Source organism: Aulonocara sp. 'chitande type north' Nkhata Bay, linkage group LG12 (genome assembly GCF_057382095.1).
Source record: "Aulonocara sp. 'chitande type north' Nkhata Bay isolate Kocher_YH1m ecotype deep benthic linkage group LG12, A_spYH_male_GT1.1, whole genome shotgun sequence".
Lineage (NCBI taxonomy): Eukaryota > Metazoa > Chordata > Actinopteri > Cichliformes > Cichlidae > Aulonocara > Aulonocara sp. 'chitande type north' Nkhata Bay.
This window is the reverse complement of record NC_141355.1, coordinates 24299416-24364202: the sequence shown is the minus strand read 5'-3', so window position 1 is coordinate 24364202 and position 64787 is coordinate 24299416. Positions and strand designations below refer to the sequence as shown.

General features: G+C 40.5%; 1 protein-coding gene across 4 annotated transcripts; it reads right to left on the bottom strand.

The window, feature by feature from the left end:
- Window positions 1–19969: 19969 nt before the first annotated feature.
- Window positions 19970–63405, bottom strand: LOC147317521 (solute carrier family 28 member 3-like). Of its 4 annotated transcripts, none has more exons than XM_086314548.1 (17): window positions 63050–63405; window positions 44483–44568; window positions 44256–44347; window positions 41358–41547; window positions 33728–33872; window positions 33517–33630; window positions 33203–33280; window positions 32995–33075; window positions 32649–32729; window positions 32418–32543; window positions 31523–31647; window positions 31182–31350; window positions 30865–31062; window positions 29939–30020; window positions 27970–28068; window positions 21525–21639; window positions 19970–21408 (listed from the first exon to the last, which is right to left on the bottom strand). In XM_086314548.1, the coding sequence occupies exons 1-17, from the start codon at window positions 63131–63133 to the stop codon at window positions 21291–21293; spliced, it is 1983 nt and encodes a 660-aa protein (XP_086170674.1). In that variant the 5' UTR covers window positions 63134–63405; the 3' UTR covers window positions 19970–21290. The 4 variants fall into 4 exon arrangements, with proteins under 4 accessions (XP_086170674.1, XP_086170677.1, XP_086170675.1 ...); XM_086314551.1 differs by lacking the exon at window positions 63050–63405 and adding an exon at window positions 55884–56008 and having other exon boundaries at window positions 41428–41547; XM_086314549.1 differs by lacking the exon at window positions 63050–63405 and adding an exon at window positions 55884–56007.
- Window positions 63406–64787: the final 1382 nt, after the last annotated feature.

Genomic DNA, 64787 nt, shown 5'->3' with positions numbered 1-64787 from the left:
ATAATATAAATTTTCACTGTTATGCTGATGACACCCAGCTCTACCTTTCTTCTAAACCCAATTCATCCCTCCCACCTACCTCCCTCTCAAACTGTCTTATTGAGATTAGATCCTGGTTCTCCTCCAGTTTTCTCAAACTTAACAGTAACTGAAGTTTTACTTGTTGGTACACCATCTATCTTAACCAAATCCCACAGTTTTTCCATTAACATTGAAAATTCTCCTACCCTTCCCTCCCCTCAGGTTAAGAGTTTGGGTGTCATACTTGATAATACTCTTTCATTCCAGTCTCACATTAATTACATAACCCGGTCTGCTTACTTCCATTTACGTAATATTAACCGACTCCTTCCCTTCCTTACTCCCCATGCTGCTGCCATCCTTGTCCATAGTCTTATTACGTCCTGTACTGATTACTGTAATTCCCTCCTATTTGGTCTCCCTAAAAGGTCCCTTCATAAACTCCAACTTCTTCAAAATTCTGCAGCTCGGGTCATAACTTGCACTCTGTTAAGAGCTCATATTACCCCAGTTCTTCAGCAGCTTCACTGGTTGCCCGTAGAAGCCAGGATAAATTTTAAAATCTTACTTCGTACATACAAGTGTATCCATAAATCTGCTCCTTCATATTTGTGTGACCTGCTCCATATCACCACTGTTTCCCGCCTTCTCAGATCATCATCTGCTATTCATCTTACTGTTCTGTCCTCACACGTTATCACTATGGGGAACAGAGCTTTCAGTCGCTCTGCTCCTCGGCTCTGGAACTCTCTTCCTCCTGCACCAAGAAATATTGACTCCCTTTCCGTTTTTAAGACACAGCTTGTAATTTTAACTTATTTTATGTATTTTATGACTACTGTTCCTTTTATTATTTTTGTTTTTTGTAAGGTGACCTTGGGTTTCTGAAAGGCGCCCTCAAATAAAATGCATTATTATTATTATTATTATTATTATTATTATTATTATTATTATTATTATTATTACTATGGAAGAAAAACTCACAAAGAAGAGGAAATTGTAGTGCATTAGAGTAAACGCTGCAGTGTCATTGACTACTACAAACTCTGGGGATTAGGTTTTAATTAAATTATGTAAATAATTTATCTATTTTTTTTTATTTCCTAACAATGTACAAGACATTAGTTGGAACAATAATTGTCAGTATATGTTATTGTTAATACATTTTGATGGGATAATTCTGGGCTTTTCTCATATCATTATTATTATTATTATTATTATTATTATTATTATTATTATTATTATTATTATTAAGTTTTTAAGTTTATTTTTCTTTTTATTTCTTGAGCAGTAGTTTTGATTATAAGTTGATTCATAGTTTTATTATTTTGTTTTGATTTTTTCACTTTTCTGTTTTAGTATTATAATTATTGGTTATGCAGTCTCTGAGTTTGACTCTCTGATTCTTTGTGTTGTAGTTTACTGTAGCATCCAGTGTGTTTTTCTGTGTTTAGCTGAGTGCTAGCGTCTCATCTCTGTCTAGTTATTTACTTCCTGTTTTATTTTTTTAGTTGTTTGTCTCTTGTGCTTTTGCTATAGTTTAATTTCCTTGTGTCTTGTTACCCTCATATTTCCCATCTCTCTGATTGCCTCCTGTGTGTATTTAAAGCCTCAGTTTGTGTATGGTTTGCTCTCAGTCTATGTTCCTGTGGTGTTTTCGTCTGTTCTTTAGGACTTTGTTATCTTGTCCTCTGGATTCTCAACAGTTCACTTTTTGTTTATTCCATCACAGTTTTAGATTTTCTTTCTGTCTTTCGTTTTTTGAGCAGGGAGACAAACTAATAAGTAGCTAGTAATGTTGTAAATGTTTATTTACAACCTCAACCTGTGTTGATGGAGAACCAGGATCTAATCTCAAATTGATGAAAAATGTCATGGGATTAAAATTAAGTGAAAAGTATTACAATCATTATATTTCATGCAGAACCTGAGACAGTTTTACACACAATAGTTATTTCCTATTGTTCACTTCTAGAGACCATTTTTGGTTCTTTTTCATAAGATAAGATAAGATAAGATAAGATAACCTTTATTAGTCCCACACGTGGGACTAATGGGCTGGTATGTGTCTTTGTTTGTAGTTATTAAGAATGAATTCAATTGATTTTGTGAGCATCTCCAGCAGCACCCTGTCTATTCTGAATACGAGTTACTACCATCAGGACGCAGGCTACCACCTTTGCAAATTTCTGATTGCTCTGACATCTTTTGTACCTACTTTTATAACTAATTTAACCAAATCTAGCTTATATGTTGTGATGCTTCGAGCCTTGTTAATACATATAATGTCTGTAAATGTGATGTAAGATTTTTTGTGGTTGTATTTAACTGAAAGTTGCCGCATGCACAAAAATTAGTTTTTGAAAAGATAATAGACGTTACTGATAATAATATAAAAAGTCCAGCATGTGTGTAGTGGTTTTAAAATAAGCTATGCAATTAAACTAGATAATAATTAATGCAACATAAATATTTATGTTAATTTGATGAGCGCATATTAATTAATTTCACACAATTTCTACATTATATCTCACAGCGAAGTTATAAAACGGTGTGAAAAGACTGTACTAATTCTGGAGATGTCGCAATTAAGCAGAAACAATGAACCCAGTCTTTGACCTCATTCTGATGACTTAGGTAAATGATGGTTAACCAGACTTAATGGGGGAGCGTACTTAAGAGGCAAGTCTGAAAGAGTGCAGACAAATGATTGACAGGCCTACAATACGGCTGGCCTTTCTCTACATCCTGTCCTCTACTACCAAGCCATTACTAACATTTAAATAGAGCTGGATGTACTTGAGAAGCAGGACTTAAAAAAAAAAAAGAAGAAGCAAGGGAACCATATAAAGAGCTGAATGAATGATTTTGCTGTGACAAGAAAGAGAATTGTTCTCTCCCCCCACTTGTCCTCAGAAACGAGTCGGTCTGACAAGCTGGCCATTAGGAAGGTAATTTAACAAGCTGAGTAGAGTGCTTTTGCGGCTCCCTTACACCTCTTGAACATCATCAAGCCTTTTTCTGTACCCCCAGATAATATTAAGAAAATACACATCCTGGAAAAGACTACAGATGATGACAAATGACAGCCAATGTATCAAGCATATGTCCTGCTCAGATCAACACAGATCTTTGAAATCAGTGACTCTCACGCCAGTGAGTCAGTCAGTTGTCAGCCAGCTGTTGAGGGCTTGTGCACTGCCACTGAGTTAGTGTTATGGTTTATTCATGAAGGAGATTACTGCACTTGATCTTGATGTGATTTGGTTGCATTTTCAGGTGAAAACAGTGGAGTCATGCATGTTATCGGGATGTTAATTTATAGGTACGAACACCTGTTTGTGCATGCCTTTATGTGTGTGCGTGCGTGTGTTTATTGGCTGACTTAATGGCTTTAATTCATGAGGCAGAGTACGAAATGAAAGGTCACCATCAGGAAACCACGGGGACGAGAAGGAAATAAGAGGAAATGAAGTCCATCACAGGAGAATTACATGGTATGGAGATTGCATAGAGACAGACAGAAAGAAAATACAGACAAAAAACAGGAAGTGGTTAATGTAGCTCTCATCTTAGAGGATATTTTTGTATATTTTGTGGATGTTTTCAGACAAGGCTGGAAGAGAATTAGAGCTCAACATGAAAGACCTTTTGTGAGTGTGAATCCAAAACACACACAGACCCACACACACACAGACACACATTACTCTGATTTACATTAATTTTCTAGACACTAACTGTACCCGTAAATCAAGATGTTATGCCTTAAATTTATACAATGATGACTTACATCTTCTCCCAAACAGAGTGGCGTGCCCATGCAATCTGACTGTGTAATACAAGCACACAAACATTTTAGTTCAAATTACAAAGTCTTCAAAACCACATACCTCCAAAGAGTATCCATAGGTAAAAAGGTAGCCTTTATATGTGCCTGTGTAGATGCTCACTGACATGCCTCAGTCTCAAGCTGTCACAAATTTAGTTAAAACCTCTCAGCAGTCCACTGTCAAGCACTGAATACCATTTAGTGCTGTTTTATACAGTGGAGCATCAATCTTGTCAATAGATATTTTTAAAGTTTTGTTTTTTAAAACTAACCATGTGCTTTAACCCAAACCAAAGCAAAAACAGCTAAAGCAAACAAAGCTCCCACTTGGGATTGAAACTGTAGTTTTCAGTGTTGTGATTCACAAGAACTTGAACATGACATTCATTTGATGTTAATGCAGCCAAACGGGAAAGAAGAAAACTCAAAGACATGTCTGTTTTTTAAAACCTTTACAGGGAAATGAATATGTTTTCTGCTGCTGATAACATAACTGCTAAAATCTTTTATGTGAGCCTGGTTTTGCTATCTATTAGCCTTAGACATAAATGACTAACCCTTCCTTATCCAAACCCTGGCCTAAAACTAATAATATTCTGAATCACTGCCAAGGCATATTAAAGCTGCTGGGTTTTTACTTAAATTTACATTAATTTTCATTTCAAAACAACAAACCACAGGAGTGAGAGTGAGGAGATGTTGTTGTGGTTAGCTGCAACTGCAACCCACCACCCAGCCTTTACTTTATATTATTGACGTGTTATTTTGTGCTTTTATATTCTCTTCATCCTCCATCATCTCTTTATCCAGCTTGTTCTTTCCCTTTCTTCTTTTTCTTCTTTCTGCTCCTTTTTCTTTCTTGCCATTACATTCCCCTCTAAGACTATTAAAACTGGTGCTGTGTGTATTCTGGGCAATTTTCAGTGACAGGGAATAATTTAGCAACAGCTTATTATGTTTTTGGACCACACTGCAGCACAATTTAAAGCTTGCTTTAGGCAACACTGCATTCCTTTTTCTTTCCAAAAAGTAGCCTTTTGTATTGCAACTATAATACAAAAGTTTCAATAATAAAATAGAGACTTTGTACTGTAACTCCAACAAAATTGTTATAAACGATCGAATATTCTGAAAAAAAATTGCACCTTGCCATTATTATCTATTCAAGGAGTGACTGATTCATATTCATACATTCTGATGTTATCAAACAAAAATATCATATTTTCAGTGCGTTTTTTCCCCCTGCTTCTTTCTGTAATCTTGTTTATTGGCCTCATATTGATTTAATGTTTCCTAGGAAAGTCTGGAAAAGTGAATTAAAAACTCTGATTAAGCTGCAATTGTTGACCTATTAAGTGTTGCAAAAATTGCAAAGCCAAAACCTCTAAAGTTGATTATACTGGGTTTTTTTTTGTTCTTATTATTTCTTAGTTATTGCTGTGATCTCAGTGGAACAGCACCACAACTCTACAGGAATGAGAATGTTGCTCTGACATGCTGACATGCAGCTTTTTTCTGTGTGATGTATGCATTTTAAAAAATGAGGCCGTTGCTATAGATAAAGCAGAACTTTTTAAATAGGAAAGAAACAGAAGGAACCTCAGCAGCCGAAGGATCCGTTTTCCAGGACAGACAGACAGAATGCCTACATTACAGGTATATATATTGATAGTTTGTGTGTTGTTTTAAACATGAGACTTCCTCCCACTGCTAAACAGCTATGGGAGTAAATCTCCTTCAAATAAAATCTAAAACATCTACAGTGTTCAACTTTGCTGATTCCTTAAAATTTTATCTAATGCCCATCGTCAAGTAAAGAACTCAATTTGTGCAATAATTTAGTCTCACGCCTTTGTTTACTGCAGTGGGAGAAAATAATTATTTGATCCTCCCCTGCTGAATTTGTAAGTTTGCTCACTGATAATGAAACAAGCAGTATCTGATTTTTATGGCAGTTTCATTTTATTGGAGAGAGACAGAATATCAACAAAAACACAGCATTAAAGTTTTACATTGGTAAATGGACTGATTCTTATATAGTGCTTTTCTACTCTCCCAGAGTACCCAAAGCGCTGTATACCACATGCCTCATTCACACCCACTCATACAAGCACTTCTAAACTCAAGTGCAAACTAACCAACATTCACACACGAAAGTGGAAAATCGAGGTCTTTGGCATCAACTGGACCTGCCGTGTTTGGAGGAAGAGAAATGCTGAGTATGACCCAAAGAACACCATCCTGGCAGTCAAGCACAGATGGGGAAACACATTGCATTTAAAGGTTGTTTTCTGTTAAGGGTACAGGTCAACTCCATCACGTTTAGGTCATGCACTGTAAAATCTTGGACAAAACCTTCTTCTCTCAGCGAGAACACTGAATGATAATAACCCAGAACATATCCACAAGGTAACAAATAACTAACACATCACAGATCACAGTCCTGTACAAAATCTGTGGAAGGAGCAAAGGCTTTGAGTTGCCAAGTAGCAAGTGGAGTTTCTGTAAAGAGGAGTGGGCCAAAACCCTCCTGAGATGTGTGCAAACCTGGTGACCAACTACGGGTTTGCCCACCTAACACTCAGTCTTGTTTTCCTTTAGGATTAAGTACTTATTTCACTCTGTGGCATGCAAATCATTTCATAACTTTAACCTTATGTCTGTTTTCTAGCTTTTTGATTGATATTTTGTCTCTGTCCATTAAAATTTTTTTTTGTGCATTTCTTTGTAATAAATAATTATTTCCCCGACTCTATGCTCAGTGTTACAGCCTCAAGCAGTTTTCCGTGCAATGCCACCTTTTCTCACAGTAAAATACTGAAACATACAGTCGTTGTTATTTTCAGTGTTTTAATTCGAAATGTTTCCTTTTATTTAAATGATTTAAAAACCTTCTTCTACTTTGCTGTCGCATGACTGCAGGCTCATGCTTCAGCACCTGTAAGGTACCACTGATCAGCGTCCCCTGTTGGGATTTTTTTAGTATGTGTTTCTATGGTGAGTCACAACTTTCATGGTGAGTTGTTACCACGAAAGAGCGATGAATGACAGATTGAAAGAAGCAGGGACTACCTACGCTTGGAGATCATGGAGGATGTCGCTGATGGCTGTGTCAGTCACCTTGTTGTTCAAGGTCTGTCTTTAATTGTAGTAATTTCTATTAGTAGTCAACAGTTGCCATAGCTACATCACGACTTTACACAAGAAAAAATAATCTGCGTAGCTCACTAACCTTTTAACTAATGCATATTCCTTTCAGTTTATTCCTTCTAGTTTCTGCTTAAGTTTTAACAAACTTGCATGTTGTTGTATATATAATGTTTGTGTTCAGCTAGACTGCATGTGGAAGTTACTCTCACTCACACACACATCTGCACTAAACTACTGCAAGTAGGGACCAGCAGGTTTATGTTGCTGCTCAGGGAAAAATTATTCCAACAGTGAAAAATAGTAATTAATTTATGCACATTCACACACATTAGAGACAAGTCTTGGATTTGGACGGGGACATTTTCAAGTCTTATTAATGGAGCTGATCGGAAATGACCCAGCTGGCCGCTATGTATTGCTCACCCATTATCATGCATTATCACACTCTTGCAAATGTCTTGCCCCATCATCATGTTAGTTTTTCTATTGACTGCAGTGCTGCCTAAAATTTAAATCTACCATCTAATGGATCATTTATTTTACCATTAGTAGTAGTCATTAGGTATTATTTTCTGCTTGTGTTTTTCAGCATTTTAACACAGGCCGCAGGTAAATATTTATTTTTGGGGGGTGGTTGATAAGGGATTTTCTCCAGATTTTGAGGACGTGTTCATTCTTAGTTTGCCCAAGTTGGAACAAAAGTGAAACGGCTTCAAAACTCTATAACTTACAGCTGGCTATTCAAAAAAGATGTAACTATGTAGTCCCCATATTTATTTGTAGTCTTTTATATTCCTACAGCCTTCCATCCTGCTTCCATCTATTCAATTCAATCATCTGTTAAGAAAACTCAGATGCCTCTCACTCTGAAATCTGATTTGATGAGCCTAGAGGCAGTGTCGAGGAGAATGGGGGGGGCAAGAAGTTTGAAGGAACTATAATAAGGATGGAAAGAGGAAGTAGAAAAAGCTGAGAAGACATTGAGGGAGAGGTGTTTGGTGTAGATGAATAGGGAGTGAGGGCTCGTGACAAAGCAACAGGAAGGCAAAGAGGAGAATGGGTTTGAATTGCATGTGTTTATGGAGAAAGCATCTGAGTGAATTCATGTAAATGCATCTAGCAGATGATGACACTGTTGTCGGTTTCTCTTCATTTAATTAGCAGTTTCATCAGCTTGTGGAGAATTTAACGCTGTTAGATAGATGCATATTTAAATTGGAGTAAGCTGTCTAGCACTTGGTTTTTGAAGCAGGACTGATTTGTCATGATTTTTTATTAAATGTAGACTCCCAGGACAAAATCCAGCTTTAGATCTGGAGACACACTGAGATACTTCTGGCTTTCAGTGTCAACTCAGGACATTTTTAGGCAGGGTGTCCACATTTATATTACAGGGAGTACAGAATTATTAGGCAAATGAGTATTTTGTCCACATCATCCTCTTCATGCATGTTGTCTTACTCCAAGCTGTATAGGCTTGAAAGCCTACTACCAATTAAGCATATTAGGTGATGTACATCTCTGTAATGAGAAGGGGTGTGGTCTAATGACATCAACACCCTATATCAGGTGTGCATAATTATTAGGCAACGTCCTTTCCTTTGGTAAAATGGGTCAAAAGAAGGACTTGACAGGCTCAGAAAAGTCAAAAATAGTGAGATATCTTGCAGAGGGATGCAGCAGTCTCAAAATTGCAAAGCTTCTGAAGCGTGATCATCGAACAATCAAGCGTTTCATTCAAAATAGTCAACAGGGTCGCAAGAAGCGTGTGGAAAAACCAAGGCGCAAAATAACTGCCCATGAACTGAGAAAAGTCAAGCGTGCAGCTGCCAAGATGCCACTTGCCACCAGTTTGGCCATATTTCAGAGCTGCAACATCACTGGAGTGCCCAAAAGCACAAGGTGTGCAATACTCAGAGACATGGCCAAGGTAAGAAAGGCTGAAAGACGACCACCACTGAACAAGACACACAAGCTGAAACGTCAAGACTGGGCCAAGAAATATCTCAAGACTGGTTTTTCTAAGGTTTTATGGACTGATGAAATGAGAGTGAGTCTTGATGGGCCAGATGGATGGGCCCGTGGCTGGATTGGTAAAGGGCAGAGAGCTCCAGTCCGACTCAGACGCCAGCAAGGTGGAGGTGGAGTACTGGTTTGGGCTGGTATCATCAAAGATGAGCTTGTGGGGCCTTTTCGGGTTGAGGATGGAGTCAAGCTCAACTCCCAGTCCTACTGCCAGTTTCTGGAAGACACCTTCTTCAAGCAGTGGTACAGGAAGAAGTCTGCATCCTTCAAGAAAAACATGATTTTCATGCAGGATTTTCAGCTCCATCACACGCGTCCAAGTACTCCACAGCGTGGCTGGCAAGAAAGGGTATAAAAGAAAAAAAACTAATGACATGGCCACCTTGTTCACCTGATCTGAACCCCATTGAGAACCTGTGGTCCATCATCAAATGTGAGATTTACAAGGAGGGAAAACAGTACACCTCTCTGAACAGTGTCTGGGAGGCTGTGGTTGCTGCTGCACGCAATGTTGATGGTGAACAGATCAAAACACTGACAGAATCCATGGATGGCAGGCTTTTGAGTGTCCTTGCAAAGAAAGGTGGCTATATTGGTCACTGATTTGTTTTTGTTTTGTTTTTGAATGTCAGAAATGTATATTTGTGAATGTGGAGATGTTATATTGGTTTCACTGGTAAAAATAAATAATTGAAATGGGTATATATTTGTTTTTTGTTAAGTTGCCTAATAATTATGCACAGTAATAGTCACCTGCACACACAGATATCCCCCTAAAATAGCTAAAACTAAAAACAAACTAAAAACTACTTCCAAAAACATTCAGCTTTGATATTAATGAGTTTTTTGGGTTCATTGAGAACATGGTTGTTGTTCAATAATAAAATAATTCCTCAAAAATACAACTTGCCTAATAATTCTGCACTCCCTGTATAAGAAGTCCATGTTCTGACCATGTGATTAACTTATCTTTCTACTTTCACAAGCATTTTTTCCCAGTTAATTTCAGTTAATTCAGTTAATTTTGCTTTAAAATAAAATTCAAATTCAAATTTTATTTGTCACGTACACAGTCATACACAGTACGATATGTAGTGAAATGCTTGGACAACTGCTCGTGACCTAAAGAAAACAAAAAAGGAAAAGGCTATGAATAAGATAGGAAATAAATATGAAAAATCAAAAAGGGTAAATTTAACTAGGAAGGAATAAAATATAAATTAAGGTTAAAAATGAAATAACTGTACAACACAAATTAGAATGAAGGGTAAATTTAACTGGGAGAATAAGATAAAATATATAAATTAAAGTTGAAAATAAAATAACTGTACAACAAAATACACAATATAGAACTATATAAGAATGTATGAAGAAATATAAATAAATATATACACAATAACAGCAGCGTGATTTAAGTAATGAAGTGAAACAATGTCCAGAATGTCCAGTGTGTGTAAGAACTGTATGTGTGGGTCAGTACTGTGTGGTGGTGTGATTGAGAGACCGTATCGCCTGCGGGAAGAAGCTCCTCCTCAGTCTCTCTGTGTTGGTCTTCAGGGAGCGGAATCGCTTTCCTGACCTCAGCAGAGAGAACAGTCTGTTGTTGGGATGGCTGAGGTCCTTCACGATCTTCCTGGCCTTGGTCCGGCACCGCCTGCTGTAGATTGAGTGCAGGTCAGGGAGCTCGGAGCGGATGGTGCGCTCAGCTGACCGCACAACCCTCTGTAGAGCTCGTCTGTCCTGCATGGTGCTGTTCCCGAACCAGGTTAAGATGTTTCCCATCAGGATGCTCTCTATGGTGCAGGAGTAAAAGTTCCTGAGCACCTTGGAGGGCAGTTGGAAGTCTCTCAAGCGTCTGAGGTGGTAGAGACGCTGTCGGGCCTTTTTCACCACGGTGTTGATGTGACAGGACCATGACAGGTCCTGCGTGATGTGAACTCCGAGGTATTTGAAGCTGTCCACTCTCTCCACTGGGCACTCGTTGATGACAGGGGTCTGGTAGTTTAGCTTATGCATTTATTCTGTAGGTTTATATTTACAGTCAGATTATTTAAGCACAGAATTCTTTATTTCGATGCGCGTGGCTTTTGTGGTCCTCCATACTTGTGGCCCTCCACAGTCAACAACATCTAGGAATGCAACAGTTTACACCGTAATGTTGTTATTTGTGCTATTTTCTAATGAATACCTTTAATAACTAGTTAAAATGTATCTATAAATATCACAGTGTGCAGATTTTATATCCTAATACACACACACACCTATACACACACACAGACACACACCTCAGCAGGCTGTAATTTACTGATATCAGTCAGGCTGTTTCATTTAATTGAGCTTATCTTATTCTCTGAGCTTTGCTTTTTGTTTTTGTTGCCGTGCTACATCTTGTCTAAAGCTAATCTTGTTTTTAAAGTCTTTTTTTGGTTGTTTCTTATTTAGTTTGTTTTTCCTGTTCTGTCTTTTTCAATACTTTTTCAAAGGTTGCTGAAAAACACAAGATGTTTTTCCTGAAATATACATAGACAATAGTTTCAGAGAAACTATCTGGGAAAAAACAGGTTATTTCACTGCTGTTAATGATCAGGGCTGCAAATGATTACTCCTCTGAAACGATAGAAAGTGCTTGATTTAATGCATTTCCACCTATAGAAAAATAAAAGCAGCAATTACGCATTTATTCTTTCTTTTTCTTTTCAACAAGCTACTGATTGTCCTGATTTTCTTTGTTGTTATCGCAGCTGAAATTCCTCTTGTTCTGATTTTCTTTTGTTCTTTATCTTAAGTAACCACCATAGTTTTCATGCATTCGACTTCCACCAATCAGACGCAGAATTCAGTCCAATAACAGATACGGAAGAATAACATTGATCATTTTGTTACAATGAAATATTCTGGTGAAAAATATTCGGACACCTACCTGAACATACACTTGAAAGACATGCATTAGAATTGCAGAGAGACCTATAAATGTCACTTTTCATTGAAACTCCATAGATCGAGCATCTGTGAAGTTCTTATAGATATCCTGCAAATCTCAGAAATTGCCTGCCAGGACCTCAGCCAGTCAGGGCAGCACTTACACAGTATTTGGCTTTAACTGGTTGATTGGTGAGTGGTATATTTTTTATATTTTACTGACATTTATATATTATATGGAATTTGATGTCTTCCTTTATATCTTGTTACCAATTTAAAATTCTCCAATTTTTCAAACTAGCGTTCTAGGTCGTGGAATTATTTTTGTTTCCAATTTTTCCATCTAAGTTTCCACATGCATCATTACCTGCCCATTCAGACTGCGCTGAGTGCAGCTCATAGTTAGGATTTCCAGGTAGAGACAATGACCCGTGTTTGGGCCCTTGAAGCAGGCTCAATACTCCGTTTAGCTTACAGTGAAGATCCCCTTCGTCGCAAGAAGGTCCTAATGCATCCTCAAGAGCCCTCTATGTGCTCTGCTGCTCTGGTCACCATGGAGATTTGTGTATTTCAGCAAACGATAGGGTTAAATAAGTACGTGTTCAGTGAAGCACGAGTAGCAGCAACAACATGTAAACACTTGTTGCATGCCCGGAACAACGGGCAGCATTGAATGGAGGGACTCGATGCGATGCTTTGATATGCTTTTAGAACTCACGTCTGTCTCCCCCCACCATGGAGCCATCTTTAGCTGTTTGTGGAGGGACCCTAAATGGGATCCAAATTGATGGAAAGATGGGCAGAAGAGATGCTGGAGGGAAGGCACAAATGTAAAGCCTGAATAGAATCAAAGAATTAAACAGCACATGATATTCTTTGGGCCTCTGAGCCCATTAGGAGAATGCCGTTCTCTCCAAATTAGAGTAATTAGTTATTAGAGTAATGAGGAGTTTGGTACCCAGCTAGCTACATGAAAAACAGGCAGGAGAAAGGAGGGAGTGTAGGATTAAGACAGAAAACACATGATTTTTTTGGGGGAAGGGGAGAAAGTGAGAGAGGGCAAAAATCACCACATTTCAATCACAAGTATCTAATTGGCCCTATAGGTTCACTGATGAGTTTGTGTGCAGAATACATTTGAAACACTCAGGTTTTCAAAGGCACCGGGGGGCACAGAGAGCTGGGAGAGCTGGGAGAGCTGGGAGAGAGGCTCCAGCAATAAGAGAAAGAAGGAAGCAAGAAATTGGAAGGAAGACAGAGACAGAAAGAGAGGGCGAGAGAGAGAGAAATGTGAATCACATGCTGCTGCTCTGATCCCAGCATGTGTCCATCCCTGTCCTAGCCAGACCACCCGCCTGGCCTACAGGGAGTGTGCGCGCGAGAAAGAGACTGACAGAAAATGAGCGCGTGCATTGGTCAACAAGCACACGCACACGCGTTGATGTGTTTACGCTTCCGTGCAATTGTGCGTCTGTGTGAGCTCTCCCAGCAGGAGCGAAAGCACATGGAATGAAGGGCACATGCGGCTAAACACGAGTTTAGTCATAAAACAGTCGCTCGTCGGAGAGAGGTTTTTCCCAGAACCTGCCTCAAACAGCCTATGTGTTGTTGAAGGGGAGACAAAAAGAGAGACAGACATCATTTCTGAGAACAAATGGAAATGGGAAACAATGTTTGCTGCTGAATCCGGCTTGATGTGAACGGTTTAATGGGCACCATTTTCACTCCGCTTCCAAGCTTGAAAAGTTCCCCTCCAAAGTTTTTGCTGATACACAGAAAAACTAAAGTTTCATGGGGCCACGCTGAGATAGTGTTTCACAGACTCTACTTTTTGTCAGAAAAACATGTAAGTTTGCAAAAAGACAGATTGCACTTCTGTCAACTCCTGAACTGTCAAACACATTTGTGTTCTTTGTGCAAGCCCGGTGTGACAAAAGATGACCACTGTGAAAGAATTAGGATGATATCTTTCGTGGTCGCTCCACACTGCTCCCACAAAGTCAAATAAGCTGAAGGTTGTCTATTGTAAGTACTTCACAACCCAGAATACCCTGGGACAAAATTCTGATAGTGTGACTGTTGTGACCTTGAGCTTGTCCACCTATATTAGACCCAACCGTCAGTCCTGGTCTAGAAATAGTCCCCTGTAACTCCTCTCTCTAAAAAGGGGACTGTGATGTCATAGTGTTAATAAAGATACAAATAAGTAACAGTTTTTAAAATGTATTTCTTGCCTTATTAATTACTAAAAAAGTGGGATACTACTTACTGCACTTACACATATACTATCTACATGTATCGCAAATAATAATACCCCATTTAAAATGATATGATGCTGGAGATTTCCCATAACAAAGAAAATAAACCAAAACACCTCTACGCTTGTTTGGATATAAATGATGCTCGGGCCATACTAACACGATTACTGCTGTTGTGTGTAATATTCTAACGAGAAACATGCTTCTCCACTTTCTACTATAATTAATGCACCAGATCAACTGCTTGTCTGCACACGTTTGTCAGGGATTCTCCTGTTTAATTTCTCACTCTGTGCCAAGACACATCCGTGTAATTATGTGTCAATGAGCAATTAAGCATCAATTAAGGTTTATTAGGCTGAGAGCATATCACCAGGAACAGTGATTAGTATCTATCTATCTATCTATCTATGTATCTATCTATCTATCTATCCATCTATCCATCTATCCATCCATCCATCCATCCATCCATCCATCCATCCATCCATGCTTTCACTATTTCTCTCTTTTCCTATTTTGCTTTTAAATGCCTCTGTGAATCATGCCAAACTTTATTTTCTGTTTTCTGCCGACCCTGAGTCCAACTCCACGCGCTTCTGTCATCCCAGCAGCCTTCCTCAGTCTGTTCCTCTTCCTTTGTATGCTTTTTTAGAGTACTGGCTGATGCAGCTTCATCTCCATTATTCGGTGCATCTCTGGTCCCTTTCACTTCCCTCTTCTTCTTGAGTGGTGCTACATGACAATCTACCAACCTTAGTCTCCTAAATACTCGGCCTTTTCATCTATCCATCTTTATCTTTCCATTAATCCTTGAATGTCCTCTCTGCTGCTGCAGGAAATTTCTTTTCTTTTCTTTTTTTTTTGAGATTGGACGTACCTCGTACTTACAGAAATGTTCTCGGTAGAATTTGCTTTCCCTTCTCTTTTGGTTTTTGAAATTGACCAGCTGTTACTTCCCACAAGGTCAAGGTCAAGGTCAAGGTAACTTTATTTATACCCAAAGACAAGGTAAATTTGCTTTACAGAAAAATGACAGCATTTGGCATCCCTTTAAAACAAAAACCAAAAAAAAAAAAACCCCCACACACATACCTAGTAAATATATAAAGCTCACTGTGGCACATATATAGTAATTTTAGTATTTCGAATCAAAAACAGTTCTTATTTAATTCAGTGACAGCAACGGGGACAAAGCTATTTTTATAACGCTTTGTCCTGCATCTCGGAAATAGAAACCTCCGTCCTGAGGGAAGAAGCTGAAATTCACCCCTTAGAGGATGGGAACCATTTTTAAGGATTGATAAAGCCATCCTCTGTACCTGCTTAGAGTACAGGGAGGCTAAACAAGACTGTGGCTCACCTATCAGACGACTGGACCATCTCACTATCTGATTTAGAGAATTTTTCTCTGTGACAGAGGTCTGGCCAAACCAAACAAAAGGATAAAACAGACTCAATAAAAGAACGATAAAACAAAGTTAAAATTTTTTGGTCAATGTGGAAATGAACAAGTTTCCTAAGACAATAAAGGTGCTGGTGACCCTTTTTACAAACTGATTTGCAATTTTGATCAAAGTTCAGTTTTTCATTTATTATGGTCCCAAGATATTTATATGATTGTACTTGCTCTATTTTCTGACCTTTAATTAAAGTGACTCCGTGCCCATTTTGTTGTTTCCTAAAATCAACAACCATATCTTTTGTTTTAGATATGTTCAGCTGGAGATAAGACTCCTCACACCACTGAACAAAGTCATCAATGACTGGACCGTGGTTAATTTCACCCTCTTTCAGTAAGCTGACAATAACAGAGTCATCTGTATATTTAATAATGACCCTGTTTTCATGTCTGCCCTGACACATATTTGTATAGAGAGTGAATAATAAGGGCGATAGGACGCACCCTTGAGGAGAACCTGTGGAGGAGAACACTGGGTCAGACAGAACCCCATTTATTCTCACTCTTTGTGACCTGTCAGTTAAAAAAATCTAAAATCCAGCCCACCAGGTTTTTCCTGATTTCAAACTGTTCTAAAAGTCTTTTAATTAATATGGGGCTGTATTGTATTAAAAGCCGAAGAAAAATCAATGAAAAGAAGTCTTGCAAAAGTCCCTTTACTCTCTACATGTTTAAGAATTAGATTTAGTAAAGTCAAAAGTGCGTCCTCCACTCCTCTGTTGGGCCTATATGCAAACTGCATTGGATCCAGCTGATGTTCAGTCTCTTTCATAATCACATTTTTTCAAAGACTTTCATTACAACTGAAGTGAGGGCAACAGGCCTGAAGTCGTTTAGAATTTTTGGACGACTAGATTTAGGGACAGGAACCACGACTGCTTCTTTCCAAAGAGAGGGCACATGTTGTGTTTGCAAGGATTGATTAAAAATAACCTGAAATATAGGACTGAGTTCATCAGCACAAGATTTAATTAGGCGGCCACTAATATTATCAGGACCCTGGCTCTTGTTCACATTAACTGTATGAAAGGCCTTTTTAACATCGCTGAGTTCAATGATAAAGTGCTGAGTATCTCTCAGTTTCTGTTTCACTTCCAAAATATCCTCGCTAAAATCAGAAGAACTAAAACGAGCATAAAACATGTTTAAAGCATTTGCAAAATCTCTGTCTGAATTAAAACCATCTAAAATGACCTGACTGCTGCTCTGGGGATTTTGAAACCCTGCTATGGTTTTCATACAAGTCCAGGCAGACCCAAAATTTTTTGCAGCAAATTTGCTTTCAAGAAGGTTTTTGTAGCTCTGTTTTGTTTTCAAGATCTCGATTTTCATTTCCTCGATTTTCAATTCACAAGGTTACACTGTAAAATGCACATTGCATCAAAAGCATTTTAGTGAAACCATTTGGGGGCCAGGCTGCAAAGCTTTCTAGACACCCATAGTTTTTCTACCTTCTCCCATTTATCATCATCTTATCATCCTCTTTTTCTTCTTCCTCTTCTTCTTCTGCTTTTGGAGGCTGTGGTCGCTCCTTAAATCATAGGACAGTCGCCTTATCTTCAATTCAGTTTCACCAGTATGGCAAATATTGGAGGTCATCTATTGAAGTAACTTGAAATCAGAAAAACATGTTTCTAGTTTTTAAACAACATGGTGCTGTTGGATTTCTGTGACCAAGCTGATCTTAAAGCATTGTGTGACATCAATGTCCACCGTAGAGGCAAAATACAGTTAGTTCTAAGCGTCCCAAAGAGGGGAAAACTATTTGTGGCTCTGACTTTAACAAAAAAAATCAAAGTAAAGGACAAAAATATTTTCTATAAGCTGCCAAAGTGTGAAATTGAGCCTGGCAAGATTCAAAAGTGAAAGCTAATGATAAGACATGCAGCAGTAAGAACAGGTAAGCTGTGGGATCCTTATGTTCACTATGGTTACATTTACACGGAGTAGATGTTTAGATAAGTCAAATATCTAAACATAAATTTTAGGCTGTTATAATATTCAAAGTTAAAAGTAGAGCTGTGTTTGGAAACGTTTTAGCTAACTGTAGCTTGATAACGGATAGCTAGCATTAGTTTTCCAATAGCTAACTTAAATGCTAGATTCATGGTGCTAAAAGAACCCTAACCCAAAGTAAAATCTAAGATTTTTAACAATTAACAGCTCAAGTTTACAATTCAGTTAATAGTAGCTTCGTGAATGTGCAGCAGTTCTGGAGCATGTTTGAGGAGGACTTTGGAGCCTGTGGGCCTTTGAAAGTGAGACTCTTGTTAGTACTCAAGTTTCTTTTAAACTCAGAGGAGGTCATTCATCAATTCATGCACGGTCTCACATGAAAATTGTTAAATAAATGGAAACGTGTTGAGGATGTTCTGAACTTACAGTTAGCGACCCCAACCATCTCAGTGTGTGGTGAGATCATCAATCCAAATCGGCACCTAGAGAAAATGTCTCTCCTGCTTTGCACGCTATGCAGTCAACGACACATACGTTTGCACTTTTATAGCTTTCATAACTATGGCTCTTTGTTTCTCTGTGAGCACACCACACGTGTGTGGATACTTGTTCATAATGTGATTTAAAGCAAGTTGTGCATGTTTGAATTTTGTGCACGTCTGTAAAGGTGGCCCAGTGTATGATTATGTGGGATTAACTTTTATGGCACTGGTTTAAATGTACATTTACCTTTTGTGCCTCTGCACATTTTGTGTGACTGCAAATAAATTTTCACTTTTTAAAAAATGTTTCTTAATGAAATAATAAGCTAAATTTGCCCCCCTGGTCAAAGTTGGTTTCCTGTTCAGTTGATATGCTTTGATGCCAATCCTGATTTAAGAGTAGAATATATCTGTTTTAATTATTACATTTTATAAAAGAAATAATAAAAAAAATACATTGAGAAAAACCTCACACTCAAATCAACTAAACATACAAGTTAAAGAGTGAAATTTGTTACAGATTTGATGATAAAGCTCTCAAACACAAAGTAAGTTCGGTAAGTAAGTCAGATTAAAAACCCATAGTTAGGTTGTTAAATATATATATATGTACAATTGGATATATATGATATAATTTCCACACAGCCTTCCAGCAAACCATGCATAGTGTTACAAAACAATTTTTAAGAACTGATTAAGTTAGAGGGAGAACTTGGCTGTACAAAGAGGGCTGCTGAATGTCTGCTATATACAGTAAATATACACAGCCTCATTTTTAGATCAGATCTTTCTTACTTTATTGTACGATAAGTTTGATTAACGTGTTTTGAAAATGAAAATGATTTAAATCTCAGAGGATTCAAGGAGAAGAAACTTGTAGGGTGAGTTTATTCTCTCCATTTGATGGTTTGTTTGTTTGTGTGTGTGTGGGTGTGTGTGTGCATCTTTTAGAGCAGCCAAAGATATTTACTAATTTCACTTCTTTTTGAATATCTTTAAACTAGCTCATAAAAAAAAAATAATGTGCCATAATATTTTTTTAATATGCCAGTATTAGCCACAAAGCTGTTTTTCAGTACCTGGATAAAACCAGAATATTTTTTTAACATGCATTTCTTTGACCAGTGACAGTAAACTCAGCTAAACATAGCTGGTCATGGTGTGCCAAAGAAAAATGTTATTAAATTGGTGAGATTATTCCTATAATTAGTTAACAAGGAAAAATGTAAATTGTCTCCTTTTGTTATATATTACAGATGCAGAAAAGTCGTCTAAACTAAACGGCTCGTTGTTTTAAACACACCGATTTCCCTGAAAATGAAGACAAAATGAACGATGCATGTTTTCTTTTTTTTTAGAGGTGCAAATGTTAAGATGGAGCCTAAACATGCCCTATGTGTCAGTGTCTCATGGCTGAGTTCAATGTTCCCTCTTTGTGGGTGTGTGAAATTCGCACATGTGAACACACCTCCTGCCCACCGAGAAGGGAGCCATCTGACCTTTTGCTTGTGCTGGAATTAATGAAGAGACTGTCATTTGTGATCTCCATAATTGCATGCTCATCTCACACATGCAGATGTTGTAAATGTACAGCCATGATACCTTCCTCTTTGTTCTGTTTCACATTTCCTGAAATCCCCCATCGTTTTTCTCAAAACCGTAAAGTTCAGAATCACATTTTCAGATTACACTCACTTCGAATGCGACTTCTGGCAAGATCATATTTAACTCAACATTTTTTATCTTTGCTAAAAAAATCCAACGTTGTTTTCTGATCATACAGACAGAGAGGGTAAAAACTCTACTGGGATATGACTACCAGCTAGATCAAAAACAGATTTGACGTACAGATTTTCCAGCTAACTGTGAATGAATGAATAAAAAGCACTTTATTACAAAGATATAGGCAAACATGTTTACAGTATGCAAATGCCAGAGGCAATCTTGAACGCACGGAGTGAAAAAATACATTACAGCAAAAAAGATCCAGAGTTAATTAATGAAAATCCAGTAACTTTAAACATTCCTGGTTAGCCAAAGTTACAAGTCTTTGTGCACCTTGAGACCAGACACCAGGCTTTGACGTGTTTCCTGCTCAAATAGGACAAAGTGTTGCTTGGGAACATGCCAATTCCCGCTGATTCCTTCAAATTTTGCATCTATGTTTATGTGTTCAAGAAATGTGTTTTTAAAGGACTTTGTCAATAATGAGAACCTGTTGTTGTTGGGAGAACAGAAGAGTCTCCTGGTCTCAATGTCCTGGTTATAGAAGCCATAGAGAATCTGCTGAAAATGGGTGCATATATGTATTGTATTGTATTGGTTTTAACAGTTTTGAGGAACTGAGTGTAAGTACTGAGATGGTTGTTTTACTTGTGTTTAATTGGAAGGCATTGGAAGTCTCTCACTGTGAAAATAGGTATTATTAAGAGAGCATTACAAAAAATAAATATGACCATGTGCCTCTCAGAGTGGGATTTAGTGCTTTAGCAATTCAGTAAAGCTGTAATGAGCCAGATTCTTGGACAATCTGCCAGTCAAACCAGTGTGCCTACATAATGACCTGATATATCCAGCGTTTAGGTTGCTAAACAGGAACCAAAAGACACCAGTGACATCTAGTGGCTAATCAGTGTGCCATTACTGAAAAGTTCACCACTCCAGGCAAGGCAGGATCAAGTTGTTATAGGTTAGATCCTCTCTGTCAAGCTTGTAATTAAGCAGGTTTTGCAAGTTTTTCTCATTTTTGTGCTGGAAATGACTCTGATATAGTTTTTTGTACCATGAGATTTTTGCACTATTTAGAAACTGACAAGCTTTAGAAACACATGTACAGACATAGAAAATATCAATCACATCAGAGCAGTTTGAAATGATTGTTTACATAATGATTGCTACAACGTAGAAACAAAATAAAAGTTAAAAAAAAAAAAAAGAAATATTAAAGTGCAAATGTATTATTTTCAAACTATATAGTAATAGAAGTAAGAAAAGGATATATGACAAAAAAGCCACTATATTTTAAACTATCATTATAAAACAATGCAAAAAGTGTGGGTAAAAGGACGTTTTTGGCATGTTTCATTTTTAAGTTTTTTTTGTGAAAGAAAACTTAACTTAAAAAAAGGAAAACACCCTAAAAAGGATTTAACCTGTAAACAGCACATCTCTGTAGCACTGGAGTGTGTGATTTACAGCATAAGGCTGCAGTTGAAAAGTTCAGACGGCGTGAGCGTGCAGCAGCCCAGCAGACTGCTCTGACTGAATCCGTCCCCTGTTGTCACGTGCCATGGCTCATACACTGTCACACTGCAAATGAAACACACACACATGCATGAGAAAATGTCCACTTGGTCAGATGAGTGAGTTGTAATATCGTTTTAACTGGGCAACAGTAATAAACAGTAATAAACACACACACACACCTGTTATACAGCTCTGTGCAGCAGGCGTGCATCTGTGAGCTGTTGGTCATGCTGGTGTTGTTGAACTCTACACTCAGCAAATGTGGGCACTCAGAATCAGGGATGTACAACATACCTAAAACAAAACAAAAATCCGAGTTGTGGTTTTAAATGTTATGTATGTAGGTTTATTATTTGCTTTTATAAAATATGCCAAACAGATACATTTGGAAGATTTAAAGATTTAGGAATCAATTCAATGTAGCTCAAAATGTTACATTTTAAAAATAATTCTGTTATGCCAGATCACTGTATAAAAATGCACATAAAGATGCAGATGAAGATAAATTGAAAGTACTTATTAAATTGTACGCAGAAATGTTGAAGATTGATCAAAAGTACTTTAAAATGTACATTTTTGCAAAGTGTATATTTTAGTGTACTATCAATAAATGTTTCTTGTTGTGTATTGTGACAGACCGCCGGCCGTCGTTATGAGATTTGTCAATCGGAAGAACAAGGTCGCAGTGCTGAAACAAGGACGCAAACTGAAAGGCACGGATGTTTTCATTAATGAGCATCTGACACGAAAAAACGCAGACATCGCGAGGAAGGCAAGGCAACTGAAGAAGAATGGTAAAATACAACATACATGGGTAACAAACTGTAAGATTTTCATTAAGCTAAACGGGACACCAGAAGAGGCAAAAGTACTGATAGTGAGGAACATGGAGGATCTGGACAAGTACAACTGACACTAATGTATCGAGGTAATATATAACTCTAATGACAATCAAATGATAAATACACCAACATCTCTAATTACACCAGGAAATGACATGGACATGTTGAAATTAATTCTTCAACAGAAAGTAATTGATCTAGATTGTGAATATAAGGAGCATAATATAATAGATCCAGAAATAGATTCTGGAAGTAACTTTCTCTCTACTTTTGTTAAAAATTGTAATTATTTCACTCAGGAACAATATGAAAAAGAAATTAACCTAGACGGGAAGCTCTCATTAATTCACTTTAACAGCAGAAGTATGTACTCTAATTTTGATTTCATTAAGGACTATTTGCAACAATTTTCTCGCCCCTTTAGTATTATAGCCATCACTGAAACTTGGTTCAATGTCGATAAAGGAATAGATTTTTGTTTGAATGGATATGATTTAAAATACATGAATAGATTAAATAAGGCGGGCGGCGGGGTTGCTATATATGTTCATAACTCTATAAAATATAATGTTGTAACAACTATGTCTATGGCTATTGATGGAATTTTGGAATGTTTGACTATTGAGATCATGAATGAAAAAAAGAGAAATGTTATAATAAGTTGTATATATCGGACACCCAGTTCAAGTATTGACACTTTTAATGAATGGATAGAAAAAACGTTTGCTTCGGTGAACCAAAAATTACTATTTATCTGTGGTGACTTTAATATTGATTTGCTAAATCCAACAAGGTTAAAAGCCATTGATGATTTTACTGACACGATGTACAGCTTATCACTATATCCAACAATAACAAAGCCAAGCAGAATAACATCACATAGCGCCACTATTATTGACAACATTTTTACTAATGTCATGGATTTCCAAATTAATAGTGGCCTGCTTGTCTGTGATATAACTGACCACTTACCAGTTTTTACTTTGTGTGACTGTGATTTTAAAAAAATAGATACCAAGATCATGATAGCAAAGCGAACAATAAATGAAGAAGCAATTCATGCCTTCAATTTCGATTTAGCACAACAAGATTGGAGTTCGGTGTATGAAGAGTCAGATGTGGACAAGGCTTATGATAATTTTCTAGATATTTTTACTATATGGTACAATAAACATTGTCCTGTAAACGAACACATGACAAAGAAAAAAAAGATAAAAAGTCCTTGGCTCACAAAAGGAATTATTAATGCTTGCAAAAAGAAAAACAATCTGTATAAACAGTTTATCAAAGTAAAAACAAAAGAAGTGGAACAAAGATATAAAGCATATAGAAATAAATTGACTGATATTATAAGAACGAGCAAACAACTTTATTATAGAAGAAGATTATATGAAAATAAAAACAATATAAAAGGAACTTGGGATGTGTTAAACAACTTAATTAAACAAGGAGCTTCTGGAACATCATATCCTGAATATTTTACTGATGCAAATGGTGAAAATCACAACATGAGTAATATTGTCGATGGGTTCAATAAATTCTTCATAAATGTTGGCCCTGAACTAGCAGCAGACATCCCGTGTCATAAAAATGAAAATATCAGTAATATAAAATCAAATCCCTTTTCACTGTTCCTCTCAGCTACAAATGAGCAAGAAGTAATAAATATCACATTAGAATGTAAAATTAAGTCTTCAATGGATTATCACGACATAAATATGTCTGTAGTTAAACAGGTTATTCTGAATATTGCTAGTCCCTTAACATATATCTGTAATTTATCATTTCAGTCCGGTTGTTTTCCAAAAAAAATGAAAATTGCGAAAGTAATACCACTATATAAAAGTAATGACAAACATAGTTTTACCAATTATAGGCCTATTTCTCTACTGCCTCAATTCTCAAAAATTCTAGAAAAACTTTTTAATTCAAGATTACAAAAATTCCTTGAAAAACATCAAATAATAAATGTTGGTCAGTATGGTTTCAGAACACAAAGAACCACTTCAATGGCGATAATTGAGGCAGTAGAAGAAATTACTGATGCACTGGACAAAAATAAATATGCAGTTGGTATTTTTGTTGATCTCAAAAAGGCCTTCGACACAATTAATCACTCAATTTTATTGGATAAATTGGAAAGATATGGTATTCGAGGGAAAGCTGGTAACTGGTTAAAAAGTTACCTAACAGGTCGGGAACAATATGTTAGCATAGGGCATTACCATTCAGAGAAACTTGGTATTACATGTGGTGTTCCCCAAGGGTCAGTGTTGGGACCAAAACTTTTCAATGTATACATAAATGATATTTTTGATGTTTCTCAAGTACTTAAACTCATACTGTTCGCAGATGACACCAACATATTTTTCAGTAGCGATGATTATACTCATCTTGTAATGACTGTAAACAGGGAGCTACAATTAATAAAAAAATGGATGGACATAAATAAATTATCATTAAATATAAATAAAACTAAAGCAATGTTTTTTGGTAATTTTAAATATAATATAGAATTACCAATTATCATTGAAGGTGTACCAATTGATAATGTGAGTGAAAACAAATTTTTGGGAGTCGTAATTGATAACAAAATTTCATGGAAACCCCACGTCAGACACATAAAAACCAAAATTTCCAGAAGCCTCGCAGTTTTGAACAAAGTGAAACAATTCCTTGATAAAGATGCACTTCGTACTCTGTACTGTACCCTGGTTCTTCCATATCTTACATATTGTGTGGAAGTGTGGGGAAACACATATAAAAATACAACTAATCCATTAGTCACAGTACAGAAACGAGCACTGCGTATAATTCACAAGGCTGGTTATCTAGATCATACTCACAAATTCTTTCTTCAGGCAAAGTTACTTAAATTCCAGGATCTGGTTAATTACAATACATCCATAATTTTGTATAAAGCTTTTACTAAACTTTTACCGGCAAATTTACAAACTAGATTTGAAATTCGAGAAAAGGTTTATAATGTTAGAGGATTTGGAGAATTCAAATTACCCAGAACTCGAACAACCCGTAAAGGCTTTTGTGTGTCTGTATGTGGTGTGAAAATCTGGAACAGTCTGAGTTTACAATTGAAACAATGCAAAAATATTCATAGATTTAAATTTCTCTACAAACAGTTGGTCTGGTCACAGTATACTCAATGATGGTTTTTTAGTGTGCTCTGTAATGTCTGTTCTCTTACCATTGCTGGTATGGATTCAAAAAAAAAAGAAAAAAAAAAAAAAGACTGTGCGTATGTATGTACATATATGTACATGTGTGTGTAGATATATATGTATGTATATGTATGTGTGTATGTGTGTGTTTGTTACTTGTAGTTATTACTGCCTGTTACCTGTGGTAATGTAATTTATAATTTATATATTCTGTATTCAGTTATGAAGGCTCTAATTGTTGCTTGCGAGCTGCAGTTTAGATGCTTGTATGCGCCCGGGGCTGTTGATGGGACTGTATGCAATAATGGGCGTAGCTGCGGGAAGTATATTGTTTTGTTTTGTTTTTTTGTTTTTTTGTTGATGAGTGAGTATAGGGGTGGGATTTAATAAGTTTTCTTCGTCCCACTCCTTTTTCAGGCAATTTTTGTTTTTTGTTTTGTGCATTTTATGTTCAATATAGGTATTTGTTGTGCCTGGAAATGAACAAATAAATGAATGAATGAATGAAAATGAATGAATGAATTGTCAGTATTATGTAGTATGTAATGACATATTTCACCCATTGAACTACAGGGAGTGCAGAATTATTAGGCAAGTTGTATTTTTGAGGAATAATTTTATTATTGAACAACAACCATGTTCTCAATGAACCCAAAAAACTCATTAATATCAAAGCTGAATGTTTTTGGAAGTAGTTTTTAGTTTGTTTTTAGTTTTAGCTATTTTAGGGGGATATCTGTGTGTGCAGGTGACTATTACTGTGCAGAATTATTAGGCAACTTAACAAAAAACAAATATATACCCATTTCAATTATTTATTTTTACCAGTGAAACCAATATAACATCTCCACATTCACAAATATACATTTCTGACATTCAAAAACAAAACAAAAACAAATCAGCGACCAATATAGCCACCTTTCTTTGCAAGGACACTCAAAAGCCTGCCATCCATGGATTCTGTCAGTGTTTTGATCTGTTCACCATCAACATTGCGTGCAGCAGCAACCACAGCCTCCCAGACACTGTTCAGAGAGGTGTACTGTTTTCCCTCCTTGTAAATCTCACATTTGATGATGGACCACAGGTTCTCAATGGGGTTCAGATCAGGTGAACAAGGAGGCCATGTCATTAGTTTTTTTTCTTTTATACCCTTTCTTGCCAGCCACGCTGTGGAGTACTTGGACGCGTGTGATGGAGCATTGTCCTGCATGAAAATCATGTTTTTCTTGAAGGATGCAGACTTCTTCCTGTACCACTGCTTGAAGAAGGTGTCTTCCAGAAACTGGCAGTAGGACTGGGAGTTGAGCTTGACTCCATCCTCAACCCGAAAAGGCCCCACAAGCTCATCTTTGATGATACCAGCCCAAACCAGTACTCCACCTCCACCTTGCTGGCGTCTGAGTCGGACTGGAGCTCTCTGCCCTTTACCAATCCAGCCACGGGCCCATCCATCTGGCCCATCAAGACTCACTCTCATTTCATCAGTCCATAAAACCTTAGAAAAACCAGTCTTGAGATATTTCTTGGCCCAGTCTTGACGTTTCAGCTTGTGTGTCTTGTTCAGTGGTGGTCGTCTTTCAGCCTTTCTTACCTTGGCCATGTCTCTGAGTATTGCACACCTTGTGCTTTTGGGCACTCCAGTGATGTTGCAGCTCTGAAATATGGCCAAACTGGTGGCAAGTGGCATCTTGGCAGCTGCACGCTTGACTTTTCTCAGTTCATGGGCAGTTATTTTGCGCCTTGGTTTTTCCACACGCTTCTTGCGACCCTGTTGACTATTTTGAATGAAACGCTTGATTGTTCGATGATCACGCTTCAGAAGCTTTGCAATTTTGAGACTGCTGCATCCCTCTGCAAGATATCTCACTATTTTTGACTTTTCTGAGCCTGTCAAGTCCTTCTTTTGACCCATTTTGCCAAAGGAAAGGAAGTTGCTAATAATTATGCACACCTGATATAGGGTGTTGATGTCATTAGACCACACCCCTTCTCATTACAGAGATGCACATCACCTAATATGCTTAACTGGTAGTAGGCTTTTGAGCCTATACAGCTTGGAGTAAGACAACATGCATGAAGAGGATGATGTGGACAAAATACTCATTTGCCTAATAATTCTGCACTCCCTGTATAGCCTATTTTCATGTAGGATATAAAGAAACATTTGACACTAAGGTGACTGATTCCTGAATAGTTAACAATGAATAATGACTAAATCTTAATTAAGGAATATTTTACAGATAAAGATAAATTATTACATGCCAAGTAAGTAAATATAGTGTTAGTATAATGCTTAATTGTATTATTTAACCCTCAAACTCTCAGGTACTTACTAAAAAGCTGGATTTGAACTGATTTTTAAATAGTAAATTTAAAAATGTGCTTAAAACTCTGCAGTTGTAAAAGCTAAAATAAATGTTTTTGAACTAAGAACAATGTCAGTATACAAGGTTAATATACAGTTGCTGAAAATTTAATGCACACTTTCTGTAGAAGTAGTTGTTTGATCCAATAAAGATATTTGTACTTGATGAGGAAATATATCAAACATAATACTTTATTACCGAGAACATCAAGCCTGGCTGAAGAACAGATGTTACCTGCGATACAAGCTGTCATGAAGCAAGAGATGCTGCCTGCAATCAGAGCTCTGAGGCCACAGCTGGAGAAATCAGATCGTCTGTCTGGAGCCATGGCAGCTGGGGAAAGAACAATTATGCCGTACAGTTAGGTGTTTAAATTTCATAGGGACATTTTGTTTATAACTTTGGCTCTGTGCTTCTACAGTATGTTTGAACCAGCAATCAGTGTGAAATGGAAATTCAGACCTTCAGCTGTAGTTCAGCGGGTTAAAATGATTAGAGGAATTAAAGGCAGTTTTATACAAGGTGCAAATGTAATTGGACTATTCCCTAAAAAGCTGTTTCATGGACAGGTGTGAGGGAAGAAGCTCTCAGTGGGGGTGAAATAGGCAACAAAACAGCTATTTCCATAAGACAGATAGTGGGAACATTCTGGGAAAAGGATCACACAGGTGAGCTGTGCAACATAAAAAGATAAGGACATTCAGGTAAGACAACAGTGGTGAATCACACGATCCTATTGTAAAGAAAAACCCCTCAACATCACTCAGCCAACCTTACAGGTGGTGGGCAACTTTTACCTGAAGGAAGGCGGTGGGAGGTTATTGAGAAACAAACGGTAGCAGATTGATGCAGCTGAGTTTCACCTGTGCTTATTGAGGATTTGATAGGAGAAAGAAGCAATTCTGACACATATAAAAATGGCCTGGTAAATGGCCTGTATTTGTATAGCGCTTTACTAGTCCCTAAGGACCCCAAAGCGCTTTACACATTCGGTCATTCACACACTGGTGATGGCAAGCTACATTGTAGCCACAGCCACCCTGGGGCGCACTGACAGAGGCGAGGCTGCTGGATACTGGCGCCACTGGGCCCTCTGACCACCACCAGTAGGCAACGGGTGAAGTGTCTTGCCCAAGGACACAATGACTGAGACTGTCCGAGCCGGGGCTCGAACCGGCAACCTTCCGATTGCAAGGCAAACTCCCAACTCTTGAGCCACGATCGCCCCACGTATAGAGCTAAACTCAGCGGTCAGATTCAGATGAATATAATAAAATTGACTGTTCAAGTAGTCCAGACATACTGTGAAAGCAAACCAGGAGCTTCAGGAGTGCTACAAGCACCGAGACAGTCACCTGATCAAACTACAGACTGGAAGACCCACAAACAAACAGCTGAACACAGGACCAGCAAAGCATCAGAAAATCTATTCTCTGGTGATGCCCATGGCTTCCAAACCTCAGACTTGTCCTTTGTAGACCAAGGACAAGTTACTATTATATTAGACTGTCCTGTTACATTTGAGCACAACAGCAGAATGACATGAAAAGTTAAAATTGACAGTTTTTTTCTTCTTACCCTTCTATAATCAAGACTTTTTGCTTATTTTCAGTCCTTTAATACTTGAAGGATCCCTGAGCTGTGTCTGGAGAAGAAATTGTGAAGATGTTTTTAAAAGTGCATTTATCAGGTTTGGCCTTGTCATTGTAAATGTCAGGACCGTTGAAATGCATGATTGTTCATCTTTGTAACTTCTTCGCTACACTTCATCAAAATGATGAATGTGGAGTTTTTTCTTAATTTAAAGTAATCATTTTTTCATAGTCACGGTCTGTTCTTTGACTGAAAACAAGCACACAAATTAGACTTGTCCCATTACTTTATATAATAATAGTTATAAATGCGTTTGTTTAAACTTTTGATAATTTTCTGTCTATTTGAGAGTTAGGGGAATTTGGCAGCTACAAGCCCATTCAGCCCACACACTGTAACTTGCCTTAAATGTGACAGATGGGTTCCTTGTTGTGCCAACCAAAAACATCAAGGACACCCCCTCCATCCCACCCCCCAGTCTGTTCATGTGGTGGAGATACTATCAAAAAATAGTGTGCTACAATATAGTTCAGAATTTTTCCAACATCATGAAGTTGAATGTTTTTCTATTTTTTTTTTCTCCTCAGCTTTCGTAACAGGTGTCACTCACACAGCGCTCCAATGGACATCCCCAGTGAAGCAACGCTGGAAAATCCACACAAAGCGTATGTTGCAATGGCTTCAGAATGGACCTGGAACAGAGCAAATAAATCTAGTAAAGAAAACGCATGAAGTTGTAGGTATGCGGGGGGGTGTCATGAATTCCAAAAGCCTACATTTGCACTAATACAGTTTGATGTAAATAAATGTGTATATACCACCCTCTGGTGTTCAGCAAAAAAATTGCGCTGGGAAAATTCACAGGCGTCACTTGCCCAATTGACTGACACCTGACTGTCGAAGTTGTCTCCAAGCATTCAGTGCAGCATCGAAACGCATCGAATACCACCAATCAGCTCATATCTGCATTTGCCAGTGACTGCACAGGTGATTGTTCAACAACAACGTGTATCTGTGGATACTGGCCAAGTGACTAGCATAGCTGGAGACAGTCATATGGAAAGTGATGAATGGTCTGATACTGTTCTGTAAACAGAAGGACAACTGCAGTAGATATATTTCAAAGCTGGACACATTCATGGACTCGTGTGGGACAGATATGTTGGCATCTGCACTGATGGCGCACGGGCCGTGACTGGGAGACACGGAGCATTATTTTTTGTCTCAATGCGATGTTGTCTTTGTCCTCGAGGACAAGGACAAAACAGTTTTTCTTGTATGTTTTTTATTTCCCTGTTTAGTTATAGCTCTCACTTCCTGTTTTTTTTAAATGTTTTTTTAATGGAATCCACAGTTGTTTATCCTTCCTAACTGGATAGACTGATATCTGTGAAGTTCTGCTGACTTTGTGTGGCATCGTGATGACAGATGACTGATTCACTGTTTTGTGAACAGTGACTAATCATACTGAGCAAACCAGATAGGGAAAGAACTAAAAATTAGAAGAGAAATAGTGAGAACATGAATAAAACTTACAGAAATGTATTGCTTCACATTGTTCACATATTCTGGCCCCCCTGCCTTCCTCCGGTTTATCAACTCTGACAGCTTCTGAAAGGCCACAAACTCACTAAGGAATGTCTTAATGCCCATCAGTTCAGCAACAATGAAACTGTCCTCAAAGGAAACACCCATCATGAAGGAGAGAGGCATGAACACGTAGGAGCAGATGAGCTAAACAAGGGACACAAAGAAGCAGAAACAATAGAAAAATAGTCACATCAAGCTGTGTTTTATTATATTTATATAAAGTTTATTTTGGAGGGTTGGTGTATGTGTTTGTGTATATTCACTGAGAAGCTGAGCTGTGGACAGTCGAACATCCCTCCCAGCCAGGAGAGGACAGCATCAAAAAAGGACAGCAGGGCCATGAAGGCAATGATGTTGGCTAAAACGCTGGCCACTAGTGCGATTGCACGAGATGCACCAAGGGATGCCGCCTCCAACAAATTCTTGCTTTCACTGACGAAGAAGTCAGAAAGAAGTGACAGGATGAAGCAACAGCGAAATAATTTAAACAGAGTGAATTTAAAGATTGAACTGTAGAAAACCATTGTAACCATTTGAATCAAGTAGACAATAGATGTTGTATGGTGTAGTTATCTGTGTGTTTACTGTGATCACTCCTACCCACCCCTTGTCCATTTTGACTGGTCGATTGGACCTTGAAACTATAGTTTCAGGCCAGAACATCTTAGCAATGGCCAGGGAAGCTGGAGCAGACATTACTGTTGCTGTCAACAAGTGCGTTGCATCAACCTCAAAGGAAAGGCAACAAATGGCAGAGATTAATTTTTCATTTTCTTTTTATCAAATTGTCAAATTCAGTCACAAGCCTTAAATGAAATGAGAAATTACTCTATTTTTTGCATCCTGCTCTTTGAAATTGAGCATTAATAATTACAACAAATGTGACCTTTATTCAGCCATGAAGATGAATCTCTTTTGAGAGAGAGACCTGGTCGAGATAGAGAGCATAACTTTGGATGGTTTTTTTGATGTTGGGGTAAACTCTGCCCACTGCATTGCAAAATTTAAGCTGCCCAGGTCAATAGAAAAGGTTGAGAAGATAGAAATTGTGTCTTGATTTAAGTTTTCTGTTTTATTTCTGAAAATACTCACGTATTACTTTCCAGTTCGTTAAACTTCTTGTTAAACTGCTGTCCAGTTATCACATGTGAGGTTGTCTTTGAACTTCTTATAGCCAATTTTTTTTAAAATCTTGTCAATCACTCTTGTATTTTCCTGCTGCGTTCCCTGTGTATACTTTTCATTGCTTGTAGTTTAGCACTTTCCCAATTCCCATTTAATTATTCAGACTTGACATGAATTTGCCTTGTGTCTGCCCTTATTCCCTTTATTTGTATTTTTATTTGTTTTTGTTAGTTTATTCACGAGAATAAAATTTTAATCAAGCGCACACAGGACAAGTTTGGGTGCCTAAACACTTTCCAAATATGCCTAACTCTGACAATCTCAACACTTCTTCAAATCCACATCCCATCCTTTCAGCACATCCTCTTCCTCACCCCAAAGGAGATGTAGGCTCCCAAAACGGTACCAGAGATGCTGGCAAAACCTCCTGTCATCACAGCATGGATCTCTGAGAGAGTTAGCTCACTGATATATGGACGAATCAGGAGAGGTGAGTTGGCCTGATGAGAGAGATGACGATGAGGACAGACAATGGAGTCAACTGAGATTAGTTGATCAATACAGTTGATATTAGTGTACTATTGTAAATGGTTACAGTTGCTTACAAATCCAAGGAATATATTTCCAGCTGCAGCCATTGATTCTGCTGGAGATGTTCCCATGGTAACCTGCATTATGAATCCAATCTGGGGAAAAATCAGTGATGGAATGTAAAACAGGGGAAAACTGTAATAATAATAATAATAATAATAATAATAACAATAATAATAATAATAATGTGATAAATATAACACTATCATTATCATTATTATTATTAATATACATTCTCATTCCGTGCTGTCTGTTACTATAACAGTCAACAGTCTTATTTCTAAAATAATGCTTTGAAACAATTCATCTGACTCCTTATACAGCATGTCTTTTTGTGTCTGTGCTCTCCTCCATTCTCACCTTACAAATGAGCCAGGCCATGAAGCCAATGTAGTAGAGCATGGAGATGACAGAGCTTAAAAATACAAGTATTGGCATCACCTGCAGAGAGTCCACAATCAGCAAAATATTTGTAATGCTTCTAGTTATGTTTATACCTTGATATTAAAAACTAGATTGTCCTTTAAACACATTTAGTCACATGTGCGGTTTCACTGGATCGTCATACCTTAAAGGCAAGGAAGTGGTCCGTGTAACTTTCACCAAACACAAACTTTGATCCGGTATCTGTGAAGGACATAAACGCCTGCATAGAGATGTTCAGTTTTCAGCAACAGAAAAAAGAAAATTGTAACAGATGATTTTTTTTTTACATTTTAAATGTAGTGTTTCCATCATCTTAAGATTAAATGTCAAATATATGCAGGAGGAACATTTGTTTTAGAAAAGCAGTGATTGCTACATCTGCAAATTTACCAAAAGCAACCATACAAGCCACTAAAAAAAGGATGTGTGTGTGTTTAAATATATTTGTGTGTACACCTCTGCTTTGTTTCCAAGCCACCGCAGTGCACCTAAACCAAAAGTGGTCCTGAGAATGAGAAGGCCAAAGATAAACTGCAGCCCAGTCCCAAAAACCAGCGTTTGCCAAGACCACTGCAACACACATGAAAAATACATTTGTCTATGTGCAAAAATACGTGTGTGAATTTGTGCATTTATGCATTTGTAAGCATGTATGTCCGTCTTTTACCCTGAAGGGGTGTTTGGAGAACAGGAGTGTTAAGAAGACGAACAGCAGCAAGCCGAAGAAAGATACCAGCTGTCTAGTCCCCCGCTGGGCCGTGTCCAGAGCAAGCCAGCACACCACGGCTACGAGCACTGACATATATATTATCCTGAAAGAGAAAGAAAGAGGGGAAGTGGAGGAATTCAGAGAGAAGAACACACAGACTCTGTACAAACACTATAGTATGCAGTGTGTATTCCACGTTATGTGTATAATACTGTTATATACCTAAATTTGTGTCAGCTTAGAAACAGAACAAATACACTATTGTGCAAAATCTTGAACCAACTCTCATTTCTTTACGTTTTTCTAGGAAATCTGGAAATGGGTGCAGTGATTTACTAGAATGTGCAAACATAAATAAAAATACTGTACATAAGGCAAAACCAGAGTTAACAGTCAATATCTGGTCTGACCACCTGTATTCTTCCACCTGAACTCTTTGGCAGGCCTTCTTGTCATTTCTTTTAAGTACTCTTAAGGAATAGTTCTCCAGGCTTCCCGAAGGACGTTCAAAGCTAATCTTTGGATGTTGGCTGCCTTTTGTTGTCAAAGGAGCTAGATACACTCCCACTAGATATAAACCTAGTGGGAGTGACCCCCCACAGAGGGACAAAAGGACCCCCTGATGACGCCTGAGCCAAGGTGGGAAACTGGGCGTGGGTCCCAATCAGCCAGAGTTTCGGGTGTGTTCATTGTGAAACCTGGCCCCACCTTATCATGCGAATTCCTGAGGTCAGATGAATTCCTGAGGTCAGATGAATTCTTGAGGTCAGATGAATTCGCATGATAAGGTGGGGCCAGGTTTCACAATGAACACACCCGAAACTCTGGCTGATTGGGACCCACGCCCAGTTTCCCACCTTGGCTCAGGCGATTAGAGGATCATCAGGGGGTCCTTTTGTCCCTCTGTGGGGGGTCACTCCCACTAGGTTTATATCTGGGACTCTCTGCCATTTGACCTTAGAACTGAAGAAGCTTCTCGGATGAGAGGTGAAACGTCTTCAAGCAACTTAAAGAAGTCCAGACGCTTTTCTTTGCAAGCTCCTTTGACTACGATGACTGAGAACCTTCACAGACACGCTGCCTTTTGTTCTGTTCTCTGTCAAGATGATCCCACACTGCTTCAATAATGTTAATGTCCAGGCTCTAGGGATGCTAATCCTTAGCTGATTATGTTCCACTGTGTGTTTTTCTATCCAGGTATGCTTTTACTGCATCAGCAGTGTGTTTGTCATCATTATCATGCTGAAAAATGAAGCTGTTGCCAATCAGATACTTTCCAGATGGTGTTGATTGGTTGATCAGAATCTGATCATACTTTTCTGACTTCATAATGTTATTTTGACAGGATCCCCAACACCACCAGCTGAAATGTGGCCCAAACCCATATTTTACAGATGGCTGTAGACACTCACAGTTGTATCTCTCTTCTAAACTCTTCCGCACATACTGTATTTACATTGAGAACAAATGATGTGTTCTTGTGACAAGCTGCTAGTAAGAAAGCATACAGTTTAGATGCAGCTTACAATCTATGTTGAAGTTAAGTGGGGTTTTTTTTTTTTTAGGTCCTTGAAAGATTCATAGGTCAGTGTTACAAGGTTTAATAAAGAAAAGCGGGGGTGGGTTGGTGGGTGGTGGTGGGGGTACCCTGATCTTGACTTGCACCGGGTTGGCCGGCCTCTAGCGGCATTGGCTACCCATCACCCCTGGGACTCCCAGCCATTGGCCATTGGTGCACCATCGGGTCTCCCTCCTACTCTTGCTGAGATGGGTGCTCAGATATAGCTGACAAGTTTGGCCCCAGGTCTTCAGCGTTCTTGGGGCTGCAGATGGCCCGGTTTTTCCTGGATCCATCTCTGTCTGCCTCTGGCTCCTGGGGGGCATTATTGAAGCTTCTCACCTTCATTATCAAGTACATTTCGTGACAAAAACACACTCTCTTTCTCTCCCTCACACTCACACACCTGGTGTTGTATGTGTCACGGTCCTGAGTATGTGGACTCAGTGTTTTTCTGTTTGTATTAGTTATCTTTGTTTTCATGATGTGTTTTGATTCTCTTGGGTTTGATTTCTGTCACTGTATCCCCACGTCTGTTCAGTTTCCTGTTTTACTTTGAAAGTCTGTGTACTATGTCAATGTGTTGAGTTTTGCCTCCCCTTGACTTGTCATGTCTGATGAGTTCCAGCTGTGCTCTCCTCCTGTTTCACATTCCCTAATCACCTCAGTATGTATTTAAGCCCTGTGTTTTTCCCTGCCAGTTGTTGCGTCCTCCACGTTTGTTGTGTGTGTATCCATGGTCGTCTTCCTTCAGCATCTTCTGTCTAGTTAGTTTAAGTTGTTGTTTATGTATCGTCCAAAGGTGACTCTCCAGCAAATAAAGCCGTCGTTTAAGTTAATGTTTTGTCTCCGAGTCCTGCACGTGGGTCCAGTCACTGACAACCACACAACTCACCGTGACAGAAGGACGCAACCATAACATGGACCCAGCGGACTCAGCTCACGTCGAGAGAGAGGTGGACCTTGCTCGCATCCTCGGACTGATGACTCGCATTAGCCACGCCTCAGATTTGCAGACGTTCTCAGTCGGGCTGAATGCAATACAAACCATATTTGACAGAAATCCTCAACTGCGCAAGCTGTCTATTGCCTCGGAGTTCAGCCGTTCGCTGACCCAGGCTAAGGAGGCAGTCAAAGCCCGGGAGCTGGCCCAATTCACCCTCATCTCCTCATCCACACTGCCTCAGTCACAGCTAGCAAGCCTTCTCATGCCGCCGCAGCAGGCGGAGCATTCTAAAGCCCCTCTGCAGCAGCTGAAGTCGCAGCATCGGACTCCTTCCTCCCTCACGTCTGGTTCCGACCACCCCTCACCTGCCTCATGCCTGGCAGGAATGTGGTCGGAGGATGAGGGACCAGTCACTGTTGCTCCGACACTCTCCGTTTTTTCTGTCGCTCCGGTTTCTAAGAGAAAGCGGCGTTCTCGTCGTCGCCGTCCCTCACCGCAACCCGAGTCCAGTTCTGAACTGCTGGACGTGGTGAGTGAACAGAACAGTTGTCACCCGGCTTCTTCCACGCTGGGAATTTCCAGCTCTGAGCCGGCGAATTCGGAGTCGGTTAACTTTTTGACTGTTAACTCAGGGCCTGCAAAGACAGAAACTGATGATCCCAAGGTGGCTGACTCTGAGGTTGTCTTTCGGGACTCTGAGCATTCTAATCTTCCCTCTTTTGTTTCTTCAAAGTTTGAGAATATTCAGGAATCAGATGACCTTATTTCAGAGTCAAAAGAGGTTTTTTGTCCTGTAACTGAGAGTGGTGTTTCTGGGTTTCATTCTGAAAAGACTGGGGTTTCTGTTTTCGCTTCTCTTGGGTGGCTGTAGCTCAGGTGGTAGAGCAGGTCATCTACTGATCGGAAGGTTGGTGGTTCGATTCCCGGCTTCCCCCTAGTCTGCATGCCAAATATCCTTGGGCAAGATACTAACCCGAAATTGCTCTCCGATGCATTCATCGGAGTATGAATGTGTGTGAATGTCAGTTGTGCTTGTGCGAATGGGTGTGAATGGGTGAATGCACAAGTTGTGTAAAGCGCTTTGAGTGCTCAGAAGAGTGGAAAAGCGCTATATAAGAACTAGTCCATTTACCATTCTCAGCCAGGTTATGTTGATTCCGAGCCATCTGTTTTTGGATCAGTTAATAGTGAGTTTCCAGATGTAGATTATATATGTGAATCTGTTATGAAATTTTCTGACTTGGACAATCATGATCTCACTCGGGACATTAAAGATGCAGCTCAAAAGACTATTTCTCTTACTGCTAAACTAAACAGGGACAGTTCAATTTCCCAGCCACAGTCCATCTATGCTGTGCAGGCTATACCTCATGAGGCTGTTGTTGGTGTTGCTTCACCCATGGTTTACGCGGCTCACCAGCCAGTTCATTCTGAGGCTTCCTATGATAAACCTCATGTTTCCATAACCTCCCCCGAGTTAAATTTCAGAAGCCTAGAGTCTGCTTATTCAAAGACTGTTTGTGTTGCTCATTGTGAACTCTTCCAGACTATACGTCCTGTGACTGTCCAGGTTAAGACCAACCAGGTGTCATCTGCTGTTACCAAGCTGGCAAAAATACTTGGTTTGAACACTGCAGAAGTGGTTGCTCAAGTTAAAGTTTCGGATCCACGATCATGTTTGTATGACTCTGTGCGCCGTGCTTTTCAGCCAGTAGCCCTGGACACTGTGTGTGCAACTTCCCAGGCTGCGTTTTGTAAGACTGTGTTTTATGTTGCTTCACACCCAGTTTCTTCAGATACCGCTTGTATAATTCCTCCAGCACCTGTGACTGCCCCTGAACTCGTTTTTTCTAAGACTGCTAACGTCAACCTGGACAACTTAAGAATAGCGGTTTTACCAAGGTCAGCCTGCCGTAAGTCTCGGTTTTCTAGAACCATGTCTGGTACCATAAACCTGGTTTTCCCAGTGACTGTTACAGCTCCTCTGCTCTGCTCTCCGCGTCCGGTTCCAGTTCCCAGGCAGACTATCGCTCCGTTCATCCCTGCACCTGTATCTGCTCCACGGGCGGGGATGGTGGGCGCCAGGTCGTGGCCTGTGCCTGTTCTGGTTCCCTGGGTGGGGGCAACTGAGACCCCGCTGACTCCTGCACCCGTTTCAGCTCCTCGGGTGGGAGCAGCGGCGGTCCAGCTAGCTGCTGCACCCACACCGGCCCCCAGGGGTACGGCAGCCAGAACACAGCTCTTCCCTGGCCCTGTATCTGTTCTTCAGGTGGCGGTGGCTGAGGTTCGACCAGGCCCAGTACCCGTCCCTGTTCCCCGGAGAGGAGTTGCTGAGAGTCGGTTACCCGCTCTGTTGCATGTTCAACAACCATCACTACACCCAGCACGACCATCATCGCGACCACCACTACAACTTCTGTTTCAGTCAACCGTCCAGTCTCACGTCATGTTAGCTGGGGGTTCAGGTGAACCCAACCAGCGACCTGCCTCGTCTGCTGGGGGTTTAGGAGAACCCAGCCAGCCTCAAGTGTCGGCTGCTGGAGGGCCCGTGGAGCCCGTCCAGCCTCATGCCACGTCTGCTGGAGGGCCCGAGGAGCCCGTCCGGCCTCATGCCACGTCTGCTGGAGGGCGCGAGGAGCCCGTCCGGCCTCATGCCACGTCTGCTGGAGGGCCCGAGGAGCCCGTCCGGCCTCATGCCACGTCTGCTGGAGGGCCCGAGGAGCCCGTCCGGCCTCATGCCACGTCTGCTGGAGGGCGCGAGGAGCCCGTCCGGCCTCATGCCACGTCTGCTGGAGGGCCCGAGGAGCCCGTCCGGCCTCATGCCACGTCTGCTGGAGGGCCCGAGGAGCCCGTCCGGCCTCATGCCACATCTGCTGGAGGGCGCGAGGAGCCCGTCCAGCCCCACGCCTCGTTAGCTGAGGGTCCTGGAGGACCCAACCAGCACATCCTCACATCTGCTGGTGGTCCTGGAGGACCCAGCCAGCACATCTCCACATCACCTCCTGCAGCCGTCCCGCTGCCGTCAGGTTCCGCAGCCGTCCCGCTGCCGTCAGGTTCCGCAGCCGTCCCGCTGCCGTCATCTTCGCCTGGTCTGGCCTCCGCATCCTCATCATCTTCGCCTGGTCTGGCCTCCGCATCCTCATCATCTTCGCCTGGTCCGGCCTCCGCGTCCTCATCATCTTCGCCTGGTCCGGCCTCCGCGTCTTCATCTTCGTCTGGTCCAGCTTCAGCTCCGCCTTCGTCTGGTCCAGCCTCGTCTGGTCCAGCCTCGTCTGGTCCAGCCTCGTCTGGTCCAGCCTCGTCTGGTCCAGCCTCGTCTGGTCCTGCGGTTGCCACGCCGCCGTCGGTGCCAGCTCGACCTGTTCCGCCTCGCCTCTGCCAGCTGTTTTCCAGGCCGCTAAGTTGGCATCATGGCCTTCGGGGACGGCCTCCGGAAGGAGTTCGTCGCCACCACTGGCATCGCGGCCGCCCTCCGGATCTGCTCAGTGGCCACCACTGCCTTCCGAGTGGTCGGCCTCCAGAACTGTTTGCCCGTCGCCGCCGTTGCCGTGTGCACGGCCGGCCTCCAGAACTGTTTGCCCGTCGCCGCCGTTGCCGTGTGCATGGTCGGCCCCCTGAACTGTTTCGGCTCTTGTGTTGTCGACTCCCGGACTTTGCTATGGACTCGTGGATAGTCTTGTTTTGTGTTGACCTGTTTTTGGTTTGTTCTGGTCTCTTGTGCTCCTTGTTTTTTGTTTGGTCTCTGTCCCTCCGTCCTGGGCCCCCTCCGCCCACCCTGGCCTGGTGCTTTGTGCCTTTTTTGTTTGGGGCTGTCGGGCGCCAGCCCTTTGAGGGGGGGTACTGTCACGGTCCTGAGTCTGTGGACTAATACAAACAGAAAAACTTCTGTTTGTATTAGTTATCTTTGTTTTCATGATGTGTTTTGATTCTCTTGGGTTTGATTTCTGTCACTGTATCCCCTAGTTTAGTCCACGTCTGTTCAGTTTCCTGTTTTACTTTGAAAGTCTGTGTACTATGTCAATGTGTTGAGTTTTGCCTCCCCTTGTCTTGTCATGTCTGATGAGTCCCAGCTGTGCTCTCCTCCTGTTTCACATTCCCTAATCACCTCAGTATGTATTTAAGCCCTGTGTTTTTCCCTGCCAGTTGTTGCGTCCTCCACGTTTGTTGTGTGTGTATCCATGGTCGTCTTCCTTCAGCATCTCCTGTCTAGTTAGTTTAAGTTGTTGTTTATGTATCGTCCAAAGGTGACTCTCCAGCAAATAAAGCCGTCGTTTAAGTTAATGTTTTGTCTCCGAGTCCTGCACGTGGGTCCAGTCACTGACAGCCACACAACTCACCGTGACAGTATGTTTGTTTTTCTTACGGGAGTGGCAGTTGGCAATACGTTGTACATTTCTTTATTTCACCCGCCCCCTTTTTTCTGCTTGTCCTGCCTTAGTCATTGTCATACAGTATACCACATATATCTGAAATGACACAAATAGAAATGAAGACATAAAGAGATAAACCCTGAACTAGAGGAGTGTGCAGAGAATTTATGTTTTTAACATGACAGTGCATTCAGATCATAATTCTGATCGCAAAAGCTGCTAGACAGAACAGGATTTTAAAAGAATGTAATATGGTTTGTAGACATAAGCCAAAGGCTGTACTGTAGGTCAAGCATTGATGTTATGAATAATAAAGCAGTATATATATATTTAAATCATCGCTTACCATCTACAAGATAAAGAAAATTAAAATTATCCAGGTGGGGTGCATTTCAGCAAATCATTTTATTGTGTTTAATGCAACACTCATGTCAGTCTCACTAATCAGAAACTTTATCCGTCTGAGGATGCCGTGATTTTTAGAAAACTAAGAAACCCTCCACATGCTGAACTGTCTCGCACATCATTCACATCAACGAGGGATTTTTGGTATGCTATCTTTACAGTCCCTCACATTTTTTCTTCCTGTGTCATTATGGTGAAAAGATCCGTTCTCTCAGCCCACCTGGCCAACCCCTAGGTGCCCAGTTCCTTTGTCATAGAAGGTGCACATGGGAGCAGAAAGGCTGAAATATGATTTGCCTCATTTCTCACCATCTGATCCCACACCAGTTCCTGCTGAGAAGGTCTCTGATAGGAGCAAGAGCCTCCCACACTTGCTCACCATATCGTTCCATCATCCAATCCCAGACCAGGAAAAAAATGGTTACCAAGGAGATGACCAGCAGCCCAACAGCCCGATGGAAGTTCACAACACATGCCGCTATCACCATGGCAACAAAGCCTGAAACAAATATAGAATCAATGTGAGTTACATCCTCGCATGACCCTCAGACTACTGACATGTTAATGAAATGTTTTTATTTAGACTACTGCATTATCTGTTTTGTATCTAGCAGCGAGACATGAGGGAGTGTAGTTGGTGTGAAAATGGAGTGCACAGATGACACATCTTCCAGCAGGCAAACGCTACTTAAAGGTTATATGTATGATTCAGGACTCAAAGTCTTACTAGATTCCTCGACTGAACAGGTCTGAGCTGAGAGGTTAACTAAAAGTAGTCTAGTAGCAGTAGAAAATCTAGCACACAAAAGCAATATATAGAATTAGTGGTGGAAAAAACCCCCAGAAGAAACAGCTGAAATAGCTAGCTCACTGTTAGCTAGCTTTGCTAATTAGCTTAGCTAGTAACATGATTAAACAAATTCAATTGTTACCTGAACATTAAAATGCAAACTATACTATAAATAGCTAAAATGTATAGGTAAAGAAGAATGAATTAATGTATTTTATCAAAGGTGGTGTAAGATTTTTTTTTCCACTCAGAGTATGATAATTGTTTACAAATGGAATTCATGATTAAACTTTTTTACTCAAATAAAAGTAAAAAAGTACATATTCTCAAATGTATTCAGCATTTAAATGTAATCCTTTGAAGGACTTTTAAGGCAGCTATTTATGTGTTAAGCTAACAGACAAACATTTTCATTTCCTTTTATGATGCTGCTAAAAGTACTTACAGCTATTTATTTATGCACAGCTTTTTAAAAGTCCAGCCATAGGTCTGGCCACTGCCACCAACACATTAATTCTTTTCTTTTTCAGCCAGACTTTTGTATATTTGCTGTTTGAGACAATTTGGGCCAAGCTTTAAGTGTTGGATAGATGACCTCACATTTGGTTGTATAATACTTGGTATACAGAGGAGTTTATGTTCAGCTGCAAGGTATGGGGCACCTTTTGTAAACTGAAACATGCTGCAATTAACAGCAAAATTTTTCCACGTTTATCTCAAAAGCTTACAAAAACATGTTTTTTCGAGTCATTTTTTACAACATTTACTAAAATATTTGTAACTTTTTATATCTAAAATACAATTTTAAATGTTAAATCTAAGTATTATATTTAAAACTAAATGTTAAAAGTTTAATCTTAGTATTATATTTAAATCTAAATGTTACGGGAAACTAGATATTTAGCTAACATGCAAATTTACAATGACAAAATGGCTCATAGCAGTGAGATGTGACCATCAGGGGAGAGATTTTTTTTATATTTAAAAATTGTATTTTAAATATATATATTCAGCTTACAAACAGCGCCACTTAGCAATGTGCACCGGTTCAGTGGTGTCAGAACAAGCCCATATCATGACTCCACCACCATGCTTGAAAGCTGGTGTGAGGTGTTTGCGTTGATATGTTGTGCTTGGTTTTTGCCTGATGTGATGCTGTGCATTATGGTTAGACATTTCCACTTTGGTTTCATCTACCAAAGGACAGCGTTCAAGAGGTTTTTTGGTTTATTTAGATGCAGCTTTAGAAACCTAAGCTGTGCTGCAGTGTTCTTTGTCGAGGGAAAAAACTCTCTCCTGGCAGCCCTTCTAAGCAAGTCACTTGTTCAGTTTTTTCCTCTAATTGTAATGTCATGAATTTTAACACTTTACTTTTTTTTTTTTTTCAATAAACGTTTTTTTCTGAGTATTGTCTGGTTTGACCTTGGGGTGAACTGATGGGGATGTCCATTCCTGGGAAGATTGTGTTAACACACGCCTGAATGCTACAGACCAGCAAACTGCCAAAAACTGCAGAGGTGCTCAGGCTTGCTGATCATCAGTTAATCAAGTACATCTGATTAGCAGCACCTGCCTGCGAACTACCCTTGCTATAGAAGCATCAAGGGCATAATAAATTTTCAGCACCACTCTAAAAAAAAAACCTTTTTTTTAACATGATGGTATGTTTTTTTTTCCTTTTAGATCTACATCAATTTACTTCAATCAAGTGTAATAACCACAACAGATTGAAACATCGTAAGATCATCTTTTATATGTTATTGGTCCCTCCATTTATATTCAAATCAGTTTGATATCAAGAATGTGTGTGAAGTAATCAGTAGCAAGCCTGTTCTAAAGTGGAAGAACAGAGCATTAAGTAAAGATATTTGTTTTTAAGATGTAGACAGTGAAAGTAAAAGGATGTCAGAAAAATTGACGTGGGGGTGCACGTGAAAAAGGCTGGAAACCATAGAATGTACTTTAAAGCCTGTGCACGCTAAAAAGATCATTTTACATTTCAATTCCCTACTCTGGTTATTTTTGTATTATGGACTCATGACAAGGTGTTTTGAGCTGGAATCTATTATCTACTAAAGATGAATTGAGATGAAAAAACGTGTTTCATTAAAGCTCATATTATCTACATGTACTCCACACACTCCTATCCTGAATTTTTGAATGATGGCACTCACCACTAGATGTATTCAGTACTCACCACCTGGCAGAAAAGCAGGTTTGGGGTCATCATCAGTGCTAAAACATTAACTAAACTTTTAACCTTTTATACAGTCAAAGATTAACAAGGCAGGTGTTTTGAAAAGCAGATATCCTACAAAGGGACTCAGATAATGGAATAAATAATTGCTATAATAATAACTATAACCTACTTAGGGACCTGAGTTACACTTTAACAGATACAAACACAGATAATTTACCAGCAGCTAAAACTAGCTGGCTAATCAGGTGAATCTGGTCTTTGTGCTTTGCCATATAGCCCTGGAGTGCCTCCACTTTCTTTTCCAGCAAGCTGTTGACACACAGATAAGGGGAGTAAGGAGAGAGGTCATAAATGTTAGATCAAAAGGCTCACAAAAGAAAAGCTGGTGATTCAGAAGAAATGAAGAAACACTGTGTTTTTGGTTAAAAATGAGAAAGGACAAACCTCTTGTTGTGTTGTCCCATCTTTGCCGACGCATCGTCTATACCTTCGGATGAGATTTCCACATCAGTGCATATGTGCTGCTGTTCCTGTCACACATGTATTGAGGATCATTCATATTAGAAATTTGGCAGAGAGGACCCAGAAGCAATCAACAAACTTGTCTTACATGGATGTTTGGTCAGTGAGGCAAAAAAAGATCAAGAAAAGGATGTGTGTGCGTGTGTGTGTGTGTGTGGGGGAGGGGGGGGGGGGGGTTAGAGGCAGTCAGTCAGACAAGTGGAAAGCCCATTTTGAGACTGCGGTGACTGAAGTTCTTGGATGGGATTGTTTACACAGCTCTTGCACAATGACATTCTTCTTCAAACCCTAGACAAAGATTTATTTTTCCTTTTGCACGATGGCAATAATTTTTTTTTTTCATTCTTTCTGTATTATTTGTCAGGTCATTTTAGTTTGTTTTTATTACTGATTAAAAGGATTTCAATGTTATTAGTTTCTTCGTTTTAGTTTTAAAAATGTATTTAGATGGGGCATTTTTCCTGTTATAAGATTTAAGAAGTACAAAGCAGAGTGAACTTCCTATTTGTTTGCCCAACACAAACAAACCAGTGCCACCTCAGTGTTTGTTTTGTTGGAGAAATTTGGTTGATTTTAATGACTGAAAATGAAGACATTCCTGTATATTTAATTTGTTTTATTTAGGTTTTGTTGGATTATAATATTATTTTATGCCATGTTATACCCCTAATTGAAGATTGTGAATTATTATGTAGTTTTAGTTTGCATTATTCTCCTGAATTAGAAGAAGGTGATAACTATTGCATTTGTTAAACTGATTTGCATTACATTAGACTGCTGATTTATTGTGAATGAATGATATTGTTTTATGATGCATTATACTGCTGAGTTATAAGAAATGCTGTTCGCAGAAAGTCATCGCCTTATTTGTCTGATTAGAAGAGAACAGAACATACTGGAGTTTTCTGCCCCATCTCAGCAGGAGCAGATAAACAGGGAGCCAAGGTCGTAGCTTAGGCGCCGTGTGAGAGAAAGAATGTGAATGTTTAGGCTTTTATGATAAGGTGGGGGCCACTAGAGGCTATAAGAGTTTAATCAATGCTCCACCATTTTGAGATCTGATGCTGTCTGTGTACGGTGTCCATCTCCCACGCGTGTGATCATTAAAATCATCGTTCGACTCAACCCGGCCGGACCAGTGTTGTTATTGTGGTTTTTCCTCTTGTATCCATCCCCAATATTTGAATCCGTAACAGTTTGGGGGCTCGTCCTGTGGTATTGGGGTGGAAGTTGGAGGTTTGGACGGTCCGAGGTTGTCGAACGGACAGGCACAAGCCAGTGGTCTGACGTGAGTGGGCATAAGCCGGCTTACAAAGGTAAGGCACTACCTGTTGAATCTATTTCCAAAGTGTGCCAAATTGGACATGATAAAATTAAAGTCTACTCACTGAAATTACTGGTGGATGTCTGTTTTGATTTTGATGAAAAATCTCACGAGTTAAAGCAGTTAGAGTCTGCTAAGAAGAAGTTAAAGCAGTTAGAGTCTGCTAAGAAGAAGTTAAAGCAGTTAGAGTCTGCTAAGAAATTGGGTTAGAGTCCCAAGTAGTTTGGTAGAGAGTTGGTCATTTTGTTGGTTAGAGTCCAAATTGGTTATAAGAGTGAACCTGAGTGGTCATTTTGTGAGTTAGAGTCTCCATTGACCTCTAGGTTGCACTTGCCTCAGTCAGACTCTTGTTTTGGGGTGCTGACTGTTGTTTCAAAGTGTTATAAATTATTATTAGAGTCTGCTAAGAAGCGCATAGCCCGGAGGTTACACTCCCTCCTGGCAGTGGACGCGCGACCTTGACCTGTCGGCGAACAGGGTTAGTTCAGTTTGGCTTAACTGTGGGGTACAGGGCATCCTGGAATAAGCTAGGAGTTAGAGTCTCCTTACCGTTTGTAACGGTATCTGCGCTTTTTTGGACACTGTTAAATTGAGTTAGGGACTTTAGAGATTAGGCCAGATACAGTTAGAGTCTGATACTGGTTAATTGATTACAAAAAAGTTGGACTTTCTTCGGTTGGACCCGTTAACTTGAATTTGTCAAAATTGTGTAGGCGCTAAAGCTGTCAGGCCTGAGAGTGATTGTAAATATAGGACGTCTTTGTAATATAAAATAACAGAGCTGTGTGTGAAATGAGACTGTGTGTGATGTGCAGCTGCAGCGCTGCGAGCTATTTTTAGACGGTGTGTGAACATGCAAATGAGGTGGCTGCTGTGAAGCGCACAGACGACTTTTGCTTGCTGTTTAGCGTGTTATTGAGTTTTATAATTATGATTTGCAAACAATGATACATGCCTGTAATTAAAACGCTGATTTTGCTGATTATAATATTACAAATAAGGTTTTGAATGACTACGATGAATGTTTGATGTTTGGCTGGGTTTTGATATAGAAGAGACAAATCGTGCATGATTTAGACCGGCACTTCAGTCGGCAGAGTAAGATTGTGTGATAAATACGGGGGTGATTTGTTTCAGTTTTGTGGTGTGAAATATGTTGGGTTTTTAAAACTGACGTAGAGAAAGGAGAAATAAAGGGAGAGTGGAGAATTATTGAGAAGTAGAGAGAGGAGTGTGTTGGGAGACTGGCATGTAGTCTGCACTGTAAAGGTGGGCGTGTTGCCTGCTGGTCTATTTAACAGTGATGAAAATGATATTAAATAAATCTCTTAGTGTGTTGATACAGGAGGCTACGGGCCTGGACCAACTGCCCCCCACAAGCACAGCGGCCGAAGCAAAATTATAGTAATGGAAACCACACTCAGCAAGAATCAGCAGCTGTGGAAAAGACAGCAGCTAGCAGAGAATTAGAGGAGAAATTAAGAGAAGTTTTAACACATAAAATTGGGGCCAACAGACTTGTGGAGGTTGGGAAGGCGTCCAGAGCATCACAACAAAAGGTGAAACAAAAACACACACAAGCAGAGAAATGTGAGAGAAAGGCACGTGTTAGAGAAATGCCTTGTTTGAGAAAAAAGTTAAATTAACCCACCTACAAACGCACACACACGCAATGAAGAAACAGCTTACATTCATGAACATGTGAAGATTTTCCAGCAAGGTTAAAGCAGCGAAACTTAACATACACCTGTTGTTAAATGATAAAGTTTATCCACTACTAACAAATAAACTCTCTGGATTGCAGGACAACAACTTAACTTCAAAAAAAAGACACTGGTCTCACCAACCAGTGATGACACGACAAATTTAGTGGTTAAAAGAGTCAAATTGTGACATGTTTTCTGCTGATTGATTAATACAAGTGATTACTGAATGAAAGAAAATTCCATTTTTGGGGTTTTAAACACGATCTTAAGAATTTTAACATGCACCTGTGTTGTCCTGTCAACTTGGTGGGTCATGAGTTGATTATATGGTGAGAAAAAACAAAAAAAGGGGGAGAGAAGGCTGACACAGGGCCTGGCCCCGTTGTTTCTCCCCTTTCTGAATAACGCAGCCAAAACAACATCATTTTCCTGTCTAACAAAAGTTAGACTCTTCTTCTCTAATTGATCTTTCTGAGTTAACTTCAATAATTACTTCCTCCAAACCATCAACGTGTCTTTTAGACCCCATTCCTACAAAACTGCTCAAAGAAGTCCTGCCATTAATTAATTCTTCGATCTTAAATATGATCAACCTATCTCTAATGATCAGCTATGTACCACAGGCCTTCAAGCTGGCTGTAGTTAAACCTTTACTCAAAAAGCCATCTCTAGATCTAGCAGTCTTAGCTAATTATAGGCCAATCTCCAACCTTCCTTTCATATCAAAATCCTTGAAAGAGTAGTTGTCAAACAGCTAACAGATCATCTGCAGAGGAATGGTTTATTTGAAGAGTTTCAGTCAGGTTTCAGAGCTCATCACAGCACAGAAACAGCTTTACAAATGATCTTCTTATGGGCTCTGACAGTGGACTCATCTCTGTGCTTGTCCTGCTAGACCTTAGTGCAGCATTCGATACTGTCGACCATAATATCCTATTAGAGCGATTAGAACATGCTGTAGGTATTACAGGTACTGCACTGCAGTGGTTTGTATCATATCTATCTAATAGACTCCAATTTGTTCATGTAAATGGAGAGTCCTCTTCACACACTGAGGTTAATTATGGAGTTCCACAGGGTTCAGTGCTAGGACCAATTCTGTTTACATTATACATGCTTCCCTTAGGCAGTATCATTAGAAGACATAGCATACATTTTCACTGCTATGCAGATGACACCCAGCTCTATCTGTCCATGAAGCCAGAATAACACACACCAATTAGTTAAACTGCAGGAATGTCTTAAAGACATAAAGACCTGGATGGCCGCTAACTTTCTGCTTCTTAATTCCGATAAAACTGAGGTTATTGTACTCGGCCCTGAAAAGCCTAGAAATATGGTATCTAACCAGATTCTTACTCTGGATGGCATTACCTTGACCTCCAGTAACGCTGTGAGGAACCTTGGAGTCATTTTTGACCAGGACATGTCCTTCAATGCACATATTAAACAAATATGTAAGACTGCGTTCTTCCATTTGCGCAACATCTCTAAAATTAGAAATATCCTGTCTCAGAGTGACGCTGAAAAACTAGTTCATGCATTTATTACTTCCAGGCTGGACTACTGTAATTCATTATTATCAGGATGTCCAAAAAACTCACTGAAAAGCCTTCAGCTAATCCAAAATGCTGCAGCAAGAGTACTGACAGGGACTAGAAAGAGAGAGCATATTTCTCCTGTTTTGGCTTCCCTTCATTGGCTTCCTGTTAAATCCAGAATTGAATTCAAAATCCTGCTCCTCACATACAAGGTCTTAAATAATCAGGCCCCATCTTATCTTAATGACCTTGTAGTACCATATCACCCTATTAGAGCACTTCGCTCTCGCTCTGCAGGCCTACTTGTTGTTCCTAGAGTATTTAGTCCAAAAAAACAAAAAACAAAAAAAAAACAAGGAACTGTTTTCCTTTAAAATGATGACGTCATCTTGCTGGTGAGGGAGGCTCGAATAAGTTGCGCGTGAGACTCCATTATCAGCAATATCTGGTATGAATGTGTGTGGATGTGTGACTGGACTGTGATGGACTGACGACTAAAAGTTTTAACTGACTTGATAATGAGACAAAAACGGTACCAACTTTAGGATTAGTAAATGTCCACAAACAATTCACCCAGCCTTTAAAAGAAGGGTGGATGTTTTGTCTTGCTTTGTTTTGTTTTTGCAAGAACAGAAGGATGACAGAGACTAAAGGGGGAGGCTGTAGCTTCACATGAGTGTGAACTGCAGACTTAACCCTTTGGTTGCTAATTTTGAGTTACTGATGTTTGCATTAAGAAAAGTGTGTTTTAGTAGCTGTGTTTCGATTAATGTATCACAGTATATTGTTGGGAATGTTAAATGCTAAAGGGAAGAAGAGGTTTGATTTCACTCATGACTGTCAGGGTTCCTGGGTCATTGACCCAGTGATTTCAGTTTGTTCATGTTCAGTTTAGTTCGCCACATTAATGTTCTCACTTCCTGTTTTTTCCCCGTGTCAGTTTGTCTCCCCTGTCATTAGTCAGATTATGTTCAGCCCTGTACTCACCTGTTTCCAATCATTGTCATCGTTCAACCTGTGTATTTAAGTTCCTCGGTTTCACCAGTTCTCTGTCGTGTCATTGATGTACGTCTGATGGTAATGTGTCTCTCCGCCAGTATGTTCAGTTAGTTAGTCAGTCAGCCAGCCATTATTCCAGTCTTTCAGCCAGCCAGCTACTCCATCGTTCCTGCTTTATTCATTACCCTCCAATAAATCCTCTTCATTTCTGCACCGTGAGTCCAGCGTTTGGGTCATCTCTTCCACGCCTCCACACACACCGCTGACAGAATGACACGACCCGTGCCAAGAAGACACGCTTTTGACCCAGCGGACTCGGACCTTTTCGAGCGGCAGGACGCAGCGCTCTCCATTTGGGCGGAGAAGCTCAGGTGGAAACAGCGGTTCTTCTCAGAGAGGGAGCACGTCTTTGAGGGGACTCGTCTGGCTCTGGGTGGGCCTCGGAGACGCCGCGGTCCTCCACCTGCTGCCTCACCTGCATCGGAGCATTTGCCGCGGAGAGTGGGCATCACAGGCCAAGCTTCGGCTCCTCGCTCGCCCGCCAGCCGTTTTACTCACCGGACCTTCAACCTCGCCATGGCACAGCGGCTCCGCCTCGCACCTCGGCTCAGTGGAGGCTCCCGTGCCAGAGGCTCGGCTGTGTACCCCGCCCGCTGCCTCTTCCCGGAGAAGGCGGCGCACACGCCACCATAACATGGACTGTTTTCAGATGGTGAGTTCCAGCGACTGTCTTCCACCCTCCACATTCGACTCTTCACTTAAAACAAATAGCAAACTTATCCCTGATCCGTGGGGTGTTTCCCTCCTGTAGGAGGATGTAGACTGGGAAGAATTTTTCAGCTCTGCTCCCTCTGAGCTGGGATATATTAAGGACAATATCCGCACTTCAACACCCTCGACGACCGTTCAATTAAAGACTGTAAATAGTGGTGGCAGGAGGACCAAAATAATCGCAGAGAAACCTTCCAGTACCACACACCCAGTCACTGTTTCCACACCCATCATTCAGCCTTTTCCTACCAGCGCAGCGGCCCAGATTCGGCCTTCCTCTTCAGCCGTTTCACCTCCTCAGAGGACTAGGGCCCAGCCCACACCCACACCGGTGCCAGCTCCCAGGAGGAGGGCAGCTGCGATCCAGTCCACCTCCACACCCGCTCCTGTTTCACGGGTGGGGGTGACTGGTGTCCAGCCACCTTCCGTGCCTGTCCCAGCGCCCAGGCTGAGGGCAACCAGAACCCAGCCTGACCTCCCTGGAGGCTTGGAAGAGCTAACCGGTCCACCTGCTACTTCACCTCTTCATCCACCTCCTGACCCAGCTTTTCACGCCCTCGCACTATCCCTGGTTAGGCTAGCTGAAGTGTCCCCTGCTCAGGCACCAGCTTTACTAGCCCAGGCTGTAGCTCTATCTCCCTGTCTAGCTCAGTCTTTAGCTCAGCCATCGGCCACACCAACCTCAGCTCCGTCGTCAGCCTCACCTACCTCTGTTCATCTTTTAGCATCTCCACTCCAGTCAGTTCCCTCAACTGCTGTTCAGCCTCCACTCCAGTCCCCTGTAGTCCAGTCGCCTCCCGCCCTCCAGTCCCCTGTAGTCCAGTCGCCTCCCGCCCTCCAGTCCCCTGTAGTCCAGTCGCCCGTCCACCATCCTGTTCAGTTCCCGGACCTGCAGCCACAGCACCCAGAGCCAGCTGTGAGCTACCTTGCTTTTCAGCCAGGGGTTTCCGCACCCGCTGGCCTGGCCGCTTCCCTGCCAGAGGTCCCCGCACCTGCTGGTTCTGTCCTGTGTGTGCCAGGGGCTCCAGTACCCACTGGTTCTGAGACCGTTTTCGCTGGAGGGCCCGAGGAGCCCGTCCAGCAACCTTCCTCGTCAGCTGGGGGTTCAGGAGGACCGCACCAGCCTCCCGTCTCCGCTGGAGGGTCCGAGGGGCCCGTCCAGCCTCCTGCCACGTCAGCTGGAGGGTCCGAGGGGCCCGTTCAGCCTCCCATCTCCGCTGGAGGGTCTGAGGGGCCCGTCCAGCCTCCTGCCACGTCAGCTGGAGGGCTCGAGGAGCCCGTCCAGCCACCACCTGCGGCTGCCTCGCTGTCACCTAGCTCTGCTTCTGCTTCGCCTGGTCCAGCTTCAGCCTGTGCCTCACCTGGTCCGGCCTCTGCTTCTGCCTCGCCTGGTCCGGCCTCGGCTTCTGCCTCGCCTGGTCCGGCCTCGGCTTCTGCTTCGCTTGGTCCGGCCTCGGCTTCTGCTTCGCCTGGTCCGGCCTCGGCCTCGGCTTCGGCTTCTGCTTCGCCTGGTCCTACAGCTGCTCCTCGTCGCCGGCGTGGTCGACCACCGGACCGCCTTCGCCTGAGTGGCCGCCGTTGCCTTCCGCACGGCCGGCCCCCGGACCGCCTTCGCCTGAGTGGCCGCCGCCCCCGGACCGCCTTCGCCTGAGTGGCCGCCGTTGCCTTCCGCACGGTCAGCCTCCCGAACTGTGTCCACGTCGCCGCCGTTGGCTTCCGCACGGTCGGCCCCCGGACCAGCGCTGTCATCGTCGCCGTTGCCTTCCGCACGGTCGGCCTCCCGAACTGTGTCCACGTCGTTGCCGTCCGCAAGCTCGGCCCCCTGAACTTTCTCGTCTCGGCCTCGGACCACGTGGCCGCCCACCGGAACTGTCTCATCTCGACCGCCGCAGCCGCCCACTGGACCGGCTCAGTGGTCGCTGCTGCCTTCCACGTGGCCGCCCACCTGAACTGTCTCGTCTCGGGCTGCTTGGCCGCCCACCTGAACTGTCTCTGTGTGGACTCCGTCCCTCCGTCCTGGGCCCCCTCCGCCCGCCCTGTTCTGGTTTTTTTTTTTTTTTTTTTTTTCTTTTGGCCGTCAGGTGCCGGCCTTTGAAGGGGGGGGGGGGGGGGGGGGTACTGTCAGGGTTCCTGGGTCGTTGACCCAGTGATTTCAGTTTGTTCATGTTCAGTTTAGTTCGCCACATTAATGTTCTCACTTCCTGTTTTTTTTTTTGTTTTTTGTTTTTTTCCCCGTGTCAGCTTGTCTCCCGTGTCATTAGTCAGATTATGTTCAGCCCTGTACTCACCTGTTTCCAATCATTGTCATCGTTCAACCTGTGTATTTAAGTTCCTCGGTTTCACCAGTTCTCTGTCGTGTCATTGATGTACGTCTGATGGTAATGTGTCTCTCCGCCAGTATGTTCAGTTAGTCAGTCAGCCAGCCATTCTTCCAGTCTTTCAGCCAGCCAGCTACTCCATCGTTCCTGCTTTATTCATTACCCTCCAATAAATCCTCTTCATTTCTGCACCGTGAGTCCAGCGTTTGGGTCATCTCTTCCACGCCTCCACACACACCGCTGACAATGACTGAACATGTTATTATTAACCATAGCAGGCCACTGTAAAGAGTCAATTAACTGGTCACTTAAACAGAGGTAAAAAAAAAAAAAAAAAGCCAAAAAACTCTAGTAATATCTATGGATAACAGGGAAATGGTAGACTTGTCACACTCAAAATGGAGATATGTAATGATAAACACTGGTCCCTGTCTTTTAGGTCCTTTCATTGAAATAGTCCATAATTCAGAAAGGTAGAGATATAACCGACAGGGGCATGTGATAGGAGGTGGTGCTGCACAAGAACAAGAGTAAAATAAAGAAAAATTATTGTGTTTAGCTTTGATAAATTCAAATTAAAATGTACCATTACACTCAGAGGATCAATATGAAATTCGATATATGCTAATTTTGCATGAAGTACATGACTGATAACTGTTCTGTCCTGAGCTTTTGTTTTTACAGCACCCACTTGACCACACCAACAGTTTCTCGCCACCAACAGGGGGTACTTGCAAAGAATAGGGAGGAATATCATCAAAACTGGGAAAGGTAAGCCCCGAAGGGGGTGATAACACCATAACTTTCACTTATGGTCAAATTCTCAAAATTTGACCCCAAACTTGAAAATTCTTCAAACATTTAGAGACAGAGTGGATAAACATAATGTCGCAAACCACATAAGGATGGAGCATTTGAATCGATAAGATGGTGAATTAACACGCAGTAAAATGTTGATCATGTTGATTATGTTTATTCCAGTGTGCAGAGCAAGGTTATTATTATTAACGAAAAGAAATGAAATAACGAAAACTAGAAGTGAAAAAACATTTTCGTTAACGGAAATATAATGAAAAAAAAAAAAAAAGGAAAACTAACTAAAACTGTAATGAGTGTTCACAAAACTAACTAAAATTAACTGAATTTATAGCAAAATGTGTTTAGTTTCATTGATGTGTGCGTGTCCTACAATAGTCTAGGGTGAAAATGAAGTTTAGTTTCCAGATTTTTGCTGTCTCATTATGCCAGCAGGGGGCAGTACGTTAGTCGAGTTGTCTGTGTTGCTGCTCCGTCCACGTGCAGAATCATGTCAGGAAAAGTCGGGAGAAAGCGCCAGAGTCCAATTTGGGATTACTTTGAATATGACTGTGTTTTGGATAAAGCAAGTGTCTTGTAGTGGAAAGAGACAAATTATGAGGGACATTTATAAAGGGAAAAAATCCCACAAACCTTAAAGTGCACTTGAAAAGCTCACACAAGAAGACTAACCTAGCTTACCTTGAAAAGGTAAGGGAGCGCACTCAACCCTCAGCCCCAGAAACAGAAGCTAACCCCAGGCAAGGCAGCGTGATGCATCCCGAGACAACAGGACAGGGACATCTACATAACTGTGTGAGTCAATTGCCTTCAAAAAGATTATCAATTCACTTGAACCAAAATTACGAACACCCGGTGCTGCAAGAGTTAATTGTCTCAATACCCAAGGATAAGCAGAAGAGCATGACTGATATGATGAAACTGGGATTTTGTTACACTTAATTTTGGCAAACACAACTAAAACTATAACTGACACTAATCAAAACTAAACTGAAACTAAGGATTTTCAGAAAATAAAAACTAGACTAAACTAGCAAACAATTGGTAAAAACTAATTACAACTGATATAAAATCTGGAGTCAAAACTAAATAAAAATAAAAACTAATGAAAATTGCAAAACGATTAAAACCCTGGTGCAGAGATTGGCTAATCTGACCAGGAAATGTTATAAAATGGATTGTCGGAACAGTCAGCGTTAAAGTCACCTTTGACAGTCCAGACTAAGATGTCTGGACATCGCCATGTTGGACATCTTCAGGGCGGAAATAAGGGGTTGGTGTGACCAAGGTGTGGTTTGGCTTGTTGTATGTAGAGCAGGGCGATATGGCCAAAAATATTTATCACGATATATATTTGAAAATTTGCGATAACGATATAACTGACGATATAATTGATGCGAGACAAAATACAACTCCACAACATTACTAGTGCAAAAAGACAACCTTCCATTTATTTTCACTTAAACAAAAAGCTGGTTTTTATGTACATTAAAGCTTTATAAAAATGTAACAGTGCAAATGCAAATTCCTTGCTGAAAGTTTAACCAAAAGGCATTTCCAGTAGAAATGGGCTGACATATCCTGAGCATAACCATGTATAATATCCACTGAAGTTAAAAAGAGGTGCATTGCAACATTAAACTGCAGTGTGCAGTAGCCTACGTATTTTTTGGACCATAAGGTGCACGGGATTATAAGGCACATTAAGCGAAACAAAGCAGTCAGATAAATCAAACTTTATTAAACTCATTTTTCTTGCTTCCTCCACTTCTGTACCTTCATTCATTAATGTTGAATTCTCTGGCAGCTGCTCTATTCCCATGTTGTTGCAGTATATTAATGACTAACCTTGTATTGTGGATGGATTATCTCAGTTGTTCTCCTGACTGAAGTTTGGTCCGTTTACAGCATCCTGCTATGCGATTGCATTTGTCTCTAACTATCAGGAACCTTAACGTTAACTTTTATAAGTGGAAAAGTGTTAGTGTTCGTCCTCCAGCTTCACTGTTTATGTTATGCTAACATAGCTGTGTCGCTAGCGATCACGTAGCACATCATTATACACCAGCTAGCCCAACTTCAGTAACCCTACAAACGTCACTGCTGTTTAGTTTTCTGTCTTCATTTATGTTGGAAGTGATAGCAGAGCTGTACGTTTGAATTTTTTCAGAAATCTCTCAGTCAGAACATGCAATATCATGCTTAGGTAACTAGCGAAACTAGCGAGCTAACTTCCGCTAGCTTCCTGCTAACTTCTAACTCCGTTAAATGTAATAAATTTTGTTTTCATGGATGCCTGGAAGTAGGGATGGGTACCGGTGTTCTGACATAAACGGTAGTAACCAGTTGCCTGTTATCGGACCCGGAGTTAGCAACATCCCCCAAAAACACGAAGAATAGAGTCCTGGCCCCTAGCCCTGTCAGTGTAGCAGAAATGATGACGGATGATGATGCAGCAGCAGCCGTTCTTCTCTGCGTGAGTAGCTTAATGTTGTTCGTGTGTAATTTACGTTGAGTAGGCTAACCACGTTATTACATTAATGCATGTAAGGTGAACTAGCAAACATCATCATAGCTACATGCGGCTCTCTTCTTGTTTGATGGCAGATACTCCCTTCACCCTGGCCAAAAAGGCTAAAATGACCAAAGAAAAAGTGGAAAACAGTTAAACATGAGAGGTTTTGGACAAAGTTTGTGTTTTTTCCATTGTTTAAGCACTGCTTCCAGCCAAGAGTGATACCATATATGCCCCATAGCTGCAGAAAAGGCTAACATTGTTATCTTTTTACAAAAAACAGCTGAACATGAGAGGTTTTTGGACCAATTTTGTGTTCTCCATTCTTTAAGCACCGGTTTGAGCACCGTTTGAGCACCGGCACCGTTTCAAAAGTACCGATTTGGCAGCGGTATCGGATAAAACCTAAACGATACCCATCCCTACCTGGAAGTTAAACTTCATAGTTACACCTGATAAAGCAGCAATGCTGATCGTTTTATTAAAGATGAAAGAATTTAGACAGTTTTTTATGGAGATATGGAGCTTAGGACCCAGATTGCTCCCAGATTTAAGAGCATCTTAGTCCGACAAATACGACAATAACGACGGCCGCTTGCATGTTCTGCAAAAAATGTGCTTTGTCGTGTATCTGACGGACAAACACCAAACCAGTTCCACATCACTGAAGTTGCACCATTTTTTCAAACCAATTCTGGTTCATCTGTTTCACTCAACAATCGGCCATGTACGTATGAAAACAAAGGCACTGCGCATGCCCATTTTACTCATATTCTATCACGATATTTCATTTTCCTATTGTTGCCTAACATTATATACGGTATAATATGGCCCAGCCCTAGTTGTATGTATATTTCAAGATCATATGGCTCTGAATGAACCAGTTACCAGGGCATGGAAGGAGGACAGACTCATTAAATGAGGAGAAGGATTTTTCTGGGATTGGAGATCCTCTGGGTGAGTGGTTGACTAAAAGCATGCATAAAATAAAAGCTATTTTTTGTTATTGATTGGTAATAGATTGATAATTGGCCACATTTACAGCTGTATTGACTTGTTGTGGACGCAGTCTACTTCATGTTTAAGCACTCTAATTAACAGATTGAAAATAGTGACATTAAAGGAAGAATATGCAGCGCCACCCTGTCAGACACCAGTGACGGTGGGGCTCAGTGATGAATCAGGTGAGCTGGATTCATGGCTGAATCAAGACTAAGATTCCCCTGCTGTGGTCAGTAAGGGAAAAACGGGGGAAAATAAAATTTAAAAGAGGCATTTATAAACGTTTATGTGTCAAGTTTATAAACGGGATAAAAAGGGGGTGTTTTACTGTTATTTTAGCATCAGCATTATTGTTACATCAGAATCATATAACAAGCATTGCATTGATCATTTATTGAATCTTTTGACATTATACTAACATTTGTGTTCCAGTGATTGTTATAACCTCAGGTTAATCTTCTATTTACAGGTGTCAGGATAATCATATGATCTTTCATTGCAGGTGTAACCATGATCATTTTTATACATATTGCAGTTTGTTGCTCGTTATAGAGTTGTGCTCAAGTTAATAAGGGTTAAAAGCTACAGTCAACGTGATGTTTGGCTGATCTATGGACTGGGGTGACTTCGAGCATAGAAGGCCGCACACGCTTACATAACACTGATATCATGTTTTTCTTTGTGATCTTTTATTCAGTTATATTTTTTGCTAAGTTTTAAGTAGTGGCAGTTAATTAAACGACATTCATTTAATATTACATACCTGATTCAGAGCATTACACACAGATCAACTTAACAATCTGCACATATTCTCACTAATGCAGATAAATCCTCTCCCTTTCAATTACAACGTGTGGTGAGACAGGGGGATCCCCTCTCACCGCTTCTTTTTGATATAGCCCTGGAGCCCCTAGCCATTAACATAAGAAACCACCCAGGTATACAGGGAGTTAAATTTGGGAATGTGGAAAGTCTTGTTAACATGTATGCAGATGACTTACTGATCTGCCTTTCCAAACCAGAAATCTCACTCCCTAATCTTTTAAATTGTATTAAACACTTTGGGAAATTATCAGGATATATGATCAATTGGGATAAATCTGAATTTATGCCAATAACAGATAATCTATGCCCAAAGTTCCTCAGCTCACTCCCATTCAAATTAGTAACTACGTCTTTTACCTATCTTGGTCTTAAGATCTCTAAAAATCCCAAACTCCTTTATAAATTGAATTTCCTGGAAATGCTGGATAAGCTCAAAGAGGATATTAGAAAATGGAAACTGCTTCCTCTGTCTCTGATCGGTCGAATAAATGCAGTTAGAATGGTGTCTTTGCCACGATTTTTTATATCTTTTTCAAAACCTTCCTATTCACTTGCCACTTAAATTTTTTAAGCAGCTTGATTCATTGATTCACTCATTCATTTGGGCAGGAAAACCCCCTCGGATATCCATGGCTCATCTTCAAAAAAACACTTCCTGCGGGGGGTTAGGTCTCCCTGTGTTTAGATATTATTATTGGGCAGCAAATTCAAGAGCTCTATTGCACTGGCAGTGGGGTTCGCCTATTGATTATTGCCATGACAAGCTTCCGATCTGGCTCCAGGTAGAGGCAGCAACAGTATCTGAAGCCTCATTACCGGTCTTATTGTTTTCTAACACGGGTTCTTTTAACAATTCGCTCAGTCGTAATTTTGTTGTTAAACACTCTTTAAAGATATTAAGTCAAATTAGGAAATCTCTCAAACTACCTGATTTTTCAGTAGGAATGCCAATAATACATAACTACTTGTTTAAACCAGGTAAAATGGATGGAATGGGGGGAAAAGGGATTGAAATACATTGAGGACTTATATACAGATGACAAATTTATGTCCTTCCTTCAACTTCAAGAAAAGTTTCAATTACCTCAATCACATTTTTTTCGTTATCTTCAAATAAGGAATTTTGTTCAACAAAACTTTTCAGACTTTCCACTGAAGCCACGAAGTTATACTTACTTTGATATAATTCGGAAAGCAGATTTTAAACGTTTGATATCTCAGTTTGTTAAGTGCTTTACAATCCCAGTTGATTCCGACCGAATTAAGAAAACATGGGCTGAAGACCTCGGGGTCCCTCTGTCTGAAGACCAATGGTCAAATTGTTTGTCCAATATTCAGAAAGGCTCAATAAATGCCAGATATAAACTAATCCAGTTTAAAGTCATTCATAGACTACACTTTTCTAAACTTAAACTTAACCGGATCTATAATTCTGTATCCCCCTTATGTGACAGATGTAAAGTCGGTGAAGGTTCCCTTGCACAATTATTTTGGCATTGCCCGGTTTTGAATGCTTTTTGGAGCCGGATTTTTATGTGGTTTTCAAACCAATTTAGGAAAAAAGTACCACGTGATGGTACATTGGCTATACTTGGATCATTTGCATCAGTCGAATCTTTTTCCTTTTCACAAAAACAGATAATTACAATGGGTATGCTGGCTGCAAAGAAACTTATTCTTTTACAGTGGCGGTCTTCTTCGGCCCCGTGTTTTAACAGGTGGCTTAATGAGATGGTGTCTGTGGCCAGGGTGGAGCAGATGAGATTTGATAGAGAGGGGAAACTGGCGAGTTTTTGTATGATTTGGCAACCATTTCTAGAATTCTTAAAAAAATAACTGATCATAATTCATGCCTCACACTCCGCGTGAATTATTTTATTTGTTTTTTTTTCTTCCTCTTCTTTTTCTTCTTTTTTCCTTTCTTTTTTTTTCCCTTTCATGCTTATAAGTTCACAAATGTTAAAAACAGTAATTGTTCTTGGTTGATTTTGTATAAGCATGTTATGTTTAATTTAAATGCAAAAATAAAATTTAAGAAAAAAAACAAAAACTTAACAATCTGCAAAACCTTGTAGCTGCAATATTGTGTCTCCATAAGGGACAGTTGGCTCCAGGAGATAAGTGGGAGTCAGTGCCTGTCCTCGAGAAGGAGAGGATATTCCTTTGCTGTGTCAAAAGTAGTCAACAAGTTCATATTCAAGTGAAGTTCATATTATTACAGGTTTTGTTTCTTGGCAATTCTGCAGACGCAGCCTCTGGGCGGAGCCAGGAGTTGAACAGATCTAACATGACAATTAAACTGGTTTCATTCCCTGGCACAGGCTGACAGGACTGGAGCAACGACACTGGATAGGAGAAGGTCTCATACTTTCTAAGATATGAGGTCACTAAGCTTTTCTTTTAATTTTCTAGCTCCGTTGATTTGACACATGGGAATGTGTCAAAAAGGGGGGGGGGGGAGTTGAGTTTTAACATCAAACAAGGATTATATGAACATTTTTATGACTTCATTTGTGTTTTAATAACTTAGGTATGGTAAAGCTTAAGCTAATAGTGACCCAAGAGGTTTCCGGACTTTTTTAGAGATCCAGTGAGAAGCATAAATCATTATTTCCATGTTTAAGCATTAATCATTGAAATGAACTGAATAGCGTTTAGATGATAAAATGCCTGTGTTCATGAGAAGCTGAGTACCACACTGGAGAGGAAACCGTGGGACAGTAGGCGGAAGCAAACACATGATTTTTGGGGGGCAAATGTTAGGATTAAAAATGGCTAATTTGTTTTTGATGTCTTTTGTTAAAATGAGTGGTTTTAATAATTTTCAGACACACCTTGCAAATGTGCTTATAATGAGTCGGCACTCGGTCTTTTGGAGGTCATAAGCTTCGTTTGGCGTGATGGTCCGGACTGATATATTGCAGGTATTGACTTTGAGTGCAGAGGGCTAAATGCAAACACGCTTACACACACATAGGATATGATTAGAATAAGTCCCTGGGACATTCTGAATATTCTAAACCAATTCTGAATCGCCAGAAGATCAGTAGATAACAACATTAAATTATTAGAGCTAGGCAGAGAGGTGTTTTGGTTTTCTGTCTCTTACAGAGAAAGGAACAGACACCAGATGAGGTCACAGATATACGAGGATCCTTCACAACAGAGACAGACACAGTGACTGCCGAGACACCAACTGGGTCCAAGTGTCATGGCGTTTGGGCTCCGATTAGTCACCTCAAAAGGATGGATCCCATAAACACAGTAATAAGCATGAAGGGGTTGGCGGAAATCCAGGAACACCAGACCAACGAGGTTCGAGAGGCTCTTGGTCAAAAGGGGGACACGTTCCTGTTCCTTTTTCTGGAGGATACACAGGACACACAGGACCCGAGGATACACAGATCGTTCTTTGAAATCGGGGCAGAATAATCCCCTGATCTGTGCAACGACTGAAGGGTTGTCTAACCCCTGAGGTTGAAGAAAGAAGAGCAGAGGATAACCCAACTGGAAGACACTGGTAGCTGCAGCGATAAAATAAAGGCTAAAAGCTCCTTGGACAGAGGTTCTAGTCTGGGTACGTTTGAAGGGTATAAGGTAGCACCAAAATAAAGCTGTGGAAGAACTGGGGAGTGATGGAGGTGTCATCTGTACCGGCTACTGTTGTAATAATAGTTTTTCTTGCATCTGAACTGCGCAAACACAGAGGTCATCTCACATATGGTTCGCCCATCAGGGGGACAAAGGACCTCAGGAGTGAGAAGAAATGAACCCTGCCACACTGGATTACAGGGTGTAGGTGAGCTCTTTATTCTAAAGAGCTCATCAGGGGGAGTGTTGGATTATAATATTATTTTATGCCATGTTAGACCCCTAATTGAAGATTGTGAATTATTATGTAGTTTTAGTTTGCATTATTCTCCTGAATTAGAAGAAGGTGATAACTATTGCATTTGTTAAACTGATTTGCATTACATTAGACTGCTGATTTATTGTGAATGAATGACATTGTTTTATGATGCATTATACTGCTGAGTTATAAGAAATATTGTTCGCAGAAAGTCATCGCCTTATTTGTCTGAGTAGAAGAGAACAGAACATACTGGAGTTTTCTGCCCCAACTCAGCAGGAGCAGATAAACAGGGAGCCAAGGTCGTAGCTTAGGCGCTGTGTGAGAGAAAGAATGTGAATGTTTAGGCTTTTATAAGGTGGGGCCACTAGAGGCTATAAGAGTTTAATCAATGCTCCACCATTTTGAGATCTGATGCTGTCTGCGTACGGTGTCCATCTCCCACGCGTGTGATCATTAAAATCATCGTTTGACTCAACCCGGCCGGACCAGTGTTGTTATTGTGGTTTTTCCTCTTGTATCCATCCCCAATATTTGAATCCGTAACAGTTTTTAGTTAACTGTAATCACCGTGCCAAGGGTGAATCTCCATGTGTTGGCTGCAGGTGTAAATATGCCGCTCTAGCTCAAAAAACATTTGAGTTGGTTTAATTGTCCTCAGAAGCCTCAAAGTTTATTGTCAACTTCAGTAAAAGTCAGAAGATAGATGTTATTTTAATTATTAAATATAAAACAAACAAACAAACGTAGCTCAAACCATCTTGTAATCGAAATGATCGAAAAGGTTCCAGTTCTTTTAAGATTGTTTTATGCCTTACTTACCTCTGATTCAAAGGCCTCATTGTCATTTCCTTGTTTTCCATCCTTATTTTCTATTATATCCAGCTCCATTTCCTTGCTCTTCATTGACTGTATGTCAGGCACTCACTGGAAGACTTTAACCCCACCTGTCCCAACCTTTTCCCCTCCCTTCCTCCTTTCAACTGACTTCACTCCCCTCTCGAATAGTGTCCACTATTTGTTACTAATGCATGGCTACTAAATGGCTTCTTCTTTTTTTGGACTGCTGTCTGCTTGGATGATCAGATTATGTAGTTAAAAAGTCACAGATGGGATACTTCATTGTTCTTTTGCTGACAGGGATGGTTATTGGTGCATTACTTTCTAAAAGCTTCAGTCATTTCCTTTGGTCCTTTAGCAGCCTGAGAGGACACTCTGTATATGTGCAGACTTTCTAAAATGAAACAAAGCAGAAGTTCATCACTTATTAGATTAAACTCCCAGCTCACTGGAAACATTGTGTTGTACCTTCTGAAAATTGGCTTTTTAAGTATCCCGTCTGCCACTAGAGAGCACTGGTGTATAATCTGTCAGTAGAACCACAATTCAAATGACTTGTAGAGGTTCAAATAAGTTCACGAACCCCCGTGACATGCTGTACAAAACCACAGTAGTAAAGAAACATCAAAACAAAACATTTATATGTAGGAAAATCTATAACAGCGGAGCATAACTGGAGGCATGTTGAACCACTGACAAAAAAAAAGAAAAATAAAGAAAACTTTTAACTTGACTTTCTTAAAGTTAAAAGAAAATTAAGAACAATTTCCAAATTTTACTTCCTTTCATTAAAATTGCTCATCATGTCATGCATTTGTTCCTTTTAATCACAGCTCTGCAGTAATAATTCTGTTCAGAAAGTGACATTCAGACAATTTTTAGACTTGTGGGTTCCACTGAAGACTACTATCTCCTCATACTTTGATGTAGCCAGAAAGTACATTAGAAAGAGAAGAGAGGAGGGAAATAGTCCAGACCGACTGAGGTTTGTCTCTCCACGGGTTGTGTGTTGTGTGCCAAACCGCCTCACATTTACTGAAAGAAGAAACACATTCACCTCAGCGATGTTTTCATTACATACTCCCATCTACTCACTGGTCTGCTGTTCCAGTCATGACCCGGGTTCTGTTACTCTCAGCTTTGGGCTAAAGCAGCATATCAGCCCCTTTCTGGTCCCAAATAAATAAACCGTAACAAGTTCTGGTAAAAGTTTGGACTTGAAAATGACAAGACATTGTTCCTCATCTTGTGCAAACCTGAGGTAACAGCCGTAAGTACACATATTATGTTCTCAGTCAAAGAAAACCCAAGAACAGAATATGATGCAACAACAGGAAGCAGCACAGGTGGCTTTAATGGAGCGACATGATTGCAAAGCAGCGGCCAAAGCAATTATGACTCAACAACGAATGACTGTGACGATAAAATAGGCGATTGGGATTCAACAACATCTGATCTGAAAGGAACACAGGGGAGACTGTGATGATTGTATACTCGACTGTCATCACCTCGAAGTGGATATTTCTGGGAGCAATCTAATCCTGTATCTAAATGGACCCATCAAGAGATTAATTGAATATTATTTGTAGCCCCAGTTTGATGGTTATTTGCAAATACTTGTAAAGATACAAAATAGTTGTGAGCATAATGAATGAAAACCGATGCAATTCACCAGTCTCCACACAGCCAGAGGCAAAGATCTTTACATCATGATGCCATG

Coding starts and splice junctions, on each gene's coding strand:
- LOC147317521 (XM_086314548.1), bottom strand. CDS start 63,133: ATGAAGAGCAAGGAAATGGAGCTGGATATAATAGAAAATAAGGATGGA. Junction 44,569..63,049: donor ATGAGGCCTTTGAATCAGAG/GTAAGTAAGGCA, acceptor CATGTGTGACAG/GAACAGCAGCACATATGCAC. Junction 28,069..29,938: donor GATGTCCATTGGAGCGCTGT/GTGAGTGACACC, acceptor TTCTTTCCCCAG/CTGCCATGGCTCCAGACAGA.